The following is a 72,089-nucleotide window of genomic DNA, read 5'->3' as shown; positions in this document are numbered from 1 at the left end:
CTTTGTTCTCCAGGTGGGCTCCTGATTACCGACACTTGAATTGCCTTATTCTCCAGGTGGGCTCCTGATTACCAACACTTGAATTGCTTTGTTCTCCAGGTGGGCTCCTGATTATCGACATTTGATTTACTTTGTTCTCCAGGTGGGCTCCTGATTACCGACGCTTGATTTGCTTTGTTCTCTAGGTGGGCTCCTAATTACCGACACTTAAATTGTTTCCCTTCCTTAAAACTGGTGTTGTTCTCCCTTGCTCTCCAGGTGGGCGCCTGATTGCCGAAACTTCAACTGTATTTTTTAGGTGGGCGCCTGATTACCAAAACCGTAGTTGTATTCAGTTGCTCTCCAGGTAGGCGTCTGATTGCTATAACTTCAATTGTATTCCCTTACTCTCCAGGTGGGCGTCTGATTACTGAAACTTGAACTGTATTCCCTTGCTCTCTAGGTGGGCACCTGATTGCCAAAACTTGAACTGTATTCCCTTGCTCTCCAGGTGGGCGCCTGATTGCCAAAACTTGAACTGTATTCCCTTGCTCTCCAGGTGGACGCCTGATTGCCAAAACTTCAACTGTATTCCCTTGCTCTCCAGGTGGGTGCCTGATTGTCGAAACTTTAATTGTATTCCCTTGCTTTCCAGGTAGGACCCTGATTACCAAAACCTTAGCTGTATTCTGTTGCTCTCCAGGCGGGCACCTAATTGCCAAAACTTCAACTGTATTCCCTTACTCTCCAGGTGGGCGCCTGATTGCCGAAACTTGAACTGTATTCCCTTACTCTCCAGGTGGGTGCCTGATTTCCAAAACTTGAACTGTATTCCCTTGCTCTCCAAGTGAGCGCCTGATTACCAAAACTTGAACAGTATTGCCTTACTCTCTAGCTGGGTGCTTGATTATCGAAACTTGAACTGTATTCCCTTGCTCTCCAAGTGGGCGCCTGATTGCCAAAACTTGAACTGCTCATCTAAAACTGCTGTCTTTGAACCTGATTACAACAAAACAAACAAAACAAAAGAAATTCTCTTGCCCCAGTTTGGTGCTGGGCGCATTTATGAGTGTTAATTGAATCATGTCACCAAATATCTCTATGAATTTGAAAGCGAAATCCCATTATACAGGAGGGTCCTAAAAATTCCTAGTTAAATGACAGCTTTACATCTAAATTATATCTTCTAAAGGTATGACTCCCACTAAACCTTGTTATCTAACAGGGTCTCCCACTACATCCCATTATCCAGGAGGGTCCTGAAAATCAAAAATCAAGTCTTATCTTAAGAGTGACAACTTTTACGGCTGAATTATACTACCCTACAGTAGAGCTTACTCTAAATCTGGTTATCTAATGAAAATCTTAAAGTTGAGTCCCATTATTCAGGAGGGTCTTGAAAGCTCTTAATTGAATCCTATCTCAAGTATGAAAACTTTGAAGCCAATTTATATTCCTTTGGGGTACATTTATGCTAGATTTTGCTACTCATGATTGCTTTGAATTTTATACTAGGTCCCATTTTCCAGGAGGGTCCTGAGAATTTATGATCAAACCTGTCTAGTGCTTGTTTTCCCTTACGGAGGGTTTTTCCGAAACAAACGAAATTTCCTGCCCCTGTTTCAATCAAAGAAAAATCTTGTCAGTTTAAAATGTGGTGGTTAGTTTGTGGCATTCTTGTTGAAGGTGACCTCTTCCCTGTCGTGCTTTGTTTTGACTGGCTTCCCCGGACTGGCCAAAAACCGTTTGACTTTCTGACTAACTTTCACCCACATGACCTTGGATAACTCGAGTGTTCTATACCCAACTGTTGTGTTATATCTCTGACCCATCTATCTGCACCTCTGCATCTCCCACGAAATTACTAAACCATTTCACCGATGGAACTTTTGTTGACTCTTTATATCCCATTTCACATCATACTATCTCTAACAATGCTTTGGTCGTGTTGTGCTTTTGTGCAATTTTGAAAGTTGGTAGAGATCTTTGAAATCCTTTCTTATTCACTTAAACAGGACTGATATTGGAAACATCTTAGAGAAATAAACCCAAAAGAAATGAAATGCAATGACTTTGAGAGTTAGGGATAAGAAAAATTCAATACTGGAAGACTGTCTGAAAGGGGAAAAGAAAAGAGTCTTATCTGAGTGGAGCAGCCGACACCAATGATCATTACATGCATTTCGGATTAATTGGCCCAGTCTATCCAACCAATCAACTTTTAGTTGTCGTACTTTACGCCCCAAGATCTTCAAAACCCAATTTCTTCACCAAAACCTTGTCCTTGTTCGGCTTGCGATGCCCCGAAGGATTTTCACCAATAAACCTCTCTCATTTGTTCATCTCTCAACTCACTTTCGCCTTAAGGTGCCCGTGAAGGTTTTCACCAATAAGACTTTCTCATTTTGATTTCTCTCAGCTTTCGTCGCCTTATGGTGCCCGCGAGGGTTTTCACCAATAAGACTCTCTCATTTTCATTTTCTTTGTTTGGACCGGAGTGTTGTCCCTGATATGAATCGCCTCCACTTGCTCGACTTGGCATCTCTCGAAGACTGATCGGAAGGTCTTTCTTTGGACTGTAATGTGGGTTTGGATGGGGTTAGAAAGAAAGGGTATCAAAAGGCTCAAAACAATTCAAATGGGTTCAAGATTACAACTTTCGGAATCAGATTTCTTACAACAGTCACAACTTTCTGCCCCAGTTTCTTTGCTTGGGGACTTTTGAATTGTTTTTGATGGGACCGAACCATGAGGCTGCCTACGTATCCTTAAAAGAAATCAGGTCGAACGTAGTTCATGACATAGAAATGGCTTTGTTGTTGTGATTTTCTCTTTTCTCTTTTTTTCTTTCTCTTTTTTTTTCTTTCTTCCTTTTTCTCTTTTTGTTGTTTTATTGTTCTCTCTTTTCTTTTCTTTACTACTTTTTTTTCCTTCTCTTTTCTTTTCTCTTCTCTTTTTTCCTTTATTTATCTTTTGCGACTGTGTTTCTGAACTTTGCTACTGATTCCAAAAGAGGGGTATGAAAGGAAATAAATAAGGCTCAAAAGGGGTAACAAAGGATAACGTGTTTAGATAGCAGAACAAAATGTCTTCGTCATTCCAATTTTCAGAACATGCCAAGTGCAAACAAATACAATTTAAACCAGAGAAATCATATATAATATCTTTTGACTGCATCAGAATTGATAGCCATGTCTACACATTTGCCTTCTATATCTGTTAAATATAAAGCACCATTGGACAACACTCTCGTTACGGTGAATGGCCCCTGCCAATTTGGGGCGAACTTGCCTTTTGCTTCAGCTTGATGTGGAAGGATACGTTTCAATACTTGTTAACCCACTTCAAACTTCCATGGACGCACCTTCTTCTTATATGTTCTTTCCATTCTCTATTGATACAACTGGCCATCACACACTGTTGCCAATCCTTTCTCATCGATCAAACTCAATTGCTCTAGGCGGGTTTTGACCCACTCATTGTAAGCACGTGATTTTTGCCCTATATGAGAATTACTCCCAAAAATTCAAAATAAAACAATTTTCCTTTTGTGTGCAATTTTGAGGATTTTGTGGCATTTTTTGATAATTATTTGTATTTGTCCATGCATGCTTATTTGTTAAATTAATAAAAAATACAAAAATATGTCGCATTTGCATTTAGAATTTAATTCTACAATTAGGAGCAATTAAGTTTGTTTTTACAAGAACAAAAAATCATAAAAATAATGTACGTTGCATTTTTAGCATTTAATGTCCAAATTGTGTGATTTTATCGTAATTGCTATTTAATTGTGTGTTAATTGTTATTGAGAATTAATTTGCACTTTTATAAATTAATCAAGTTCTGTAGGATAATTTAGGATTTTTAGAATTTAGTTTTAGTTTAAGAAAAAGTAAAAGAAGAAAAAAAAGAAGCATGGAAAATAAGAAGAAAATCGGATTGGGCCACCTTTTAATTTAAATCAACCAGGCCCAAACCAAATAAACTCTTACCAGGTCGACTCGACCCAGTCCGCCCCATAACCCAAACAAATCCCAACCCCCCTTCTTCCATTTTTCATTTTTTATTTTTTGGAAAACCTAAACCTAAAAAACCTAGACTACCCGCCCCCCATCTCTTCTTCTCCTTCTCAAAACCACCCCCTACTCCTACTCCCTCCTCCGCTCACCACTTCCAAAACCACCATCGTCTTCTTCCTCGTTCCAGCAACGAACCAACTCCATCGTCCCCAGCCCCGTCGTCGTCGTCACGTCCAAACCACCAGTGCTGCTGCCCTCCCCCGTCCGCCATTAACGAGCAGCAGTGCTGCTGCGTTGCTGCTCCTTTTTCTTCGTCCCAAACTCAACCACGGCGACCACCCTCCAAACGACCCTTCCAGCATCACCCAACCAGCAGCCTCGTCGTTGTCGTCACGTCCAAACCACCATTGCTGCTGCCCTCCCCCGTCCGCCATTAACGAGCAGCAGTGTTGCTGCGTTGCTGCTCCTTCTTCTTCGTCCCCAGCTCAACCATGAACGACCACACATAGTTGTTGCTGCTTCCATGACCACACGCACACACACGGAGGAAAAGCAAAGCAGTCCGGTTAAAGTCCGGCGAAGTTCTGTCAAGGTTTCGTTTGGTTTTTGTTTGAGTCCGTTGTTGTTCGTCGTTCGGTGAGGTCCAATTTGAGTTCGTCAAGGTTAAAAGAGAAGGTGGGTTTTCATTGAAGTCGAGATCTATTAGGTCGTTGGCAGTCTTGGTTCGAGTTTTCCGTTTCCGTTTGAGTTCGTCGTTGGTCATTTCTAGTTAGTTAGTTTAAGTTTCATTTCTGTCTGTATTTTGTTTAATATTCTCGGATCTGAAATCAGTATATGTTTGATTCTTTTCTTGTTTGTTGTTTATCATTTTTGATTATTTCTTCAGTTTGTGTTTATGTTCTTGTTTAGTTTAATATAGAAATTGTTGGTTGTAATGTTGTTAGATTTAATTTGAAGTCCAATTGATTATTGAGTTTAGAGATTTGAATCTACTTGTTTGTTATGTTCAATTTGTTACTGTTATTGAATTTGAAAGTATGTTTGTTGTTAAAAATATTGTTCAGTCAAAAATATTGAGTTTCTAGCCTAAGTTTGTTCATGAAATTTGATTAGGAATTGGTTATAGTTGCTGTATTTTGGTTAGAATTGATTAGATGAATTGGTTATAGCCGATGGGGTTAGAATGGTAAATTGTAGTATTTCCAGGGGTAAAATGGTAATTTCAGTAATTTCAGAGGGCTATTTTTGGAATTAAAAATCTGAACAATTATTTATTTTGAGTGTTCTGTCCACTAAGCTAATAATATTAAAATAATGTATTAAAATAATATAGTGGGGGACAAGACATGTGGTAGTGGGGAATGATGCATTTGTTTAATCAATAATTGGGAACAAGACATAGTAGGACTGCGGCGCTCAAGAAAAATTGATTAAATAAAATAATAATTGCATTTTTTTATGTAGTAGTGGGTTTGGTAAGAGAAAGTGGATTGTTTTATTATTTGTTTAATTGATTAAGGGGTCTGTTATGAGGCATAAATATAACAGACTTGGATATAATTAAGGAGGGGAATTTGATCATCATAAATTCAGAGCTTAAGTTGAAAAGAAAACTGATTTGTCAGAACTTAAAAAATTCAGTCTTTGAGAATTAAAAACTGAAAGAAAAGCCTTTCTTTACTACTGAAAATCAGAATATTGTTACTGCTTCTGTGGTTTGCATTAGGTACTACTGATTTTCAGATTGGTCTTCTTGGGTTTTCTTTTGGTTCTGGAGTGCTGCTTCATTGAATTCTTGGGTTTCATCTTGGGTTTCTGGTATTGTTTGTTGTTGGGTTATTCTTGAATCTGTTACTGGTTGTGGAATCATCTCTGTTGGTTTTAAGATCTGTCCTTGGGTGTTCAATTTGCTACTGCTGTTGCTGTTGTTATATGCTACTGCATTTCTGCTGATCTTCCTCTTCTTTTACTTCCAATATCAGGTACGCAACTGACACGCTGGTTACTGTAAGCTGAAACATGAAGCAAGAATATGAAATTAAGAGTTGAAGTTCTGAATTTATCTTAGTTATATTCTGAATTTTAGTTGTGTATATACATTATTTAGTTTCCTCTAATCAGAATCATGTAGTTGTTTAATATATAATGGAATATCTGGCAGTAGCTTAATGGACGAACTGTCTATGTATTGCTAAAAAACAAATGGTGTAGTAACTCTGTTCAGATAGTTCGTTATTGTTTGATGATTATCATATCTCAAAAATCATGTTAGCTGATTTAGACTATTCTTAAACATTCAACAGTTAGCTCATTAAACGAATAGACTGCTTCGGAACTTGTAGGAATATTGTTTAGCTAGATACTATTGGTTAATTTCAGCATGTAAATGGTTTAGGATTAAAATTAGATTGCCAAGTTTTTTTTTAATTTGACAAACTGTGAGCATGCCTAGTATAATGTAACTAGGTAGTAACATGTGAATGAGATGGCCCAGGTCCAGTTTTGTGCCATACACGTTGGGCCTGGGTCCACGTTGGCCAACAGGCTGTCCATATTGTGCTTACATTCTGTTTTAACAAATTGCGTTCGGAACCCGACTATAACAACTCGTAAGCATGTAAATAAATTAGGACCTTTTCTCTTTCATTTTTAGAGACAAATTTAATAGAAAAAATATAGGCACTTTAGGATTATCCTTTTAAAATAAATGAGATGAGCCTCACCCAATAAAACGCACAAGTTGCGGGGCCTTCAATAAATGGTTAATAATTGTATAGACTTCGGGATCGGTCGTTTAGCAAATTTCACGGCCTTACCCAAAATAATGATACGCTAGTCGCTTTAGGCGCGCCTTTAACAATTTATTTTCTTAAACTCGGGTGCACATTTATGTGACCCAAATCCAAATCTCAACAGAGTAGAAATATGTCGATAACCACGTGTACATTGATGTGACGTGGTTCGAGATATATTTTCACGATGTTTCAATTCTCTGTTAAAATAATAATAATGATAAAAGCGGTTAAAAGTTAAAATTCGCACATATGTTCAACATGTATTATATCAGATAATCAAACCGAATATGACAGTTGAGCGACCGTGCTAGAACCACGGAACTCGGGAATGCCTAAAACCTTCTCCCGGGTTAACAGAATTCCTTATCCGGATTTCTGGCGCGCAGATTGTTAAATAGAGTCAATATTTTCCTCGATTTGGGATTCAACCGGTGACTTGGGACACCATAAATCTCCCAAGTGGCGACTCTGAAATAAATAAATAAATCCCGTTTCGATTGTCCTTTAATTGGAAAAAACTCCCTTCCGCGCCCTTTTGAGGCGGCGCGGGCGAAAAAGGAGGTGTGATAGCTCTGGCGACTCTGCTGGGGATCGAACCCAGAATCTCTGGTTCAGGGTTCAAAAATTCGAGCTTAGAATAATTGTTATTATTTGGCTTCATTTATTATCTGATTTTATTATATGTTTTAGCCTAAATGTGCAAAATGTTACTCTTACCGCTTTGATATTATCTGAACTGTATATATAAACTGCTACGAAATCCCTCTTTTCTCTCTCTTGAGGAGTGCACGCTGGCCGTGACTTCTTTCTGTTAGTGTCCTATTCCAAAATAGAACGAGGATTCGGAGGGGTTGCAAAATCGGATGATCTTTTGGTTACCGGTACGCAGTTCCCATCCTCGGCTCGAGTTGTCCGCTCGGGTAAGTCAGGTCTAGAACAAACACCCACGATAAACCTAGTATAACAAAACCTCATGCCTGATCCCTAGTAGGAATGTTTATTTGCATCATTTTTGCATTTGACTTAGGGGACTCAACACAGGGGTTGGATTCGTCTAGGACAAGCAACCTGAAATGAAAAAAGATCATCATGCTGCATCCTGTTTGTTTTGCATATTTATTTGCTTCAGATTTGCATGTTGGCCGGCTTCTGAAATCGGGGATTTTTGAAAAAATTGTGAAAAAGAAAAAAAAATAGCAGTGTAGGGAGATAACTACTTATTTTTAGAAAAGTAAAACCAATGTCCAAGTAGTGTCAAAACCCTGCCGAAATTTTGAAATTGAAAACAATTTGTCTTTTTAGTTTGATTTATTTGAAAAACAAAAGAAAGGAGTCGTGTTTACAAGTTTAGTTTATGTTGGGTGAACTACGCCGGTTTGATTCTCACAAGATGTGAGATACGTAGGCAGCCCTCATCGGGTCCAACCTCCCCTTTTGCAAAAATAGCCAAAATAATGTCAAAATTTTTTGTCATAGAGTTGGGTGATGCTGTTTTTGTCAGAAATAGCCGTATGTTCCCAAAAAGGACGCCGGAAGGCTGACTTTGCATAAACGGCCACCTTTGGTCATGTTTTTAGGATTTTGGTCGGTTAGCTAAAGCAGCCTTAAAATGTTCGTCCCCGAGGTGCTGAAAGGCCGCGTTGGCAAAACCCGGTCTTTTATTTTAATTTGAAAAATAATAAGAAAAAGAGTCAGTGGTCAAGAATACCGTTTAGATTTTTGGTCAAAATAAGCCGATCCAGCTTCGGCGGTGTCTTAAACCGTTCTTGCCGAGATAGCCTAAGAGTATCTTTCAATTGTCAAAAGGCTATTTTCGTAAAAAAACGGACAAGTTTGTGAAGTGTCATAAAATAATCTTCCCGGCCTCAAAATTCATGTGAAATTGGGAAGGGGCCACGTTTGCAGAAATAGCCGTTTGGTCAAAATCGGCGTATAGGGGAAGGAATCTGTCCTTTTATTTTTCTTGAGTTTGTATTTCTTTTGATTTGAGTATGTGGGCCTTTGACTTTTGAGTCTGTTGTTCGTCTTTAAATGATTCCAAAAATGTTTTATTACCTTTTATGGCAGAACTACACCCGGTCTGATTCATGCGGGGACATGATACGTAGGCAATCCACATAAGATTCGACCATCACTAAAAGAAAAAAGGGCATTGTGAATAAAAGAAAGGGAAAAAGGACATAAAAGGAAAGAGTAAGCCGGGATGATGCATGCAATCGAAGCAAAAACATGTTAGAATGGTTAAACTGCCTAGGAACATTGCATTCCCCAATGTGAAATTGCAATATGTGTTAAACTCTAATGCTAACAAGTTTTGTTGTTTATATCAAAAAGAGAGATTTCAAAACAGTTAGCTCGTTAGAACGTTCTGGCAGATTACCATTACCACACAAGATCAAAAGGGCCCATTCCGGAAAGTATGTCTGGTTCGAAGTGTTGAGGAGGAAAAGACGGGGATGCAAATGATGAAGGAGGAAGTAGACAGGTTGAGACAAGAGATAGCTGGGATGCACCTAGCCTGGGCTAAGGGACAAACACCACCAATACTTCCCCCTACTCCTACCCTTTCACCAGCTCGGACTCCGGAACACCCTTCCACTGGTCCATCAACGAGCTTCCCCACTGCCCAATACTATCAAGGGGAAACTTCCTATAATCCCCAAGCTTCACCACCCAAACAAAACCCTCCTCCACCAGCTATTCCTGTTTTCGTGGCACCTCCACCCGCCACATTGCAAAAATCATCCGATGGACCAGTGTTTCAGGTTCACGACAACCAATACTATCCTCCTGAACTCACCTTCAAAACACCTGATCCATACACTTATACCCCTCACCTTCAGCTCCCTATAGAAACTGAGAGGCCAGCTAAGAATTCGGAGCAAGACGAAGTGCTTCGTAAAGTGAAAATCCTGGAGCAATCCTTCAAGAATATGCATGGATTGGGCAGCCAAGTCAGTGTGTCCTATAAAGATCTGTGTCCCTTCCCCGATGTTCAATTGCCAGCAGGTTTTAAGATGCCAAAGTTTGATCTATATGAGGGACACGGTGATCCCATGGCACATCTACGAGGTTTCTGTAGTAAGATGAGAGGGGCAGGTGGAAAGGATGAGCTGCTGATAGCCTATTTCGGTCAAAGTTTAAGCGGGTCTGCATTAGAATGGTACACGAGCCAGGATCCTAGCAGGTGGTATACCTGGGACGATCTAGCACAAGCGTTTGTAGGTCATTTCCAGTATAACCTTGAGATCGTCCCCGACCGTCTCACACTATTAAAACTTGAGAACAAGCATGGAGAGAGCTTCAGGGAATTCGGATTCTGTTGGAGAGAACAAGCAGCAAGAGTTGATTCGCCAATGAGGGAAGGTGAAATGGTGGACTACTTCTTACAAACTTTGGAGCCAACTTACTTTGGTCACCTGGTGACATCAGTTGGTAAATCTTTCAATGAAGTAGTAAAAATGGGCGGCATGGTTGAAGAGGGACTCAGGTCCAACAAGATAATGAGTTATTCGGCAATCAAGGCCACAACTCAGGCTATCCAAAGCGGCACGGGAGGTACGCTCGGGAAAAAGAAGAGAGAGGAGGTCGCAACAGCCGAAACAGGTACTTGGTCCAAATCCAGAGGTACTTCCTCTCACTACCAGCCTAGACCCCATCACTCAAATTACCCACACATGTCATATGGCCTTCCACAACCCTACTACCCACCATTAGAGCCACTCTTTTCCGCCCATCATGCCCAAACCTGTCCCCGAGCTCCACATAATCCACTTCAGTATTATCCTCCGAACAATGTCCAGTCATATATCCAACCATCAGGTCACTTCCTATGGCGAGCGCCAGCACCATATAATGCATTCTTGCCTTCACAACATTTTTGAGCACCCAACGACCCTAGAAAATAGGGGCATGGAGGGGGAAAAAGGCAAAGAAATAGTTTCACGCCAATTGGGGAGTCCTACACAAGCTTATTTGAAAAGTTAAAGCATTCTGGCCTGATTGAGCCACTCCTCGGCTATGCTCCAGACCCATATGCAAAAGGCTTTGATCCTACTGTATGATGCATATACCACTCTAATGTCCAAGTTCATAGCATTGAAGATTGTCGTTCTTTGAAAAGGTAAATAGAAAGAATGATTCAAGAAGGGGTAATTGTGATCAATGACAGTGACAAGGAGCATGCGAATCCTCTTGGGAATTTTCGAACTGAAGTTAATGATATTGAAGTTGTTAATGGTTTTGGCAATGTTGATGGGGAACCCAGTGGTTGAGATGTCGAGCTTGGCAATTGGAAAGACGCTCCTTTCTTGGTTGGTCAGGGAGGAGTTTTGGTGGTTCATTTTGTTATTATTTCTGTTGTCCGGGTTATTTGCAGGGTTGTAATCCAGATATTGTCTTATGTCAAACCCTTTTTTCCTTCCATTTTGTCATAGTGGTTTGTTTAGTGTTGTCTAGGATTTGTTTTGGGGTTTGTTCCAAGGTCGTACCCCAGTTGTTTTGCTTGTTTCGTTATACGAACCGTTTCACCACTTGTATAATGGAAATTCCGGTCTTATGTTACTTTCAGTCATCTTCTTTGTTTAATTCTTTTATCCTTTTAATCCTTGTTCAAACGCCAATCCTAGTGACATGACATGCATGCAAAGTTTGGGCCTAATCTTAAGAGTTCATTATAAAGCCATTGGGGGATGATCGGAACACTTAAGGGAAATAGGAACAACTTGAGATTCTTTGAAGCCCGAGCCACGTGAAACTGGGGCAAGCAAAACATAAAGAAAACCATAAAAGCAAGTGAGAGTATTGCTCAACGGTGTTTTAAAAAAATGACAAATGAAAAGGCAAATGTATGGATATGGTTATCAAGTCCGGCACAATCAAAAGATGTGGCGAATATTTAATGGTGTTGTTTGTGCTTGGCATGTTTTAAAGATTGGAATGACGAAGGCATTTTATTCTGCTATCTAAACACTTTATCCTTCGTTAACCCTTTTTTGAGCCTTATTGGTTTTCTTTCGTACCCCTCGTTCGGAATCAGTAGCAAAGACTAGAAAACACAAGCATGGAAGATAAAGAAAAAGAAAAAAAAAAGAGAAAAGAAAATAACAGAAACAACAAACGACAAAAGAGAAAAGGAGAAAAGGAGAAATGAGAAAGAGAAAGAAAAGAAAAGAAAATAATAGGTAAATGAAAAAATAAAGAGAGGAATGGGGAACTACGTTTGACCTGATTCCTCAAAGAGGATACGTAGGCGCTTCACGGATCGGTCATAGTGTGCATAGTCTAACATAGTGTAACAAAAGATCAAAAATCCCCATGCAGAAACTGGGGCAGAAGTTGTGTTTGAGGTAAAGAAATCCGGTTCCGAAGGTTGTAAATTTTGAACCCAAATTGATTCGTTTTGAGCCGCTAGTACCCTTTCTTTCTAGCCCTAACCAAAACCCCACGTTACGGTCCAAAGAAAGACCTTTTGACCAGTCTTTGAAAGATGCCAAGTCATGCAAATGGAAGTCGAGAATAACACTATGATCCCCGATAGAAAAGTAATAAAATGGGAGAGTCTTATCGGTGAAAACCTTCACGGGCACCTTGAGGCGGCTATAAGTTGAGAGAAAAACCAAAATGAGAGAGGCTTGATAGTGAAAACCCTTCGGGAACTACAAAACGAATAAAGATTGAGAGTCATACAGGAAAGCACCAGACGAAGATTGTGAAAGGCGATTAACAACGAAGGATAGGTCACATATGCATGTCATGGCTAATGGAGTTGGCATCCACATCTGATAGGTTTTACTTTGTAGTTTTTCTCGTTAGGAGTCATCTTTTCCTTTGTCTTTTACTCTGTTCCGTTTACCTTTGTCATTTCTTCTTCTTGAGTCTCTTTGGTCAGAACAAGTGAGAAATGATTTCAAAATTTGCCATCAGTTTTCCAATTATGCAAGACGAGATCTGACTAAGGGGTATAAGTCAGGAAAGAACAAGCGCAATGAGCTGGTAATAGTCAACGTGCTTTGAGGTTTGCGCAAAATACCCAAGATTGGTCCATATCAATTCAGGGACAGTGCAACAAAAAGAGGGCTAAGGGGTTTGAGCCGAGGGTATATTCGATGATGAGATTGACAAAAGGATAGACCAGCGTCAAGAAGGATATCCCCATCAGAAATTGAGGGTTATAAGGCCAAGGCCAGCGAAAAATCAAGAAAGAACAACGCGGAAAGCGGTGGACAGAATTTGGAAATTAATAGGAGACTCAATGGTTGGGAAATGCCAGTTCACGGACAGTACCACAAAAGAAGATATTGGGGTCCGTACCGAGAAAAGGTATTTCAGTAACTCACAGGATGAAGGGAGTGGTTAATCAATGAACATGCAAGATCTTCAAGTGAAATCGACTGTCATGAAAATACGTGAGATCAGATAAGGAGACTGGGAAAATGGTTAAGAAGTTTGTGAATAAGGAATCGTCAAGAAGGTCGGAAGGTAGCCCAGTTCAAGATGGTCAGACAACGCATAGATTGAAAATGGTTGATGGCATCCCCAGCAGGAGTATCACAACCAACCACCACGTTTTAAACTGACCGAATTTTCTTTGTTTGAAACAGGGATGGAAGCTATGTTCATATCAAAGCTTGGAAGGTTGAAATTTTCAGGTGTAATGGCCCAATTCGACTTACGCAAAGGCTACTGAGAAGATCATACATCAGCACCAGGAAAAGCATTTCCTAGTCTGGGTTTTCAAGTTATATTTTGTTGTAGGAGATGCACTTCCTAAATTGAGATTTTACCCTTAGGAGACGCACTTCCTAGTTTGGATCATATGAGTTTTAGTCACTAAAATTCTCACTTCTAGGAGACGCACTTCCTAGTTTCGGTCATTTAAATTCATTTCTAGGAGACGCACTTCCTAGTCTGGTTCATCTAAGTGCATTCGTAGGAGACGCGCTTCCTAGTTCGAATCATTGAAGTTTCACCCCTAGGAGACGCACTTCCTAGTCTGGGTCTTTCGGGTTATATTTTGCTTTAGGAGATGCACTTCCTAAATTGAGATTTTACAACTAGGAGACGCACTTCCTCCTAAGTTTATTCTACCCATAGGAGACGCACTTCCCCCTAAGTTTATTTTACCCATAGGAGACGCACTTCCCCTAAGTTTATTTTATCCATAGCAGACGCACTTCCCCCTAAGTTTATTTTATCCATAGGAGACGCACTTCCCCCTAAGTTTATTTTTACCCATAGGAGACGCACTTCCCCTTAAGTTTATTCTACCTATAGGAGACGCACTTCCCCCTAAGTTTATTTTACCCATAGGAGACGCACTTCCCCCTAAGTTTATTTTATCCATAGGAGACGCACTTCCCCCTAAGTTTATTTTACCCATAGGAGACGCACTTCCCCCTAAGTTTATTTTTACCCATAGGAGACGCACTTCCCCTTAAGTTTATTCTACCTATAGGAGACGCACTTCCCCCTAAGTTTATTTTACCCATAGGAGACGCACTTCCCCCTAAGTTTATTTTATCCATAGGAGACGCACTTCCCCCTAAGTTTATTTTTACCCATAGGAGACGCACTTTCCCCTAAGTTTATTCTACCCATAGGAGACGCACTTCCCCCTAAGTTTATTCTACCCATAGGAGACGCACTTCCCCCTAAGTTTATTCTACCCATAGGAGATGCACTTCCCCCTAAGTTTATTCTACCCATAGGAGACGCACTTCCCCCTAAGTTTATTCTACCCATAGGAGACGCACTTCCCTCTAAGTTTATTTTACCCATAGGAGACGCACTTCCCCCTAAGTTTATTTTTATCCATAGGAGACGCACTTCCCCCTAAGTTTATTCTACCCATAGGAGACGCACTTCCCCCCAAGTTTATTCTACCCATAGGAGACGCATTTATTTTTACCCATAGGAGGCGCACTTCCCCCTAAGTTTATTCTATCCATAGGAGGTGCACTTCCCCCTAAGTTTATTCTACCCATAGGAGACGCACTTCCCCCTAAGTTTATTTTACCCATAGGAGATGCACTTCCCCCTTAAGTTTATTTTCACCATAGGAGACGCACTTTCTAAATCAATAGCTCAGTCATAGGAGATGCACTTCCAGGTTGAGTTTGAAGTTTGATATTTTGCAAAAGGTTGTTGTTAAGGTCAGGAGCCCCCCCTGAAGAACAGAATGACAATTTATTTTCAAAGTTGTTGTTGAAATCTCGCCCGCCTGAAGAAAGGAATGGAGATTTATTTTTGAAGTTGTTGTGGAGGTTGAGAGCCCGCCCATATAACAGAGGAATACATTTCAGTCTTTACATTTTAAGTTGAAGAAGTCAGGAGCCCGCCTGTAGAACGGAGGTTGTTATATTTTTAAGTTGAAGAAGTCAGGAGCCCGCCTGTAGAACGGAGGTTGTTAAATTTTAAGTTGAAGTCAGGAGCCCGCCTGTAGAACGGAGGTTGTTTATTTTAAGTTGGAGAAGTCAGGAGCCCGCCTGTAGAACGGAGGTTGTGTCATCTTTCAAACATCAAGATTGGAGTCAGGAGCCCACCTGCAGAACAGATGAATATGTTTCAAGATCAAACAGAAGTCAGTAATGAGGAGGGTTACAACAAAAATCCCCAGCATAACAAGCTTTAATGTAGGAAGCAGTGTCCCCAGCAAGCAGAGCGGAATAATAAAACTTGTGTTCAGAAAGGCAAAAGGCCAGTATCATCCACAGCAGTTTTCGAAAGAAAAGCACCAGAGGGAACACAAGCCGACCAGAAAGCAAGGCAACTAGAGCAAGTGGAAGATAGATAAGATTTTGTAATTCCTAGTTTAGTCTAACTTCTTGTTTTCTTTTGGCACAGTGTAATAAGGAGATCGATAAGCAGTAGCAACAGCATGCAGCAGCAGTAACAGCAAAATTGTAGTTCCATGGTAGTCCCAGCTACCAAAACTTCCCGAATTACATTAACCTGATTCCCTTCTAGCCAGGGATATGTAGGAAACCTTTGAAGCAAAGGTTCGGTTAAATCTTTTTCAAAAAAAAATCGCTCACTTTATCTTTGCACGAAAACTCTTCGTGTCTTCAGACAAAGAGGGGCAGCTGTAAGCACGTGATTTTTGCCCTATATGAGAATTACTCCCAAAAATTCAAAATAAAACAATTTTCCTTTTGTGTGCAATTTTGAGCATTTTGTGGCATTTTTTGATAATTACTTGTATTTGTCCATGCATGCTTATTTGTTAAATTAATAAAAAATACAAAAATATATCGCATTTGCATTTAAAATTTAATTCTACAATTAGGAGCAATTAAGTTTGTTTTTACAAGAATAAAAAATCATAAAAATAATGTACGTTGCATTTTTAGCATTTAATGTCCAAATTGTGTGATTTTATCGTAATTGCTATTTAATTGTGTGTTAATTGTTATTGAGAATTAATTTGCACTTTTATAAATTAATCAAGTTCTGTAGGATAATTTAGGATTTTTAGAATTTAGTTTTAGTTTAAGAAAAAATAAAAGAAGAAAAAAAGAAGCATGGGAAATAAGAAGAAAATCGGATTGGGCCACCTTTTAATTTAAATCAACCAGGCCCAAACCAAATAAACTCCTACCGGGTCGACCCGACCCAGTTCGCCCCATAACCCAAACAAATCCCAACCCCCCTTCTTCCATTTTTCATTTTTCATTTTTTGGAAAACTAAACCAAAAAAACCTAAACTACCCCCCTCCTCTCTCTTCTTCTACTTCTCAAAACCACCCCCTACTCCTACTCCCTCCTCCGCTCACCACTTCCAAAACCACCATCGTCTTCTTCCTCGTTCCAGCAACGAAACAACTCCATCGTCCCCAGCTCCGTCGTCGTCGTCACGTCCAAACCACCAGTGCTGCTGCCCTCCCCCGTCCGCCATTAACGAGCAGCAGTGCTGCTGTGTTGCTGCTCCTTCTTCTTTGTCCCAAGCTCAACCACGGTGACCACCCTCCAAACGACCCTTCTAGCATCGCCCAACCAGCAGCCCCGTCGTCGTCGTCACATCCAAACCACCATTGCTGTTGCCCTCCCCCGTCCGCAATTAACGAGCAGCAGTGTTGCTTTGTTGCTGCTCCTTCTTCTTCGTCCCCAGCTCAACCATGAACGACCACACATAGTTGCTGCTGCTTCCATGACCACACGCACACATACGGAGGAAAAGCGAAGTAGTCCGGTTAAAGTCCGGCGAAGTTCTATCAAGGTTTCGTTTGGTTTTTGTTTGAGTCCGTTGTTGTTCGTCTATCGGTGAGGTCCAGTTTGAGTTCGTCAAGGTTAAAGAGAAGGTGGGTTTTCATTTAAGTCGAGATCCGTTAGGTCGTTGGCAGTCTTGGTTCGAGTTTTCCATTTCCGTCCGAGTTCGTCGTTGGTCATTTCCGGTTAGTTGGTTTAAGTTTCATTTCTGTCCGTATTTTGTTTAATATTCTCGGATCTGAAATCAGTATATGTTTGATTCTTTTCTTGTTTGTTGTTTATCATTTTTGATTATTTCTTCAGTTTGTTTTATGTTCTTGTTTAGTTTAATATAGAAATTGTTGGTTGTAATGTTGTTAGATTTAATTTGAAGTCCAATTAATTATTGAGTTTAGAGATTTGAATCTACTTGTTTGTTATGTTCAATTTGTTACTGTTATTGAATTTGAAAGTATATTTGTTGTTAAAAATATTGTTCAGTCAAAAATATTAAGTTTCTAGCCTAAGTTTGTTCATGAAATTTGATTAGGAATTGGTTATAGCTGCTGTATTTTGGTTAGAATTGATTAGGTGAATTGGTTATAGCTGATGGGGTTAGAATGGTAAATTGCAGTATTTCCAGGGGTAAAATGGTAATTTCAGTAATTTCCGAGGGCTATTTTTGGAATTAAAAATCTGAACAATTATTTATTTTGAGTGCTCTGTCCACTAAGCTAATAATATTAAAATAATATATTAAAATAATATAGTGGGGGACAAGACATGTGGTAGTGGGGAATAATGCATTTGTTTAATCAATAATTGGGAACAAGACATAGTAGGACTGCGGCGCTCAAGAAAAATTGATTAAATAAAATAATAATTGCATTTTTTTATGTAGTAGTGGGTTTGGTAAGAGAAAGTGGATTGTTTTATTATTTGTTTAATTGATTAAGGGGTCTGTTATGAGGCATAAATATAACAGACTTGGATATAATTAAGGAGGGGAATTTGATCATCATAAATTCAGAGCTTAAGTTGAAAAGAAAACTGATTTGTCAGAACTTAAAAAATTCAGTCTTTGAGAATTAAAAACTGAAAGAAAAGCCTTTCTTTACTACTGAAAATCAGAATATTGTTACTGCTTCTGTGGTTTGCATTAGGTACTACTGATTTTCAGATTGGTCTTCTTGGGTTTTCTTTTGGTTCTGGAGTGCTGCTTCATTGAATTCTTGGGTTTCATCTTGGGTTTCTGGTATTGTTTGTTGTTGGGTTATTCTTGAATCTGTTACTGGTTGTGGAATCATCTCTGTTGGTTTTAAGATCTGTCCTTGGGTGTTCAATTTGCTACTGCTGTTGCTGTTGTTATATGCTACTGCATTTCTGCTGATCTTCCTCTTCTTTTACTTCCAATATCAGGTACGCAACTGACACGCTGGTTACTGTAAGCTGAAACATGAAGCAAGAATATGAAATTAAGAGTTGAAGTTCTGAATTTATCTTAGTTATATTCTGAATTTTAGTTGTGTATATACATTATTTAGTTTCCTCTAATCAGAATCATGTAGTTGTTTAATATATAATGGAATATCTGGCAGTAGCTTAATGGACGAACTGTCTATGTATTGCTAAAAAAATAAATGGTGTAGTAACTCTGTTCAGATAGTTCGTTATTGTTTGATGATTATCATATCTCAAAAAGCATGTTAGCTGATTTAGACTATTCTTAAACATTCTACAGTTAGCTCATTAAACGAATAGACCGCTTCGGAACTTATAGGAATATTGTTTAGCTAGATACTATTGGTTAATTTCAGCATGTAAATGGTTTAGGATTAAAATTAGATTGCCAAGTTTTTTTTAATTTGACAAACTGTGAGCATGCCTAGTATAATGTAACTAGGTAGTAACATGTGAATGAGATAGCCCAGGTCCAGTTTTGTGCCATACATGTTGGGCCTGGGTCCACGTTGGCCAATGGGTTGTCCATATTGTGCTTACATTCTGATTTAACAAATTGCGTTCGGAACCCGACTATAACAACTCGTAAGCATGTAAATAAATTAGGACCTTTTCTCTTTCATTTTTTAGAGACAAATTTAATAGAAAAAATGTAGGCACTTTAGGATTATCCTTTTAAAATAAATGAGATGAGCCTCACCCAATAAAATGCACAAGTTGCGGGGCCCTCAATAAATGGTTAATAATTGTACAGACTTCGGGATCGGTCGTTTAGCAAATTTCACGGCCTTACCCAAAATAATGATACGCTAGTCGCTTTAGGCGCGCCTTTAACAATTTATTTTCTTAAACTCGGATGCACATTTATGTGACCCAAATCCAAATCTCAACAGAGTCGAAATATGTCGATAACCACGGGTACATTGATGTGACGTGGTTCGAGATATATTTTTACGATATTGCAATTATCTGTTAAAATAATAATAATGATAAAAGCGGTTAAAAGTTAAAATTCGCACATATGTTCAACATGTATTATATCAGATAATCAAGCCGAATATGACAGTTGAGCGACCGTGCTAGAACCACGGAACTCGGGAATGCCTAACACCTTCTCCTGGGTTAACAGAATTCCTTATCCGGATTTCTGGCGCGCAGATTGTTAAACAGAGTCAATGTTTTCCTCGATTCGGGATTCAACCGGTGACTTGGGACACCATAAATCTCCCAAGTGGCGACTCTAAAATAAATAAATAAATCTCGTTTTGATTGTCCTTTAATTGGAAAAAACTCCTTTCCGCGCCCTTTTGAGGCAGCGTGGGCAAAAAAGGAGGTGTGACACTCATCATCATAAATTTCGGCTTTAGCGACAATCCGAAGGGATGTGATTTCAATTTCTGCAGGTATCACTGCTTCAGTGCCACATACCAACAAATAAGGAGTTGCCCTACTAAAGTGTGAACAGTAGTGTGATAACCCAGTAATGCAAAGGGCAACTTTTCATGCCACTGCTTGGAACCCTCCACCATTTTCCGAAGTATCTTCTTTATGTTCTTGTTGGCTGCCTCGACTGCTCCATTCGCCTTGGGGCAGTATGGGGTGGAATTGCGATGCGTAATCTTAAACTGCTGACATACCTCTTTCATCAGATGACTATTGAGATTAGCACCATTATCTGTAATGATCACCTTTGGGATCACGAACTGATAGATGATATTTGAGTGCACAAAATCGACCACCGCTTTCTTGGTCACAGACTTGAAAGTCTTAGCTTCAACCTACTTGGTGAAATAATCAATGGCTACTAGAATGAACCTGTGCCCATTGGATGTTGCTGGCTCAATCGGTCCAATGACATCCATGCCCCAAGCAACAAAAGACCATGGTGCAGACATTGTGTGTAATTCAGATGGCGGAGAATTAATCAAATCTCCGTGTACTTGGCATTGATGACATTTGCACACAAAACTGATACAATCTCGCTCCATGGTGAGCCAATAATAACCTGCTCGGAGAATCTTCTTTGCCAGAATGTACCCACTCATATGCGGTCCACAGACTCCATAATGTACTTCGGTCATGATAGTTATGGCCTGTCTAGTGTCTATGCATCTTAACAATCCAAAATTTGGAGTTCTTTTGTACAAAACTCCTCCACAGACTCCATAATGTACTTCGGTCATGATAGTTATAACCGCTTTTGTTTAATTATTTTTAGGAAAGATTCAACGTCATCTAAAACATGTCTTGAACCACGTCACACAAATGCACCTGTAGTCCATGACACATTTTATCTAACGTTGTTGAGATTTGAATTTAGGTCACATAAATGCGCACTCGAGTTTAGGAAGGTAATTTATAAAATAGCGCGCCTAAAGCAACTACGCATCTTCAAGTTTGCAAGGGCCATGAAAATTCAACTAAATGGCACGCCTCGATTTCTAAGGATTAGAAGTTAATTAAGCGAGCGACATGCATTTTAAGATTTTTTTTAGCACGACATGCCTTAATTCCAATTTCTAAATGAAATTTGAAACCAAGCTTAGTTGATTTGTAGTAATAGGGAACGGGGCCAATCATTAGAACGAATCTGAGCCAGCAACGGCCATCAATGAAAAAGCACTTGTTCGAAGTAAACAAACACGCATGTAGCAAAGCCTACCACTTTCCTATTTCCAAATGTTTTCAAGGCTCTGGGCACAAATTGAGCCCAAATTTAACAAAGGGATGGACACTCGCACGTATTGACCAGAGGTCGAATCTCTGAGGAGCCAAACCGCCCTAAGCTCCAGAAACATTGGGTTTTAAATAAAGCTCCATAGGATCCAAACTTAAAAATTACATGGCATTCATTATTATAATCAAGGACAATATGAACTAATTGAAATACAAAATGCATGAAAATTCAGAACACCTTATGTTCGAACACTTAAAAACTCTTGAAGGGAACTTTTGAAACCTATTGACTAAGCACAATACCTGACAATTATCATGTGAACCAATAAGCTTTAGAGGTCTATAAGATTAAATCACATGCCTAAGAAAGATCATTTTTTCTGAATTCAAGACAAAGCAGCATTATTTGGCCTTGTGTCCTATTCAAATTCCTATACTAAATTATGAACAAACATGCTGGGACTTAAACAAGACCTTTCAACATACTATCAAACGACTAATGCAAGATCAAGCCTAATCACATAGCATTCAAATACTAGCAAACCCTGCAAACCAACCTAAATGTTACTGGTATTACAAACAAAAGCACTTCTTTCACTTATAGCTATTTTCAAACAAAACTGATACTAAACAAAAGAATCGAATAGCTTAAAATCTTCGATTTCATGCTATGACATCCTACTCATGCTCATTATACTAATCAAAACATTTCTAATGCTGAACATTACAGGCATACATGAGATTGAAAGAAAAAGGAACACGATCCAATACAAATAACATCAGTTCTCAATCATATTTCAGATCCAAACTTCATACTACACTTAAGTGATGTTCATGGTGCTGAAAATACTTGGAAATTAAAAGGAAAAAGAAATGCAGAATCAGTAGACAGCAACAGCAGAATAAACCCAGCAACAGCAATAAAACAGTACCCACAGATCCAAACCAGCTTGAACCAACTTTTAAAAATCCCAAAACTCAAACCATCTTCAAATCAAGTGCATGAATTTATAATTTTCAAGAGTATAGCTAGTGGGGAGATCAGAAAACCCAACAAACAAACCAAATTTGTGCAGTTTCCAGTCAAGAAATGTAAGAAATCCAGTATTATCTTTCAGAGCCAGCCGTTTCAAATTTTCAGAGGTATTTTTTTAGCTAAGAAATGTAACAAATCCAGTATTATCTTTATAGGCAAGGTATTAGGACAGCCTAAAGGGATTCAGGTTTGCATTTAAAACCTTTTGCAATTTTCGTTTTAGCTTAGATACCCTTAGTTCAGAAATCAAGCTTTCAAATTAACCCCAATACCAGCTTCCTAGAAGCTTCCCTAGTCTGTTACTAAGATTCCCTTACCCAATCTCCCTAAATTACCCCTTTAAACAACTATTATTTACCCTCTGAAACCACAGATATAGGTCAAAGTTGACCCAAGGTTAAATTAACCCAAGACCCAGCCCGAACCATGAGCCTGTACTAACAGCCCAAATTGACTTTTCAAATTCTGAACTTAATAGGAATCTTTCAAACAGACCAACCCTTGAATTTCAGCAGAAAAAGATTTCACTTAGAGAAGCTCGGAAACAGTTATTTAGTAACTAAATCGACTAATTAATCAGATTATACCAGGATATTGATACGCTAACCTATTTTATTGAACTTAAAAATAAACTTAAACTAAAGAGGAGTAAGACTCAGAACCATAACCTTAAACATTAAAAAAACAAGAAGAGAAGAAACAAAAGGAGGCAGGTTCAAGAATGAAATAGACGACAGAGACGAACGAGCAAGAACAAAGAAAATACCTCGATAGCCATACAGACAAGGCTTGATAAACCTCAGGCGACTCCGATCTGACTCGAAACCAGTATTAACTGTATGTTCTCTTTGAGAACAAACGAGCAATACTCATTTCAAGCCCAATCGTTCATAAGAACTTGAGGACTTCAGAGATTTTCTTCTCCTTCGATTTTAGATTTAAAACAGGTCTGATTTGGCGAGGATTTGGAAAACATGGTGGTGGATTGGGGCTGAGGGAAGGGTGATGGTTGCATGGCTGGATTTTGGTGGTATACGAGCTCCGCCACCGGCCGGAAATGGCGAAGCAATGGAGGGCGGCGCTAGGTTTGCTGAGGAGGGTGAGAGACAGAAGGGAGTTTGAACTGGGCTGTCTCTAAGAATGCTTGGACAGCCTTAAATGAAAATGGAGAAGTGCTCTGGTCGTTGGATGAAACGAGATGAACGACCAAGATTTGTTGAAGCTTATTGAACTCAAAACGACGTAGTTCCACTCCTGTACTACGTCGTTTCCATGGTCTTGGGGAATGAAAGATTTGGGCCGGATATGGGCATGGTTTGGACGGGTTTTAATGGGATTGTATGGGCTATGACAATGATTTTGGCCCAATTTTCACAAGACAAGTCAATTTTCCAACTCCTTCTTCTATTCTTAATTCCTTTCTTCTCCTTTTTTTTCATGAATTCTTTTCTTTTCAAAGTAAAAATCTAAATTAATTCCTAAACCAAATTATCCTACCAAATTATATGAATTACTCAAAATAATACTTACCACAACTAATTAATTACCAAATTAAAAACCCGCAAAATTCGAAATTAAATGCAACATGTGTTATTTTTTGTGATTTTTCTATTTTTTGGAACATGACTAAGTTACTAATAAATTTAAAATTTTAAAATTAAATCCTAAATGAAAATGCAATGTATTTCTGTATTTTCATGAATTAAATAAAATAAACGTGCACAGCCAAATGCAAGCAATTAACAACAAATGCTACAAAAATTCACGAATTTGCAAACAATGGGAAAACATTTATTTTCTTGAATCTATAGGAGTAATTCATATAGGAAAAAAATAATGTTCTCATAGTATCTTCTATCTCTTTCATGACCTCCCTTCCATGTAGGTGTACTTCACGTCCATAACTTGAAGTTCTATTATAATACTTGTACCTCTAGTGCATACACAATCCGGTGTGAGCTTCGTACCGACTTCTTATGAGGCTAGTACTTTTCTAACCGGAATTATCGTAGGGTTGTTATAGAATATGGCTACTATACTATCTCTCGTATTCATCTACTATTTAAGAGTGATCCTGAGGTCTATAATTCTCTTGGTCCACTCATGTTTTACTTAGTCGATATAACTCTTTAGTTTCCTCTTCCTTCTGATCCGCATTTATGTAGGCTTAAGCTATTTTCTGATCTGCATCTCATGGTGTTAGTTATTACTTTATCCCTTCAAGGACGCTATGGAATATCCATGATTCAATCTTCTAACAATTCGATCCTTTTTTGTGACCTGGTCTCAATTCTTTCTTTTAACTTATACCTGAATCTTCTACGACTGTATGATTATCAACATATATGCTGCACGGATAATACTCAGAACTCTTAAGTGCGTTTATATCATAACCAACTCCAGATCATTGATCGGATAATTTCTTTTGTTCCATCTTAGCTTTCTTTCAACATATGCTATTACTTTTCCTGGTCTTTCTACCCCCTTGTTATGTCCATACTTAGCTTATGTTAGTGCCCATACATGCTAGAGTTTTCGTGCAACTCATTATGATTTCGAATATTACTTTTAATTTCACTTCCTGTTCATTATCCACGATAGGTGCCACTTTCCTTTAGAGTGCTTACAACGTTGTTGTGAGACTGTTGTTACACGACCATTTCCTCTTTAGGTCGTTGTGCATTTCCTCAGCTAGTCTTTCATTGTAGTACTTAGGGAGAACCCCTGACTCTTGTAAAGCTGTGAGCTTATTACGGACCTTTTGATGTCCTTCCTTGCCTATAATCATCCGTAGTTGCTTACCTCCATGCCCTTGTGCTTGTAGGGTTTCTTCAACTGATATTTTGATTGCCTTCCCAGTGGCACTTTCTTTTATCCCCGTAACACTCGTATGGTATCTTTAACTACCTCAATTCCTATTCGAATAGATCTCAAGTATCATAATAACATTACTGCGAGGCTGAATTCTCCATGTTGGAGTTTACTACATGCATCTTGCATGATCTGCTGATTTGTCCATAACTTCTTGTCTAGTCATGACTAGGCTCTTCATGAATCAACTACTAATTACTCGTCGGCCCATTCTCATGTCCATATCTGCTTAATCTTCCTTGGGGTATTTCCCTGTCTTAACTTACCTCACGTGTTGGCTCCTTATCTATCAATAACATCCTGGGAATAAACCTTGACTTCCTTTCCTTGACGTCCTGCTTGCATACTGTTCTGGAATCATAACATATCTGTAGGGTTTGAATAAGTGCAATCTCATCCCCTTCTAATTTTTATCGCATTCTTCCTTTACCATTCCATAATTACTAGAACTACTTAATTCTGACTTAATACCACACACTCCATATTCCCCCCTTTTGGGGAGTACTCAGATTTAGTACTACGATAATTTACGTATAAATGTTTTACCTCTTCATATTTGGCGTCTTTTTACATCATCGATAACCCTTACTCGCCTTGTGGTAATCCTTCTGTACCAAGGATAACAAAATTCCTTACTCGCGAGGGTGACACTTAATGTAACTAGTACATACAGTCCCTTAAGCTTAACTTTGCCTACATTACTTGCTTTAGGGAAGTGTGTTCCTGAATGATCATTCTCTGAATTTCTCTTGAATCTTCTTCTGTTGTCCATTCTACTATAGCCATAACGAAATCTGAGATTTTCATGATGCCAACTATTATTAAATCACTCAGCCCCTAATTCATGTTTAGTTTATCTTGTTCATCAATCCATACTGGTTCCTATTACTCTGGGGTCTAACTTTTCCTTTTGGTAATTGCATCAGAGTCGAGAACTAAGGATATGATTTTATGGCCTATATTCTTTTGTTGTCTCAAGGCCTGTCACCTCTCGTTTGTTTCTTCACTTGACTATAGATTCAATAATACTGTCATCCTTTGATCTACCGTTTGTCATTCATGTATCACATCTTACTCATAATGCTTCATTAACTTTCTTCTTGTTTCCTGCTAACATTTATATACATTACTTTATTTCAAAAAATTGAACAAGACATTTTTTGTGGCTTTTAGCTCCCCTTGCTCCACCTACTGGCTCTTTGGGTTGCCTAACATTCTTTCTTTACTAGGGACAGGAGCCATACCAAGTTCGAGGCTTCCAGTGCCTATCTTTGCAGTACTCGTATCTAGCTGTATTATTTTAGAAATCACCATCTATTAGCACGTTTGCAATTTCCTTCAAAAATGACAACTAACGCAAATAATCCATTCACTATTTTGGGTCACTCTGACCCCAGTCGAATTCTGATATTTTTACTTCTCTTATACTTTTTTTGTTGGCTTTCATAGGGCATAACTGAGATGGGTGTGGTCAATTATACATAGCTCTGTTACTACTGAGAGTAACTCATAATGCTTATATTTTTCTGCTGGAATTGTAATACTGATAATCTTCATTAACTGGGTGTCTCGTACCCTTCTTTACCTTGCTTCATTTACTTGCTGAACTTGTATCTACCTTCCGATTCTCTTATTCCTATTTACCGTAAGAGTGGATAGATATTCTTGACTTAGGGATCCTTATCAAGAAACTTATGCATCTTAGTATACACTTGATTTGCTGAATACCTCATATTCATCCATTATAAGCATGATGCAAAAATTGAGTTCCTCTGACTCAACTCTTTCACAATTACATCTATTACCAATCGTCTTTCTAGATGTAGTCATCATCGTATTATGAATAAGATAGAGTTAGGAAATTGAGTTCTTTCAATTGAGCTCTATGACACGATCTAGAGTAAGAAGAAAGATTGACAATCCTAAATGTCCTGTAGCCTCCTGCTTATAAGTGTGGTGCATGACACATCCAGAAACAAGACTCTACTAGACACGGCTTGTAGACTCCCTAGGATAGAACTGCTCTGATACCACTTTTGTCACGACCCAAACCAATGGACAGCGACGGGCACCCGGTACCTTACTCAACCGAGTACCAACGTAACGTATCTTTCTTATTACATTACCATATACACGTGACATACGAGCCTAATAGGCCAACATATTCATTTATAAACTCAAAACATAGGCCAACAAGACCGTACAATCTTTCACATACACGACATATGTATACAAGCCTCTAAGAGTACATGAATATTATAAAGGTCGAGACAGAGTCCCGTCATACCAAACAATACTCGTCTAAATCATACAAGCAAAACAAGCAACTCCGAAGAAAATAGAGCGCACCAACATCTTTCACTGAGCTGATAGCCTAATTGGAGGGCTCTCGACCTGTCTATCAGGACCTGTGGGCATGAAACACAGCGTCCCCAGGAAAAGGGACGTCAGTACAAAAAATGTACCGAGTATGTAAGGCACATAAATAAGTACATAACAGATTTGGAAGAAATATAGAGTACTTGACTCAACCTGTAAGTCTGAATAACTATGTAAATCATAAAATACTTTTAGCGTCATGCATATGCGTATGAATGTCATGTCGTGCATAGGTACATGTCTCATAACATCATCAGCCTCCGAGGGCATCCCATCATATCATATCGGCCACTATCGGAAATATTATCATCGTATACCAGCTGATCAGGTGGTGGTACGTATATAATGCCGTAACCTTTTTTTCATAACCCATATAAATATAATATACATATATACGCGTATATAATGCCGTCTGAGTCATATTTAAGCCACTATGGGCAACATCATCATCATATACCGGCTGATCAGGTGGTGGTGCATATATAACGATGTAACCTTTCCCATATCCCATATATATATATATATATATATATATATATATATATATATATATATATATACACATATGCGTATATAACGCCATCTGGTCATGGGTCAATGTACATGAATCTTTCGGAATGTCATAAGACCGTTTTGCCGTTGAATAATATCATAAAGTAAACTTTTTTCAACTCTTGTATTTTTTTTTAGACCCATGAGCAGATGATCAAATATTATGACACATGAAAATTCAAGAATATAGATATCTCTAATACTTCTATGAATAGAGTCATTTATGGAATTTGTGCATTTGCACGTTTCGTTTGTGTCATATAGATCATGCCAAAAGAAAGAAGTGATAGCCTTAACATATCTGGACATCCCATGTACCTTATATGTATATACACCCGTAACCTTTAGTATTACCAAAGGCTAAAAGCAGAAAAAAAAGAGCCACTGTTATTTGTTGCCTTGTTGGAGCCCAAACAGTGCTCAATTTTCAAGGCTTAAAGGCGCCTCTGCTGAGCTATGATAACATCCGCGGTTGATATTGAGTCTGAAGTGTTTTAACATTTTGGCTTTAGGTATTTGTATGCATAAGTATGTAGATGCAAATTGACGGATCCTTTAGCAATTGGCTAGGCGTTCTTACATGGTCGAGTAAAGAATCTGTTGGACATAGCCATATGCTTAGGCATTGACTTGTTGAATTTGCGAATTATCATTTCAGAAAAGAGTACTGTTCCATCTTAAATGTGGAGCTAAAGTTTTCTTGGTCTCTTTAGACTTGGAAACAAACCCTACTTAAAGAATAAGTTTTGCCACCCAAAATCCTTATGTGACACATGTAAAGAATGACTAATGAGTCATTATCCAAGAAATGGGTTTGCTGCCACGTGGGAGTGGGGTGGGTAATTTTTAATCCTTATTCACTTATTAGGTAATTAGGTAGTGTCCCGTTACCCGGTAATTAACCAATTACCCGCATAATTAGGAATTATCTCCAACTACTTAAAATACTACGCACTTTTAACACACCTTATACACCTTACTATCATGGTCATGTGGTACCTTGTATGACACTAGTCCATAAATATCGGATATTATAGCTAGGACGGTATTTTATCCCAAAATGCCAAATTTCGATGAAATTCTTTTTCTTTGATTTGCTTACCCTATCACTTTTACGAATTTACTCATCATTTGTTTAAAATAGCGTAATACTTATAATCTCACAATAATATCATTCCCGAACTTACGTCAATTAACTTACGATGAAACTTTATCGTACGAAAATGCAGGACGTAACATCTCATTTCTGAGCTTCCATTAATTTATTTATAGTATACTTTCATGTAGGAAAACATGGGGTGTAACATATTGCACCAAGTCTGTGCCAATAGTCTAGCCTCACCCGACTTGAAGCAACCAACTAGAGATCTACACCGTCTCCCATACAAAGCCTTATATGGAGCCATCTGAATACTTGATTGGTAGCTATTATTATAATCAAATTTTGCAAGTAATAGAAACTGATCCCATGACCCTCCGAAATTAATGACACAAGCACGCAACATGTCCTCCAATATCTGAATAGTGCGCTTGGACTGCCCGTCCGTATGAGGGTGAAAAGTTGTGCTCAACTCAACCTGAGTACCCAACTCTCGCTGCACAGACCTCCAAAACTGCGAAGTAAACTGAGTGCCCCTATCCGAAATGATGGAAATTGGGACACCATGCAAACGAATAATCTCCCGGATATAGATCTCTGCCAACCACTCTAAAGAATAGGTAGTACACACAGGAATGAAGTGCGCGGACTTAGTCAGCCGATTCACAATCACCAAAATAGCATCGAACTTCCTCAAAGCCCGTGGAAGTCCAACTACAAAGTCCATAGTGATCCTCTCCCATTTCCACTCTGGAATATCCATATGCTGAAGCAAACCACCCGGTTTCTGATGTTCATACTTCACCTGCTGACAATTGAGACACCGAGCTACAAATCCACAATGTCTTTCTTCATTAATGCTTCCTTAAATCCTAATACATATTTGTGGCACCCGGATGAATGGAATACCGCGAGCTATGTGCCTCCTCCAGAATCAACTCCCAAAGCCCATCTACATTGGGCACACAAATCTGGATCTGCATCCTCAACACCCCATCATCACCAATAGTCACATCTCTGGCATCATCATACTGAACTCTGTCCCTAGGGACAAGTAAATGCGGATCATCATATTGGCGCTCTCTGATGCGATCATATAAGGAAGACCGAGAAACCACACAAGCCAATACCCATCTGGGCTCCGAAACATTTAACCTCACGAACCGATTGGCCAAGTCCTGAACATGAACTGCAAGAGGTCTCTCCCCAACTGGAATATATGCCAAACTCCCCATACTCACCGCCTTTTGGCTCAAAGCGTCGGCCACCACATTGGCCTTCCCCGGATGGTACAATATAGTGATATCATAATCCTTAAGCAACTCCAACCACCTTCGCTGCCTCAAATTGAGATCCTTCTATTTGAACAAGTGTTGGATGCTACGATGATCAGTAAATACCTCATAAGACACACCATACAAGTAATGCCTCCAAATCTTCAACGCGTGAACTATGGCAGCCAACTCCAAATCATGAATGGGGTAGTTCTTCTCATGGGGCTTCAACTGACGAGAAGTATAAGCAATAACTCTACCCTCCTGCATCAATAGACACCCAATATCAACTCTCAAAGCATCACAATACACGGTATATAAACCTGAAGCTAATGGCAAAACTAACACTGGAGTCGTGGTCAAGGCTGTCTTAAGCTTCTGAAAGCTCTCCTCACACTCATCCGGCCATACAAATGAAACACCCTTCTGAGTCAACTTGGTCAAGGGTGATGTGATAGATGAGAATCCCTGAACAAACCGGTGATAATAGCCTGCCAAACCAAGAAAGCTGCGAATCTCTGTGGCTGAGGACGGTCTGGGCCAACTCTGAATTGCCTCTATCTTCTTCGGATCAACTTGAATACCCTCACTGGACACCACGTGCCCCAAGAAAGCCACTGAACTAAGCAAAAACTCACACTTGGAGAATTTTGCATACAGCTTCTTCTCTCTCAATCTCTATAACACAACTCTCAAATGCTCTGTGTGCTCCTCCTGACTACGTAAATACACCAGAATATCATCAATGAAGACTATGACAAATAAATTGAGATAAGGCCGGAACATGTTGTTCATCAAATGCATGAACGCTGCTGGGGCATTGGTCAGCCCAAAAGATATCACCAAAAACTCATAATGACCATATCGGGTCCTGAAAGCTGTCTTAAGAATATCCGAGTCCCTGATCTTCAACTGGTGATAACCCGAACGGAGATCAATCTTGGAGAACACTCTCGCTCCCTGAAGCTGGTCGAATAAATCATCAATGCGAGGCGAAGGATATTTGTTCTTAATTTTTACTTTGTTCAATTGCCTATAATCAATGCACATCCTCATAGTGACATCCTTCTTCTTCACAAATAGAACCTGCGCACCCCACGGTGACAAACTAGGCCGAATGAACCCCTTATCGAGGAGTTCCTGAAGCTGCTCCTTTAACTCTATCAACTCTGTTGGTGCCATATGACACGGCGGAATAGAAATGGGCTGAGTGCCCGGCACCAGGTCAATACCAAAATCAATATCCCTATCCGGTGGCATGCTCGGCAGGTCTGCAGGAAACACATCGGGAAAATCCCTCACAACTGGGACAGAATCAATGTTGGGAGTCTCTGCACTGACATCCCTCACAAAGGCTAGATACGAAAGACATCCCTTACCAACCATACACTGGGCATTCAAGAATGAGATCACTCTACTAGGAACATAATCAGTCAAACCTCGTGAGTCGATCTGTGGCACACCCAGTATAACCAATGTGACTGTCTTGACATGACAGTCCAGAATAGTACGACACGAAGATCGTCATTCCATGCCCAAAATGACATCGAAATCCACCATACACAATAATAAAAGATCCACTCGGATCTCCAAACCCCCAATATCACTACACTCGACTGGTACACATGGTCTACAATAACAGTATCGCCCACTAGAGTAGATACATGAACAGGTGAAATAAGAGACTCACGGAGTGTATCCAAATAACATGCAAAGTATGATGACATATAAGAAAAGGTGGAACTAGGATCAAATAATACAGAGGCATCTCTATGGCAGATTGAAACAATACCTAAAATCACGACATCTAAAGTAGCAGCATCTGATCTACCTGGGAGGGCATACAAACGAGCCTGACCACCACCCGATCGACCTCCCCTTCTAGGGCGACCCCTAGTTGACTGACCTCCACCCCTAGCTGGGTGGGCGGGTGGTGAAGTAACTAGAGCAAAAGTTGAGGGTTGACCCCTCTGCTGAGATGGACCATCATGAAGACGAGGACACTGCCTCCTCATATGCCCAAACTCTCCACACTCATAACAACTCCCCGGTGCTGGAGATGGGGACTGAAGGGAACGCCTGGCACTGGAATGACCAGTAGAAGGACCTGGAATGGAAGAACCCTACACTGATGGAGCACGGATAAACTCTGTGCTGGAAGGGAACTAAGTGATGAATGGCCCTGATGAGAACTGTGAGAACCATGACCCGATGATGCCCCACAATAACCTGGGCGAGCTGACCGAGCCTGCCTGAATGGACGGCCTCTGCCCTGCTAGAACTGACCCTCGAACGAGCACTACTAAAACTACCAGATCCCCGGGGCCTCTTGGCCTCTCTCTCCTCTCACTCTTAGCGGCGAACCGACTCAATCTCACGGGCAATGTCAACAACCTCCTCGAAAGTAGCACCCGTCACCCTCTCCCTAGTTATGAGAATCTGAAGCTGATATGTGAGGCCATCAACAAACTTCCTGATCCTCTCTCGATCTGTGGGAACCAACCAGACTGCATGATGAGCTAACTCAGAGAACCGCATCTCATACTGCATCATAGTCATCTCTCCCTAACGCAACTGCTCGAACTGCCTACGCAGCTCCTTTTGACGAGACTGTGACACATACTTCTCCAGAAAGAGAACAGAGAACTGCTGCCAGGTAAGGGGCGCTGCACCAACAGGCCTACGCCTCTCATACGCCTCCCACCAAGTGAAGGCAGCCTAGAAAACTGAAAGGTGGTAAAAGCCACACCACTAGTCTCTAGAATACCCGTTGTACGAAGAATCCTCCGACATTTATCCCAGAAACCATGGGCATCCTCGCCCTCTGCACCGCTAAAAGTCGGAGGCTAGAGTCTACCAAACCTCTCTAATCGACATTACTCGTCATCTGTCATAATTGGTACCACATACTCCTGAGCTGGTGCAACCGGCTGGGCTAGAGGTGCCCCCGGTGCCTGGAGTCCCTGCACAACTTGCTTAGGTATGCGAGCAACGGGAGTCTGGGTGCCTCCCCCGGCCTGAGAAATAGCTGCGGCCGTAGTAACTGAGACCGTCTGAGCCAAACTGGTACACAGTGATAAGATCTGAGCTAAAGCCTCCTGAAGGCCTAGAATCATAATAGGCACAATCGGTGCCTGAGCTGGTGCTGTTGTAGCGTCCACAACTTGGACCTGATCCTGAACTGGGGAAGCTGGTGGATCTGCAGGTGCTGCCCTAGCTGCTCTGCCCCTACCATGGCCTCGACCGCATCCTCGGCCTCTAGTGGCCCCAGTTGGTAGCATTGGCAGTCGTCCATCCTGCCCGGTAGCACGTGTCCTCACCATCTATGAGAGAATGGAATAACAGAAGTTTAGTACTCGGATCAATAGATTCGCACAACAAGAATTTCAAGAATATGAAGTTTTTCCTAAAGGTTCTGCAGCCTCTCGAGGATAAATACAGACGTCTCCGTACCAATCTGCGAGACTCTACTAAACTGGCTCATGACTCGCGAAAACTATGTAACCTAGGCTTTGATACCAACTTGTCACGACCCTTAATACCGGTCGTGATGGTGCCTATCACATTACTAGGCAAGCCAATCAAAACATTTAATCACAACCCTTTTTCTTTTAATAAGCCATTTTCTAACACGGATTTAAATACCAAATTTTTTATAATAAGCGTTTAAAACAACTAAATGTGTGAAAAACAATAAAATCATAAGACAACACAGCCCCAAATATCTGGTGACACGAGTCTAGAGCCTCTAATACATAGCTGACTGTCTAATACATCATAAGTCAAGCAAATGCGGAAAAGAACAAGATAGGAGGGAGAAAACAGGGCTGCGGACGCCATGCAGCTACCTTGCAATCTCCGGCAACCTCTGAAAATGCTAAGGGCTCTCACTCCGCCACTCAGGCACCTGGATCTGCACACAAGGTGCAGGGAGTAACGTGAGTACGCCAACTCAGTAAGTAACTAAAGTAAATAATGTCTGAAAGCAATGACGAACAGTTAAAAATCATATAAGTGAATACACAACAGGATAACAAATCAAATTCCACCGTTTAAAACGAGTTCTATCATAAAATCATCAATTTCAGTTTAAATACTTGATATATACTTAGCAATTTTTCAACAGAGGCTTATCTTAAAAGAAGAGTGAAATCAGTAAAAATGTTATAACTGGGGCCCTCGGGCAAGGTATCACTCAGAATATAGCCCCTCGGGCAGCCTCTCAGGCACTCGTGACTCAACTCTCGTCACTCAGTACTCATGCTCAGTAGTCAGGCTCATTATTATCTCATAATAATAATAATCATAGTAACTGTTGCGGCGTGCAGCCCGATCCTTAGTTTATAGTCGACTACGCTCATTGGGGGTGTACAGACTCCGGAGGGGCTCCTACAGCCCAAGCGTCATATCGCTGCGGTGCGCAACCCGATCCAATATATATATATATATATATATATATATATATATATATATATATATATATATATATATATACGCTGCAGTGTGCATCCTAATCCATATAAGTATCGTTGCGGCGTGCAACCCAATCCATAATTCATACATATATAAATATCCTCACCATTAGGTTCTCAACCTCTCTCAGTCATTGATCTCACACCCTCTCGGGCACAACAGTAGAAATTAGATAACTCAGTCCAAATAGTCCTCACATTTAAAAAGTAGAGCGATAAAACCAGTTTTAAAAATAAATAGGTAAAACATGACTGAGGATATGCTTTCAAACAAGTAGAGTGAGGAAAGAAAGTAAAAATGCTCCTAAGGGTCTCAACAGGTCGGCACAAGGCCCCAAACATGGCATACAACCCATAATATAGTATAAATGACTAAAGTACAGAATATCATAAGGTTCCAAATCAAATACGCGGCTTAATAGTCAATACGGGACGGACCAAGTCACAATCCCTACCGGTGCATGCCTACACACTCATCACCTAGCATGTGCGTCACCGCATTTATCAAAACAAGTCAAATACTGGGGTTTTGTACCCTCAGTTCCAGATTTACAATGGTTACTTACCTCAAACCGGTGAAAATACTACTCCGCGATGCCCTTGCCCTTCGAATCGGCCTCCACTCGCGTCGAATCTATCCAAATCAGAATTACGACGTCAAAATATGTTAAGGGAACGAAGCCCAAGTGAAAATAATCAATATACGACAAGAATCCCGAAATTACCAAAACCCGACCCTCGGACCCATGTCTCAGAACTCGATAAAAATTACATCAACGAAATCTTTATCCTTCTACGAGTCCATACATACCAAGAACACTGAAATCGGGGTCCAAATAACCCCTCAAATTCTCATTTTAAAGTCTTTTAATCTCAAGCCCTAATCCCCAACTTTCTTCCTTAATCTCCACTAATACCATGATTAAACCATGGAAAAATGATCATAAACCCAAATAATGAAGCTTAGGAAACTTACCCAACTGATATCCCTTGATTTCTCTTGAAATCCACTACCTTAGCTCTTTCCCGTCTTCAAAAAAGGGAGTACATAGAAAAATTTCGCGAAGAAACAATTTATACCTTCTGGCCCAGGGATTCCGCACCTGTGGCCCAGATACCGCATTTTCGGTAACTTAGCTGCTTCTGCGGCTTTCACTCAAAATCCAAAAATTGCATCTGCAACCACGTAGCCGCACCTGTGCCATCGTAGGTGCGGTTAGCCAACCGCATCTGCGGCTCCTGCACTTCTCTTCCTTGACCGCTTTTGTGGTTGTTTCCTCGCATCTGCAGCATCGCACCTGCGGTCCCCAATCCACATGTGCGGAAATACCATAACAGAAAAATCTGTAGCTTTCTCAAATTTCCCAAACTCTCCAACAGCCATCTGAAATCACCCCGAGGCCCCCGGGACCTCAACCAAAAGCACCAACATCTCCCAAAACCTTATTAAAACTTGTACCAATCTTCAAAATAGCTCAAATAACATCGAATCAACCAAAACACATCGGATTCAAGCCTAAGTTCCCAAAATCTTCTAAATTATGCTTTTGATCAAAACCTCAACCAAACCACGTCCGAATGACCTGAAATCTTACACACACATCCCAAATGACACAACGGAACTACTGCAACTCTCAAAATTCCATTCCGACTCCTATATCAAAATCTCACCTATGAACCGGAAATCGCCGAAAATCCAATTTTGCCAATTCAAGCCTAAACCTACTCTAGACCTCCAAAACTCATTCTGATCATGCACCTAAGTCCCAAATCACCTCCCAAAACTATCTAAACCATCGAAACTCACATCCGATCCCTCGAACACATAAGTCAACATTCGGTTGACTTTTCCAACTTAAGCTTCCTCAAAAGAGACTAAGTGTCTTAAACCTTACCAAATCCTTTCCGAACCTGAACCAATCAACCCGATCACATATAGAACCATTAGACAAAGTAATAAGAAGCAGAAATGGAGAAAACGGAGTGGTAACTCATGAGACGATTGGCCGGGTCGTCGCATTTTACCACTTTGTTGCATTCCTCGCCTCTCCCCCCAAACTTATGCTTTTGCCTTGTGCTAAGGAAAGATTGGGTGCCAAGAGAGGGTATTTTTAGAACAGTTAAAGGCTTGTATCGTGGTTTTTGAAAGAAAAAAGTCTATGGCTCAAAAGGGGTGACTAGGGATATTATCATTGGTAGGCTATGGAAGTGTTCAAGATATCATTCGGATCAGGGAGAGCCTATAATCACATCTCAAGTCAAATTACACTTAGGATTTCTCCTAGACAAACAATTAGGGCAAGTTCTAGACTAATGGCTCGGGACTTGGATTTGCAATTCAATTTCTAACCACACAAGCTATGGGATTGCTAAAGATACAAGTCGGGGGCCCACAACAACCTTAGCTAAGATTTGAGCAACACAATGGTCCTGAAAAACCACTTGATGATTATCGGCCAACACAAGAGTCTCAAGGTCACCACTTTCACCATCCTATACACAATAATTTATTTTTGACCATAGGATCAAAGGCAAATGTGTTAGGCCCAAGTGAAGCTTTGCTTGAGGCATCCTTACCAACTAGCTACTATTTACACTAAAAGCAAAAAGAAATAGACTCAAACACTTAAGAAGGTTGTCATGCCATCGATCATCGGGAAGAGCCACCCGATTCACACAAATTCCACCTTTGGAAAGAATCGTGACATTACGAAAACTAAAGGCTTATTGCAAAAACTGAAAACAAGAAGCTACGAACATAAAATAAGAAGCTATGAAAGGAAAAATGCGGAAAGTAAAATGAATATATACAAGAGGGGATTTAGTCGAATATACATAAGGGAGAATGAATATATACATTAGAACGTAACTTTATATACCGACCAAAAGTAAAAACTACGAAAATTGCAATAAATGATAAAATTATGTACAAACCAAAGGTAAAAAGAAAGCATAAAGAAAAAAATAATGTCATATATACAGTCATCCAAATAGGGATACCCCCTCAAATGAAAGCTAGCATTGTCCTCAATTCTAACTAACCAAAATAAGCACAAGAAAAGAAAGAGAGGAAAAAGAAACTCCCTATTGGCCCTCTGTCTGCATAGGATCCTGAGTCTGGGTCCCTAGGTTCTCGGTCTGCTCGGGAACCTGTGACTGGCTCCCTGTAATCTGTGTCTCCACTAGGACCTGGGCCTGGACTGAGTCCTGGGCCTGTACTAAAATCTGGGACTGGCTAGAGGAACCTCCCTGCGGGTCCTCCAACTCTATAATAGCATCGTTAGTACGGGGAATCACCCTCTTCCTCTTGGGTGGCCTCTCTGTCTCCTACTCTAGCTGGGGCTGGGGTTGGGCTGCTGAAGTCGGGTCATATAATAACAGATCTAGAGGCAAGTGATTAGCCTTCAACCTCTCTACCTCCACCCTTAACTCCTTCACCGACTCCTTTGAAGCACGAGTCTTTCTCATTTTCTTTGCCTCCTTAGCAAGCTCCTTCAATGCTTTTCCATGAGAATCAACAGCATCCATGATCAATTTCTAGTTCTCTAGGAGCTTTTTCTGGTTGTCCAAAAGCTCCTTGAGAGTGTTCTCCACTGACTGTGGGACCTGTGGTGGAGGAGGTGCAGAATAGGCTGCCACCGAAGTAGAAAGTACAGACAGCTTGGAAGTGGTTGTCTGCATCCAGTTGTTGATACTAGCAAGGGTCTGGCTCAGGCGGTGGGCAGTCAAAGGATATGCTGCAGATGATGGGATATCTGGAGCTGTAGAAGTGGAGGGTCCTAGGGCCATGTCTGGTGTGGCTGAAGGAGGCTGAGTAGGAGCTACTACTACTGGCTCTTTAGACTAGCCAGTTGAAGTAGTGGCTTTGCCCTTAGGGTCCTTGGGGTTGTCGGGACCCTTGGTGTTGTACCAGGAGAACGGTGCATTTGCTTTCACTTTCACATCAAACCTCCTCTTCTCCACATCTAGGTCCTCAAAGTACATGGTCAGGAAATTGTGGAAGGGGTAGATCTATTGCCTTCGTTCACCACCCGTGTAATCACCCTCGACATCACATTCCCGACGTTGATCGGGTACCTGCCATGATCGATGCCACCAATATAGCCCGGGAGATATAAAGGGAGTTGTCGTGAGTGGTAGGGTCTAGCCGGCTACAAACAAATGTTTCCCACCTTTTTGTGTCAAAGTTCAATGTTCTCCTCAGAATTTTTACCCTCGCTATCAGCCATGCTAGGGTGGTACCTGGGATTGCCAAGTACTCAGCTAGCCACGGACGGGCATCCTCCCCCAAAGCTACCTTGTCTAAGTATCTCATCCTCCTCCGGGAAGCCCAGGTAACCATTTATCGTCTTTCCATCAAACTTTACCTTCAGATTTCGCACCTTAGTCACTGTGGTACCCTTTTTGACGTGGGCAATATTGGTGTAGAATTCCTTGACTAAGTGCTCATTGGAATCCTCCATGTGGCCTATGAAGTAGTCCCAGCCTGCTCTCTCTCTCTGAACTGCCTCAACACATTGGGGTTGTGAGGCAAAAGGTCCCGTGTGATAAATTTCCATTCAGGTATTAACTTTCTCTCAGGCCACCATTCTCTGAATTTGTAGTAGGCCACCTCACTCACGAACCTGTCTTGCCATGCCTCCGAGTTCCTGGTTCTCTCCACCCCTCCTACTTGGGGCTCATCCCCTCCTACTTCTTCTCCTTCTTCTTCTACGGGACCCTCCCCGAATAGTGAAGTTGTAGGTGAGGTATAATATTCATTGTTACTGCCTGCAGCTAAGCCCTCAGACTCAGAATATATGTGCACTGATGTTTGGGCAGTAGGACAGCCTAGAGGTGTATCCCTCAATTTGTTCCTCTCCAGCCAGTCAGGAACATATTCTGGCACGGAGTCTGAGTCAGATGCCTCCCGAAAGGGCTCATACTTACTTCCCGATTGGTCAATAGCTCTATCAACAGCCTTTATTATTCTTCTGGTGTTTTTGATGTTTTACCGGGCTTGCGGGGTCAATCTAATCATGTCTTGTCCCCTACCCTAGGAGGACTCTCCTTTCCCTTTCTGTTTATTGCCTCTGCCTCGTGATTTCACCATTATCTGCAAGGAACATTCAGTTGAGCTTTATTAGTATCAGCAGAATCTGTGAAGCATTGCAGAATAATATGGCAGACATTCAGAATTACAGACCGTGAACCGCATAAAATGAAGCGCGGCCGCAAAGAAGCTACCGCGGACCGCACAAAATGCACTGCGGTCCTTATGGGGATCAGACTACCCACTCTCTGATTCTAGGCACCGCAGACCGCACAAAATATATTGCGGTCCGCATTAAGGCACCGTGGTCCACACAAAACAGCATTGCGGACCTCACAGAAGCACCGCGGACCGCACAAAATCCACCGTGGTCTGCGGTGAGCATTCAATAGCAATACCAACCTAGGGTTCAAATTTTTCTCAATTTAAGTCCAATTTTTCACCTATTATTGATCCCCTAGGTGTTGAATCGGTGTTTTTAACAAACTAGTCCTAATTTAAACATGATTAAACAAACCTACTATACAGAATTGAAAGAAATAGGAAGAAAAAGAAGAAAAACTTAGAAAAATAAAAATTACAAGAAAATAACAAAGTTAAACAACCAAGAAAGAATTAAAATTACTAGAAGTGAGATGCAATGTTGATTAACGAGACTTAGCAGTTGAATTTGTGCAATTAGATGAGATGAACACTCATTTTTTAGCTTTTGAGTACAAAGGGTCGAAAAGTTTAAAATGAGAGCCTCAGGTCCTATTTATAGAAAAAGGAACTGGGGCCCATCTCACCTACCCACCGCGGATTGCACAAAATGGCACTACGGTCTGCGGTACTCAGAAACAAGTGGCACTGGGGAGATGACCACTGCGGACTGCAAGAAATGCAATGTGGCCGTAGTGGTCCACCGCGGACCGCAGAAAATGCATTGCAGCCGCGGTGGAAAACTTCAGAGACTCCTTATTTTTTATCAATCGACTCTGCGGTCCACATTGAATTTTTGCCCCCGCACTAAGGCCACTACGGTCCGCACAAAATACAATGCGGCCGTAGTGCAAACTTCAGAGAGTGTGCATTTTTTCAACATAGTCCTGCACTGCATCAAAACAATCCTACAGCAACTCATAACCAGTTAGTCCAAAAGCAAATCCTATACTACAAAGAAAATCAAAGAAAAACAAAAATAAAGACACATGGGTTGCCTCCCAAGAAGCTCCTGATTTAACGTCGCGGCATGACACAGGTTACCATCAAATCACTTTAGATGGAGCAGTGCCATCACGTGGTTGTCATCAATCTTGTCCAGGTAGTGCTTGAACCTATGCCCATTAACTCTGAAAACCTCCCCATTTTTGTTCTTCAAGTCAAGTGCACCAAACGGACTCACAAACACCACTTAAAAAGGTTCACACTATTTTGACTTAAGCTTTCCCGGAAACAGACGTAACCGAGAGTTGAACAAGAGAACCAAATCACCCACATTGAACTCTTTGCCATGAGCATATTTATCATGGAGGTATTTCATCTTGTCCTTGTACAAGGATGAACTGGAGTAGGCATGGAATCAGAATTTATCAAGTTCATTAAGATGCTCACACGAAGATTTGCTGCCACATCCCATTCAAGATTCAGCTTCCTCAAAGCCCACATGGCCTTATGCTCTAACTCAACCGGTAGATGGCAAGCTTTCCTAAACACTAACCGATATGGAGACATACCGATCGGAGTCTTGTAAGCAATCCTATAAGCCCATAGAGCAACATCCAACTTCTTTGACCAATCGGTCCTATTTGCATTGACCGTCTGTGACAATATACTCTTGATTTCCCTGTTTGAGACTTCAACTTGGCCACTCTCCTGAGGATGATAAGGAGTAGAAACTTTGTGATTGATACCATACTTTGCAAGCAAAGTGTCAAAAGCTCTATTACAAAAATGAGACCCCCCATCACTTATGATTGCACGAGAAGTGCCAAACCTTGTAAATATGCTCTTCTTGAGAAATGCAACAACACTCCGGGCCTCATTGTTGGGTAGAGCCACGGCTTTAACCCACTTTGAAACATAGCCAACCGCCATAAGAATGTATGTGTTCCCACACGAGCTAACAAAAGGGCCCATAAAATCAATGCCCCATACATAAAAAATATCAACTTCAAGGATAGTATTGAGAGGCATCTCATCTTTCTTCGAAATTCCACCCACTCTTTGACATTCGTCACATCTCTTCAGAAGTTCACTTGTATCTTTGTACAAAGCTAGCCAATAAAACCTGTAACTAAGAACTTTTGTAGCCGTCCTCGCCCCGCCATGATGGCCACCATAGAGAGAGGAATGACAAGCCTCTAAGATACTCAATTGCTCCTCCTCCGGGACACACCTTTGGATCACGCCATACGTGCAAATCTTGAACAAGTACGGCTCATCCCAATAGAAATCCAAAGTATCCCGTTTGAGCTCCTTCCTTTGGTTAGAAGAGAGCTCACACGGGATTATACCAGTCACAAGGAAATTAGCAACGTCCGCAAATCATGTCATACCATTCACCGACACAGAAAGGAGTTGTTCGTTGGGAAATGAATCATTAATCTCTAGGCCATCACGAGGCCTCCCATCCTCCTCTAAGTGGGACAAGTGGTCTGCCACTTGGTTTTCACTACCCTTCCAGTACACAATCTCCAAATCAAACTCTTGAAGTAATAAGCCCCATCGCATCAGTCTAGCTTTGGAATCCTTCTTCGTCATCAAGTACCAGAGTGCGGCATGATAGGTATGCACTATGACCTTGGCACCCATAAGATACGACCGAAATTTATCCATTGCGAACACAATAGCCAAAAGCTCTTTCTCAGTCACCATGTAGTTCACTTGAGCATCATTCATTGTCTTGCTCGCATAGTACACCAGATGAAACATTTTATTCACTCTTTGACCCAAAACCGCCCCAACCGCAACATCGCTCACATCACATATGAGCTCAAAAGGCAAGCTCCAATTGGGTGTGGTAATAATAAGGGTGGTGGTCAACTTGTGCTTGAGAAGTTCAAAGGCCTGCATACATCTCTCATCGAACACGAACTTGACATCTTTTTCCAATAACTTGCATAAAGGATTCACTACCTTGGAAAAGTTTTTGATAAATCTCCGATAGAACCCCGCATACCCAAGAAAACTTCTAACTCCCTTGACAGAGGTAGGGGAGGGAGCCTTGAAATCACATCAATTTTTGTTTTGTCCACCTCTGTACCATGCTTTGAAATTTTATGCCCAAGAAATATGCCCTCCTCAACCATGAAGTGTCATTTCTCCCAATTAAGAACAAGATTGGTTTCTTCACAACGGGCCAACACTCTATCAAGATTTTTCAAACATTCATCAAATGAATCACCCACAACACTAAAATCGTCCATGAACACCTCCAAAATATCTTCCACAATATCGGTGAAAATGGCCATCATACACCGCTGGAATGTAGCCAGTGCATTACACAACCCGAAAGGCATCCTAGAAAATGCAAAGGTGCCATATGGACAAGTGAACGTGGTCTTCTCCTAATCTTCCGGAGCAATCAAGATTTGGTTGTATCCAGAATATCCATCCAATAAATAGTAGAAGGTACACCCAGCAAGTCCATTTAACATCTGATCAAGAAAAGGCAATGGAAAGTGATCCTTGCGGGGCGCTTTATTCAACTTGCGGTAGTCCATGCATACCCTCCACTCGGTGACGGTCCTGATAGGAATCAACTCATTTTGCAAATTTGCAATCATGGTCATGCCACCCTTCTTCGACATATATTGCACCGGCGAAGTCCAAGAGCTATCAGAGATGGGGTACACAACCCCGGCAACCAACCACTTGTTAACCTCCTTTTTCACAACTACTTGCATTGCCTTATTCAACCTCCTTTGATGTTCCAAGGAGGGCTTTGAATCATCTTCCAGAATAATCTTGTGCATACAGAATGCGGGTCTTATCCCCCGAATATCAGCTAAAGTCCATAAAATTGCCTTTTTCCGCTTTTGATGCACGCCCAATATGGCATCAACCTGCATGTTAGTAAGACAAGAAGAAAGAATAACTGGCAAAGTTGAACTAGGGCCTAAGAACTCATACCTGAGGTGTGGAGGCAAGGACTTCAACTCCAACACCGGATGTTCCTCGATTGAAGGTTTTATTGATGGAGTCTTCCTATTTTCAAGATCCAAAGAGCGTTTCCTAGGTTCATAAGAGTAAGATCCCATTCCATGTAAAGTATTTACACACTCCACTCGGCCTTCATCCTCATTTACATCAAGATTCAACAATACTGCCTCTAGAGGGTCCTCTACATTGATAATTGCACTGGTATCATCAACTATTACTGCCGTGACAAGGTCCACAAAAGAGCACACCTCGGAACTATTGGGCTGCTTCATTGACTTGCACACATGAAAGACCACTTTCTCATCACCAACCCGAAAGGTGAGTTCCACTACTTTCACATCAACTAAGGCCTTCTTAGTAGCAAGGAAAGGTCTTCCCAATATGATTGGAACTTCATAATCTACCTCACAATCCAAGATCACAAAATCAACTAGCAAGATAAATTTGTCCACCCGGACAAGAACATCATCAATAATACCAAATGGTCTCTTCATAGTTCTATCTGCCATTTACAATCTCATGGAAGTCGGCCTCGGTTGCGCAATACCCAAAGTCTTGAAAACTGAGTAGCGCATCAAGTTGATACTTGCCCCCAAATCACATAGAGCTTTTACAAAGTCCGCACTCCCAATGGTGCAAGGAATGGTGAAAGCACCGAGATCTTCTAGCTTCGGGGCCATCAAGTGTACTATTGCACTAACTTGGTGGGTCATCTTGATAGTTTCTCAATCTATAGATCTTTTCTTTGTCACCAAGTCCTTCATGAATTTAGCATAGCTCGGCATTTGCTCTAGAGCCTCCACCAAAGGCACATTAATGGATAAACTCTTCATCAAGTCAATAAACTTTTTGAACTAATTCTCATTTTTTTGCTTCGCGAGCCTTTGAGGATAAGGTGGAGGCAGCCTTGGCAAAGGATCCTTGGCTTTAGGCACAACCGTTTTTGGCATGTCTATTACGTATTCCCTAGACGGGTTCACGTCATTCTGAGTCTCCACCTCGGCATCTTGAATATCAATCCCACTTCCTCATTCACGTTCTCATAAATCACATTTTCAACCACCAAAGGAATCTCATCTTCTTGCAACTCAACTTCATCACTCAAAATTTGTTTTTGTTTGGAGGCATTCACATCACCGCCTTGTCCACTCCTTGTAGTTACCGCCATAACATGATTGTTCCCACCCTTCGGGTTAACTACCGTATCACTTGGTAGAGCCCCCTTAGGGTGAGTATTCAAGGATTGTGATTGAATCTCCAAGTTCTTGATTGAAGTATTGTGGGAAGCCAACTGAGCATCAGAGTCCGCATTCTTTTTCATCATCTGTTCAAACATCATTTCAATTCTCCCCATTTCATTGTTGGAAGAACTAGGACATTGGGATGGAAATGGGGGTGGATTGTTCGGTTGTTGATACATTGGGGGCTTTTGAAAGCCTTGCCCCGGATTTTCCTAATTGTCATTGTTCCAACCTCCCTGATTGTTGTTACCACCCCAATTGTTATTGTTGTCATTCCAATTACCCTGAATGTTCTGATTGTCCCAATTGGAATTTTGGTTGTTATTCCCCCAATTATTATTCCCTTGTTGTTGTTGATTGCCCCAATTGCCCTGGGGTCTCCATTGTTGTTGGTTGGAAGAATTGTCCCTTTAGCCCTGATAATTGTTCACATATTGCACTTCTTTATTCTGCCCATCATAACCATCATCTTGGAATCCACCACAATCATTGTCAAATTGATCTGAACTCCCTTGGTTTTGTTGACCTCTTTGTCTTCTTTTTTTTGGTAATTAAGGAACTTTATTACCAAGTAAATATTTATACATATACCGAGAGAATAAACAACGCTGCACTCTTTTTTGTTGGACATGAAGCCCCAACATAAGATTTCTTCACTACTCCTAATCAACTACATCCCTTCCTAGATTATACTGGATACCAGTTCATAGTACTTAGATATACATCCAGGTTTTTGCAAGTTTGAGCATATATATGAATCTCATGTACTATCATTTTCACTATACTTACTACATTGATCTTTTTCTTTTGAAATATACTATTATTCCTAGCCTGCTAGACGCAGTAAACAACTGCAGCCAAAGTCATTCTGTATAGTTCTGATCCAGCACTCTTTCCTGTTGCTTTCTCCATTGTCATTGCACTTCTTCATGCCATTGTTTCTTTCTTCTCATGATCCCTTGCCAGTATAACAATTTCTGCCATATTTCCCATGATACTTCACACTCAAAGAATAGATGTTGCACTGTTTCATTGCTCTTTTGACATATTGAGCATAATGTTTCGTCAACTAAACCCACCTTACCAGTCTGTCCTTGGCAGCTAGTCTGTCTAGAATTTCCAGCCTTAGGATGAAAATCCATTTAGGCATCCCCTTATTGTTGCATACTAGACCTCTCTATGTCACCTTTTGGAAATCCCCTTGCAGTTTTTTGTACAGCTCTTTGGTAGAAATATTGTCTATCTATTTCACTTCCTCTTCTCAATAACCTGCCTCTTGAAATTATGTCTTTGCTTTGAATATCTTCTGAATTACCTAGGAGGCATTCTTTGGCTCTGTGTCCCATATACAATTCTCTTTTATATAGTACGTATGAACCCACTGCACCCACATTTTCTCCTTCTTTTTACATATGTTCCATAGCAACTTACATATAGCTGCTTTGTTCTATAGCTCTATGTTTGTGAAGTTTAGTCCCCCTGCTGATTTAGGTACACATAACTTGTCCCAAGGTATCAATGCCTTTTTTGTTGGCTCAGCATTCCCTGACCATAAAAACCTTCTGCATATTGTCTCAATGAACTATATAATTTTCTTTGGTAAGATGAAAACTTGTGCCCAAAAAGTTTGGATTGTACCCAATACACTTTTGATCAATGTTGCTCTCCTTACATAGGATAGAAATTTGGATGTCCAACTTTGCACTCTACTCAACATTTTATCAATCAATGGCTCACATTGGATTGTTAATAGTCTTTTTGTACTCAAGGAAACACCAAGATATCTAAAGGGTAGATCACCTTTAGTATATCCTAGTATTTATAGGATCCTTTGTTGTACCTTGCTGTCTATACCACCAAAATAAACACTGCTCTTGCTTGTATTTGCCACTAGTCCAAAAGTTTTAGAAAATCTTTGAAACTGATTTGTATTTCCACCACAGATTTTTCCTCACCCTTACAGAATAACAGTAGATTATTTGCAAATTCCAGTTGTATGAGATTCATTTTAGCACACCTTGGATGGAACCTGAAGTTTTTGTTGCTTCCTAGTTGCTTTAGCAATCTACATAAGTACTCAATCGCAATGACAAACAGCAATGGTGAGAGTGGATCTCCCTGCCTTAGTCCTCTTTTTGCTTCAAATGGCTTGATTGGCTTTCCATTGACAATGATTGAGTATGATACAGTGCTAATGCAGGCCATCACCCATTTTACATACTTCTCTGTCAATCCCAACAGCCTCATTACTTGTTCCACATACACCCATTCTACTGAGTCATAAGCCTTCTATATGTCAATCTTTAGCATACATCTGGGTCATGTATTCTTCCTCCCATAACCTTTGATCAATTTGTGGCTCATTATAATATTATCAGTGATCACTCTACCTGGTACAAAGGCTGTTTGGCAATTACCTGTCAACTCTGGCAAGACTTCCTGCAATCTGGATGTTAAAATTTTGGATATGATCTTATATAGAACAGTGCAACATGATATAGGTTGAAACTCTTTAATATTGCTGGGATTTTTTACTTTTGGAATTAGTGTTATAGTTGTGCAGTTGACTTGCTTACACATCTCTGGGTTCTCAAAGAATTCCAATATAGCTTGAGTCACCTCCTTCCCTATAATATGCCATGCTTTATTGTAGAAAAAAACATTGTATCCATCACAGCCTGGGGCTTTGTTATCATCAATATCCACAAGTGCTTGCTCGACTTCTTCTTTAGTTACTGCTCTTATGAGATTTAATTGTTGCTGCCTGTTCAGGTTGTTCCCCTGCTTCATCACTTCTGAACTTACTGCTGGCAATTGCACTGCTGCTGTTCCAAGTAGTTGCTTATATAATTTTAGAATCTCAGCTTCCACATCCTTAGTTGTATTTAGTAATTGACCTGCATTAATAAACAAACTACCAATATGGTTAATGACTTGCCTACTCTTAGCACAAGCATGGAAATATACTGTATTTGCATCTCCCAGTTTAAGCCATTTGATCCTTGATTTTTGCTTCATTATGCTTTCCTCAATTCCAATCCATTTAGCTAGCTCCTTCTTTACCTCTTTTTCTTGTGTTATACTTTCATTACTGATGCCAGGTCCATCCATTTGCTCCTGAATCCCCTCCAACTTTATTCTTGCTTCTTGAATTCTTTGACCAGTGTTGCTAAATTCTTGCCTATTCATCTGCTTCATCTTGTGCTTTAGTATCTTGAGTTTCATCCATACTTTGTTAATTGTTATTCCTCCACCTTTTTTCCTCCAGCATTCATAAACAGCTTCCTCAAATTCTTTATGTTGTGCCATGAAATTAAATAACTTAAAAGGTCTCCCTCCATTCTGTTGCTCATAGTCCATTGTTATACTTAATGGGCAGTGGTCAGAAAAACCAGATTGCAATACCTTCCCTTCCATTACAGGCCATTTTTGGATCCATGCAGCATTAACAAGTATTCTATCAATTTTACTGTGGACATGATTATTAGTCCACGTATACTTCCTTCCAACTGTTTTTAGTTCAGTTAATCCATTTCTCCAGATGAATTCTTTAAAGTCTTTCACTTCATATTCCTGTACTAGTGTCCCTTTTACCCTGTCTTCATTGGTCAAGATGGTATTGTAGTCCCTCATTAACATATAAGGGTCAGTAATACCAGCTATAGTTCTTCCCATATCTTCCCATAATATTTTCCTATCATGTATACTATGCATACCATAGATAGCACCAAATCTGAATTTATTACCACTTTGCACCTCTGTAACCCCCCCCCCCATATTATGTATTGCTGGTGCACTTCATAGCACTCAAAATCTACCCTTGTATGATCTCAAGCAATCCATATTCTACCACCTTGAGCATTTGTATAGTTTGCTATCCATCTCCAACTATTGAACACCTTCTTTATGACACCTCCAGCCTTGGCTTCTTTAACTCTATTCTCTAAGACAACCATTAGTACCACCTTATTCTTCCCAATAAATATTTTTAGTTCTTTTTGTTTATACACCTTATTCAGTCCTCTAACATTCCAAGCTATGATGTTCATCATTATATATTTCTTTGATTCATGTTACCACCTCTGTCTCTATCTCTAGGCAGTTCCCTCTCTTTTTCCTGCTCTCCTATCATTAGCACTAATCTTTGTGCAGTGTCTACCAAGGCTTTGAAAGCATTGCCAGTATTGGATTCCTTCTCACCTCTCCCATCTTCATTCTTCTTTGATGCGGACTTGCCTTTTGCTAGTTGCCATTGTTCTTCATTTGAGTTGTTGCTCTGAATCCCTTCACTATTCTCTTCCAATTGCTCCAGGAATCTGCCTCTTATATCAATTTTATCAGTCTTTGGATCTAGCTTCCTCACAACTTTCCATATCTTTTCCTGATTCTGCATACCATATATTTGTTGTCCCACCTCTTGATTCTGCATTTTCTTGTTATGGCATGAGTGCCCACTTTGACAGCAAGTTTGATAGTATTGGAGTTTCCAGTCATATTGTACCATTTGCTCAATCACTTTACCATTAGGATCAATCAGTTTAATTGTCCTTGGTAGAGTCCTTGGTAGAGTCCTTGTTATATCCATTTCTATAAGGATCCGAGCATAAGAAATCCTATCAGCCACAGTTATGCAAGCATCAGCATACAAAGGCTTCCCTAGCCCACTTCTAATTTTGCTAAGAGCCTTGTTACTCCAGTAGTTCAATGGGAGTTTTGGAAATTTTACCCATAGCGGAATAGTTTTCAAAACCTCTTCATTGAAGTCAAATCTCTCAGCCCATGCTTTTAGTATTACAGGTCTATTGTTCATAATATAAGGCACATTCATCAATACCTCATCTCCTTCTTCAACAATATGCATCAGAATTGTAAAATATCCATCACTATGGTATAATACCTTAGGCTTTCTGACTTTTCCCCATTGAGCAGCAACAAATCGTTCAATAGATCCTATAGTCGGAGTATTTCCAACTACGTACATTAGTATTGCTCGATTTCATTTCTGCTTTTTCTCAGCTATATCTTCCTCTAAAATTTGTACTACTACCTCCCCCTCTTGTATCACTGGTGGTACATATGTTAGATCCATTCCTTTTGCAGCTAATTTGTTCTCATGCAATAGTCCAGCCCATGACCTTCCCAAATTTGTTGGTCTCATCAGATTCTGCTTTTCTTCCTCAGCTCGATCACTGTTCTATTGCTCTGCTCCTTTAAGACACTGTTTGTTACTGTTTCATTGGCATTTTCTTTACTTGTGCTTGCTCCTCCAATGGCGGCCGGCGATATGTTCATCTTGAGTACCCCTTGATTAGTAGGACTCACTGGGATAGCTGATTTAACACGATTGCAGCTCAGATCTGCCCAATTTAGTTCACTATCGCTATCGAGATCCAGTTCCTCTTCCTGAATTTTCCCTTTCGCATGTTGTTTTCCTTGGTCCTTTGAGATATTTTCCTTGATTCCACGATTGATTACTAGCGTTTTGTTTTTATTTTCCCTTGGCCTCCCTCTTCCTTCCATTTCTGACGGTGGCGCAGGTTATCTCATCTAACGTGTGCCGAGAGAAAAGAGAAGCTATTTTAAGAATATAAATTTTACTAACTCTTTGTCTTCTTTTGTTCACTAGCATGTTGACACCCCCCATAGCATTTACTTGGAGCGGATTTTGAACCAGTTGTAACTGTGCCTTTGCTAGCTGGTTCCTTGTTGTTGTCAGCTCTGCTATAGCCTGCCCATGGTCATGTAGCTCTTTGTGCAAGTGAGTGACCGTGGGGTCACCCTGGGTCACATTGGCTCTACTTTGCCAAGCGGAGGGCATGTCAGCCATCTCGTCAAGAATGTCACAAGCCTCATCATAAGACAGCTTCATGAAATTACCCCAGCAAGTTGGTTTACTATACACTGATTTGTTGTGTTAATGCCCCGGTAGGGAGTCTGTTGGATTATTGCCTCAGTCATATCATTGTTGGGACATTCCTTTACCATGGTTCTATATCGCTCCCAAATCTTATGTAAAGGTTCGGTGGGCTCCTACTTGAAAGCTAAGATCTCATCTCTCAATGCTGCCATATGCCCCGATGAGATAAACTTTGCAATGAACTTATCCGCCAACTCATCCTAAGTAGTGATGGAATGGTTGGGAAGTCGCTCAAGCCAATCCAATGCCTTCCTTCGAAGTGAGAAAAGGAATAGTCTCAACCGTAGTGTATTCTCCAACACATTAGTTTGATTGCTCCCCCAGTAGGTATACACGAATCCCTAGAGATGTTTGTAAGCATTCTGATTGGCAGCGCCTGTGAAATACCCAAGCTGCTCCAGCAATGTCAGCATCACATTTGTAATTTGAAAATTGCCCGCCCGGATCCGGGGTGGGACAATTGCACTAGCATATCCTTGGTTGGGAAGTACTCGAGGAGCCACTCTTGGAGGTGGCGGGGGAGGATCTGGAATATTATCATTAGCCTGGGCCTCTCCTTTGGCCTTGAGGTACAATAGGAACCTCATTATCAACATTGTCATCTACCTCCTCCCCCAGCGGAAGATCTCCAAGAGGTGCGTTGTTTACTGCCATTTTGTACCTGAAGTTGTGACACACACAAATTAGTAACACAGAAAGAAAGAAGAACAATACACCAAACTATTTAGATAGATAGCCAAAACTGTTAGCTCCCTGGCAATGGCGCCAAAAAGTGATCGGAGCCAACCCTACACCACTACAATATAGCGAGAGTGGTCGAAACAGCTTTTACCCGAGAAGGTCGGGATCGAATTCTACAGGGAGCTAAAAATGGGAATTGGGTTCCTATCTAAATTAGAGATGTGTAATTGCTCTTAATTGCACTTCTAATCATAGTTGGTCTTTTGATTACTTCTAATTTTATGCTAATAAGATGCTAGATTAAGCTAAGAGTAATATACTTGAAAGGTTGTCTAAATGGTTAGGGAGGCACTAGGGAAGTGACTTTCTCCTAGGTGGATACTTGACGGGTTCTCGAGTCTAAGGCAAGGTTGTCATGTCGGGGATTATGAAATATCCAATGCACTAAACTTCTCACTTTATACCTCTCGGTAGTTTGAGTGATTTTGCTCTAATTGACTTTCTCAAGACAAATTGGGTATGATAATTTGTGCAAGCAATTTAGGTTCAAGTCGGGTATTACTATCTCTAGGTTTAACCCTTTTATTGGGGGTATCAATCTATTGAATATGCCCCAATTCCTTGTTGGACTAATTTTCCTAGATTAAAGTCCTCTTTCTCAAGAAGAACCCAAGTCAAATAGGTACAAATTAGTGTTTGCAACCACTAGTTCAACATGGAAAACACAAATTAGTCCAAATATCAAACACCCATAGACATTCAAGCCTTAAAACTCAAGATCCATCAAATACCTACACTAGGGTTGAGCCACAACCCTAGATAATGGGTCTAGCTACTCATGATAATAGAAAAAAACAAAGAAATAGATAAAGAAAAATCCATAAAATTTAATTACAAGCTAATACTTGAAGATCCAATGATAAAACTACTCTAAAATTGCTCAAAATGGTTAAGAACTACTGTTCACGAGCTCAGCTCAATGTTAGATTACAACTCATGACCTAAAAATGGGAAAAGAAACTATTGTACTAGGACAAATTTTCTAGACAAAATTACCCCTTCAGGGGTAGTGCGGTCCGCACAAAATCGAGTACAGCCACAGTGAGGCTTCTTGGCTTTAAACTCTTTTCTCTGAACTTGTCCACCGCGGGCCACACAAAATGCACCATGGCCGCGGTGGCTTCTTCTATGGTCCGCACAAAAAGGACCGTGGACCGCATTGACAATGAATCTCCAAACTCCAACTCTCTGGACTCAATCATTGCGGACCGCACAAAGTCGAGTGCGGACGCGGTGAGTCCATTTTGGTTCGCACAAATTGCTTTGCGGCCGCATTGCTTGAGTATCTGAAATAAGCACCTCTCTGAATCTCTTCACTGCGGACCGCACTAAATGGAGTGCGGCCGCAGTGGACCTGTTGCACTGTGCTCGGACTTATTTTTGGTACTTGTGCATGTTTCACTCCTTTTTGAGTTGGTTTTGACTAACTGTCACCTTTTTGAACAAACTCTGCAAATAAGTACAACATGTAAGCCTTTAGGACTATTTTGTATACATTTTTAATCAAACTCAAGTAAGAAGGAGTGTAAAATGAACCATAATCCCTAGTTATCACTGAGCACGCAGACTAGGGTATCAGTTAGCCATGCTTCGAGGGGATTTTTCATAGCGTGTGGCATCCCCTCTCCCCCGGACGTGGAGGGTCTTTTCCTGTTTGGTTTTGTTGTGTTGCAGAAAGTTGGAGGTGACCTTTATCTTCTGGGAGAGGCCATGGGCGTTATTCCCTCATCATGGGTGTCATAGCCATCGTTGATAACATTCATGAGGTTGAAGAGAACGTTATCTATTGCCCTCATTCTGTTTTCTTGGTTACCTGCCATGGAAATTTTGTTCGCACAGAAAGGAGAGATAAACTTTGTGGTTTGTTAGATTAACAAGTCACATGAGTTGTAGATCTAATGAAACTAAAAGATTGGCTGAGAAAATCCCCACAGACGGTGCCAAAGTGTTTGACCCAAAATTTAGATCTAGGTTTAAACAATTAGATTTTCTAATATAATAGAGTTAATCTTAGCCAATATTTATATCCAGAAAAATGTTTAACTGATTTCGTAGCAAAATGTCACGAGTTCCGTTCATAACAATGAATGTGCAACAGTAAAAAATATTCAATGGCCCAAGAACAAAGAAAATAGCATTGAATAATAATAAATGATATATAATAACATTTATGTAAATAAATGCAAGCGAGTTTACCGAAAAGGGGTGAGATTTTTTGATATTCCTGTTGACAATGATAAATGATTGGTGAACCTTTGAATATTCGGATTCTCCTTAGATCGTGGGAGAAAAGTTAGACAGCAATATGAAGAAAAGGTATATTTTGTATGTATGTAATAAAGCAAGGATCTTCAGAGAATGTCAATGTGTTGTTCTTTACAATAAATGTCCAATCCCCCTTATAGCTACATATAGATCTTTCTATTTATAAAGGCACATGGGCCACAAAAACCCTAATAGTAAATATGGGAGGAATATCCCCTAGAATATTCATCTCTGAAACTCGCCGTTAGTGCCTTTTTAAAGGAAGTGCTCGTCCTCGTCTCTCTACTGAGTCACCTCGACCTCGTTTTCGTCCTTTATTGAAAACACACCGATGATGCGTGGCAGGTTTAGTTAGCATGCTAAATTATCATTTTCCAAGTGGTTGGAAGCAGTTAGGAGTAAGAATTAATTGGAAGATTGTGATCATGATGATGTAATTTTTTTTAAGCTAAAGATAAGTATCAATGCCTAGCAGGCTAATCAAACGACACTACTATGGAAATCTTATGATTGCAATTATTCTGTAAAACACCAAAAGATTTGCAGAAAGATATCTTTTGTTTAACAAAAAGGGTGTTTTTATTCATAATATTCCAACAATGATACAAATACAGTCCTTTACTCGAGAAAAAGTTGTGCTTTTAAGCTTTGACAAGGTAACATACATTGAACCTGCATATTAAGAAAGAAACTTAAAAGGAAAGTAAAACATTGTAAAAAATAAAGAAGTCTCAAAGTTTGCAGTTCACACACACACACAAAATGCCCGGTACACTAAGCTCCGTTATACGCGAGGTCCGAGGAAGGGTCGGACCACAAGAGTCAATTGTACGCAGATTTACCCAGCCCACACAGGAGAGTTCACACACACAAAAAAAAAATGCTAATCAACGTTAATTGAGCCTACGGCAATTCTTCCTAATCTCTCCATTAGAACCAGTAAGTGGACGAATATCACCCATCTTAATCATAGCAGTGACAAAATCAGAGCTAAAACTGCTAGGATTGTTACTGTAAGATGTCACAATCGAATCGGCAGATCCACCATTAAAGAGTTGTTGATCAGAGTGAAGAAGACCCTTTTTGTCAACAAGATTCTTGAAATAATTGTTGTCAAATTTGTTAGGAGTTTGGAGATCAAGTGGTGCCAAATTGTTGTCCCCTGAGCCTGAACTTCTTGGGCAGTTGCTTTGTCTAGTTCGTGCAAATGATGCATCTAAGTTATTGGTCTCGTTGTATATACGTGCCCTAAAAGATGTACATCTTGCTTGTCCAATTGTGTGAGCCCCTGTCCAATACAAACATAACCATAGTTTGTTTTAGGAAATTGATTACAGCCGCTCATAAAATAATAGCTGGAAAAGAAATTGTGTATACATACATTTTTATATGTTATAGACAAAAAATATGCAAATTTTTATACACTTTTACGGATACCAAATTTAAATAGTTTCGGCCGCAGACTAAAAATGATCTTTGCCCTTTAATTTTCAGAGATTTCCTCTGTTATTGGTGTTAAGGCCTAAGCCGGGGACGTTTATAATGTGCAAAATTTTTTGTTATAATGTGAGTTTAATTTGTAATTACCTGTTTTAATATAAATACAGCTAGATTTAGTGAGTTGAGATGAACATACTTTAATAGAACTTGTATGTTCTAGAATCTAGCTTATCTACAATAAAAATTCTGTTTAAATTTAGGCACTCTATATGTAATTCCATCAGCTTTTTCTGGATTGTTGAGTATATTTTCCTCTCAATTTGGGGGGTGGGGGTTTTGGGGGGCAGGGGGAGTTGGGGGGGGGGCAAGGGGGAGATTATGGCAAGCTAGAATAAATGCGGGTGGAAATCCGCGGTATAATTGTTGGAAGGAGATAGCAGGTATCCGATCAAATAGTCAACATTTAAGCAACTTGACGAACACTAGTGTTTATAAAGAGTTTAAGATTTATGAACTGACAGTATAAGAAAATACAAAGTACGTTATTTAAAAGGTAATCACAAGTAACTCTATTTAGTAAGTATTGACCGATAATCCAGAATAATGGTACGTACATGCTATAACATGTTAAATTATAGCGATAGGGTTAAAAAGATTTATATTATCCGTTTAAATGACTTAAATTCTATAACAAAGGAGAAGAATTATGGGGGGGAGGGGGGGAGAACAAACCAGATAAGGCAACCATATCTTTGGTAGAAAGGCCAACAGCACTGAAACTTGAGATGAGTCTATTAAGGTTAGAAGTAGCAGGAGGAATGCCACTATTGGCAGCACTTTGACTTGCAGTTCTAGAATCTCTTCTTCCCAATTTTACATTCCAATTGGGACCTCCAAGCTGCATATATACATATAATAAGATCACCAAAATTACTCTATATAAACTTAAAATGCAGATGTTTTTACTTGAAAAAGTCTTGATAATATAATTAAAACTTACAATGACAACAGAGTCCCGAGCAGTAACGGCCAAAATATCAGCACAAGAAACAACACCAGGGCACACTTTCTCCACAGCAGATTTGATATTGTCAATAACTTCAAATCCTCTAGCAGAATTAACATTTGGTGCAGCCCTTTTCTCTCCTGTGAAGCTTGATGTATCATCGAGGAGTAGCGATCCATCGCATCCCTGAAAGAAAATAATTAAAAAAGAATTAATTTAAATAGTCGTTCACTCAACTGTTTAAACTAAAAATAGCCGTGTAATATATGTATAATTTATATATAATACAGTCAAACCTCGATATAACAGCATCGATATATAACAGTCATTTACTATAAAAGCCAAGTTTTGTATGAAACCAATTTTTCACGCTATGTTATCAGAGGCGGACCCATGTGTATGGGTGAGGGGTCACCGGACCCCGTAAACTTCGACCGAAATCCTGTATATATATACGTATATATATATATATATATATATATATATATATATATATATATATATATATATATATATATATATATATATATATATATCTTAAAAATGGTTAATTTAAAGCAGTTGGCACCCTGAACACTAAAAGCCTTTAGGGGACATTGGTTGAGCAGAATAATGTACCCCCGTCGTGTAAAAATTCTGGGTCCGCCTCTGTAAGTTATAATGTATGTTCTTCCTTAATAGCACTTCGCTATAATAGCCAAAAAAATCTGGAATGAATAAGGCCGTTATAGAGAGATTTAACTGTATGTGTATAACCATATATAATCAGTTGATAATCTATGTATACAACTATAGGAAAAATAAACAGTGAATTCAGCCAGCTATTTCTGTAAAAATCCCTTAACAATTAAACTCCTGGTGTACTAAAGCTCTTACTATACTCGAGGTCCAGGAAAGGGCTGGACCATAAGGGTCTATGGTATATGTAGTCTTAGACTTCATTTCTGCAATAATCTATTTTCACGGCTTGAACTCTTGACCTCCTGGTCACATGGCAACAACTTTACTAGTTACGTCAAGGTTGCCCTTCAGTTAAAATACCTAACAATTTAAAATATTTGAGAAGTATTTACATAAAACGTGGTCAAAAGGCACCTTCTTTGACTCCTTAAATAGTAATTGTGTCATATAAAATGAAACCGAGGGAGTAATAATTATAAAAAAGGAAAAAAGGAAAAATAAAAGAGGAAATGAAGATGGTAAATTACATTGACGAAGCAATCATGGAAGAATAGACGAAGAAGAGAAGCACCCATTCTTGTTTCCTTGTTAATAGCAGATTGCACTGCTGATTTCACAGTTTGATAAAGTTTAGGACAAGATTTTGAGTAAAAACCAGTTGATAGTTGAGCTGATGAGCTTCCAATTAGTAAACTCACTAAAATAAACAAAACTATAGCATTAATCTTTAAAGAAGCCATTAGAGAATGCTGACTTTAATTAAAGGGATAATTAAAGTCCTTAATTAGATCTAAGGAAAGAAGTGTGTTGTGCACAGGGCATGTTGAGAAGTGTCAAGTATTTATAGGGAATTTTTGTAGACTAGAGAAAGCATTCTCAAGGTAATTAATTGCTTTCGGCAGTTTACCTAACACAAAGACTAAATTTTGCATGGCTTCCTACGTTTGAAAAAGTAATTAAAGCATGCATACCGATACCAATAGGTTACTCCGTCTGTTTTATTTTATGTGTCTTAGTTTGACTGGATTTACAAAGTTTAAGAATGTAACAAAAATATTTGGAAGTTGTGGTATTAAATTAAAGATTTATATATCACACAAGAAATACATGACCTGCAATCTTGTGGTTTTAAATATATTGTGTCATTGTTGTAGGGGCGTGCGTACACATGAATTTTTATAAGTGGTGCCGAAATATATAGAAGGACGGGAATAATAACTTTAATTATCATACTTCCTTTACAAGAAATAATCTTAGTCTATTGGTTTTGTTGAGTCTTAAGTTAGAAAAAGGGTTTGGGTTCAATTTTACTTTATCACAATTTACATAACTAACATGCCAAGAGACAATTTATATCAAGTTGTGTCATCTTTTCCTACTTATCTATTTTCTCACAGTATTACTACATATATTTAATTAAAAAATTCGACGAAGCGGCGCCGCATGACATCTCTTCGTTAAATGTGCAACTGTCCCTAATTGTTGACATTAAGGATACAGAATAAAAAGGAAACTAAGATATATAATTGATACAAAGGGAGTATATATGTTGACAGTGTAAATTTCTTTTATATCATTAATGAAATTTAACTGTTATAGCAAGGTGTATTTTATTACACAAGTAATAATATTAAGCTTGATATGACGAGTTACCACTTTTTTGTAAGTCAACTTAATCCGTCTTTATACTATAGTACATAGAACTACATGTTAGGTGAATTACAGATTGATTGATTTCTTAATAATAAAGTCGAATAACACGAGATCCAGGTTTAACTTATAACTGTGTGACAAGTACAAGGAATTAAGAAAGTTTGAACTTTTGGTAGTTAAATATGTAATTTGTCAAATGAAGGGACCCAAAGTCCAAACAAACACAATTATATCATATGATTTGGTAAAGACTAATTAAAGACACGGGAGAATAAAGGTACATAGTAGACTTTTGTGACATCGGTTATCACTTAAAGTAGATTCATTGACTTGTGTTTTGCATGGTTTAATTAAAGAAACCACTTTTAGTTAATTAGAATTATCCAAGAATCCTTGATTTGGAAAATGGGGAAGCTAAAACAATAAAAGATTGAAGATATTTTCAAAGAATTTAAGTTATATATACAGAATGTACTGATTTTTTATTTTTTACACGATCAATGCAATTTAATTTATAAATGATAACCGACTAGTTAATTATTACTTTTATCAAGTTATTTATGCACAATTTTACTTGAAATTTTCCGTATAAATGAATTGATCGTGATGCATAAGTTCAAGTTCTTTATATTTGTTGGACTTTTATTATTTTATGTGTGGCTCAATCTATGGAAAAGCATATAATCAATATCTAGTGAAGAATGAATCTAGTATGTTACCTCATTAAGCCATAAACTCTGTAAACTGGTCCTATCCCTGCACCTATTAGGTTAGCCTATTTTCTTTTCGGTCTCTTTTGCATCACTAAAATGGTGGTAACGAATTGGTAAGGGGCGAGAAACTAATTTAAGACTTTTATTTTCTATAATACCGTCTTATGGACCAAGTATGTTTTCCTATAACGTTATCTATGTGAGATTATAAAGTTCAAGATCCTGAATATATGTTTGATTCATGCACTAAAGACTTAAGTTTACAGTTTTTGCCTAATGATACAAGTGCATTTTTCCAAGATAAAGAGCAATTACTTTTGACTAATTAAGAGCACAACACAACTATGTCTAAGTTCTAGGCTCTGACTAATCTATAGTTTTTTAAAGTCGATCGAAATTACCATGAAATTCATCATATTACAAAGCTTTTTATTTCTTCCATAAGGATTAGTTTCTTGTGCTATAAGCCTATAAGGAAGATACATAAGCTGCAAGAATCTTTTGCTTTTGAGATATAGAATATGGCATATACTCGTGCATTCACATTACAATGTTGTGATTATGGCCTTCCTGAGCCGAAAGTATATTTGAAACGGTCTTTATTGCATACACGCTCCGAAAGTATATTTGAAACAGTCTTTACTGCATACACGCTACTCTCCCTCGATCATTACATTGGATTTGTTGTTGTTGTACTCGTACATTCACACTGGAAACCTCCAATTCTAAGAGACTGCATACTAAATCTGACTTGTTCCGATCGACTAATTTTAACGAATTGATGTTACTTTTTACCAAATAAAAAATTCAGATAAGCTTATGGATTCTTATTTCCTACAACAGTTTCATGTTAAAATACATAATAACTGAGTTCTAATATAAATACAGGGCCATATTACTGAATTTATGTGAAGTCATAAATCATAAGCTAGGTTCGCCCTTGATTGGTAATCCAGATAACAACAAATGCCAAGCTGCATGCATTACTTTAAGTCTTAAACATTAAAATAATTATTTTAGGGAAGGTCAGCATTTACGGCAGCGATTTTCTTCGACAACCAAAGAGCTGAAAAAGTGAAAGATTGATTAGTCCATTAGAAAAATCAGTTTACTTTACCAACTTATTGTTATAGGAATATTTACTTTTCTACGAGGATGCCTAAGAGGAACTTTAAATTGACTCGCTATTAAAAAAATTAGTTAACTGAACCAATTTATTATATATTTACTTTCCTCTGGAGCTAAGAAGAAGATTGAATTGACTTAGCCCTCCTCTCTTTTTTATTTTATTTATTTATTGAAAATTCAATCTAGTAATGTAACGACCCGACTTGTCGTTTTAAGAATTAACGCCTCATTCAGCGACTTAAGATCTCGAGCAGCTTTGTAATATGTATTATGACCTGCACGTGAGGTCGAGTGTGGTTTTCGGAAGATTCTGAGTTAAATTTAAAGAATAGTTCTCATTTTGAAACTTAAATGGAAAGAGTTGACCGGCGAGTTGACTTTTGAGCAAACGACCCCAGAATGGAATTTTGATGATTTCAATAGTTTTGTATGGTAATTTCGGACTTGGACGTATGGTCGGATTTGGATTTGGAAGTCCGTGAGACAATTCAACGCATTTTGGCGAAAATTGGAAAATATAAGATTTTTGGAAAGTTTAACCGGGGAATTGACTTTTTGATATCGGGATCGAAATCCGATTCTGAAAATTGAAACATCTTCGTTAGATCATTTATGACTTGTGTGCAGAATTTGAGGTCATTCTGGATTGATTTGATATGTTTTGACGCAGATTATAAAATTTGAAAAATTCATAAACTCATAATTCGATTCGAGGTGCAATTCGTAGTTTGGATGTTGTTTGATGTGATTTGAGAATACAAGAAGGCCCGTGTTATGTTACAGGACTTATTGGTATATATGGACAAGGTCCCGAGTGGCTCGGATGAGTTTCTGATCGTTTGGCGCCTTGTTGAAGATGCTGGAATTCACTGGGCAGAAGCAGTTTTTGGACAGCATTGAGCTGACTTTGAGAGTTAATATCTCGCAATCTATAAAGAATTTGGAGATGATCCAAAAACAAAAGTTGTAGCCCTTTGTGTCTAGTTTTCAGAAAAGCCAAACTGTTTGTCATTTGGAGTTGTGTACAAAAAGTTATGATTAATAAACTACAGGCTGTCTGGAAAGAGTTTTGAAATCGCCAGAAATTTCTATTTCACGGGGCTGACTTTGAAAGCTTATATCTCGAAATCTGTAAGGAATCTGAAAATTATCAAAACATGAAAGTTGTAGTCCTTTGATTCTAGTTTTCTGAAAGTTAACTCATTCATCATTTGGACATTTGTACAAAAAGTTATGATCAATTTACAGGTAATACTTTTTTTCTGGGACAGAGGCTAAATCGCATGTATCAAATGCTCAAATGACCAATGCAACTTGCCTGGACAGATTCTTAAGAACGGGAGTTAGCCATTTTTACTCATTTTTGAGTTTTAAGTCTCGGATTTGGGCGATTCCAAAGGAATTTTTCACGACTTTGAATTGGGTAAGTGTTCTATATTCGAAAGTGATTATATTTCATAAATCCATGTCCATATTCATCAATTATTTTGGATTTAGATGTAAGAAAATGAGATTTTTGTAAAATCTTCAAAAATACGGAAATTTAAGAGTTGAAAGCCAATCCGATGTCGGAATTTGATAAAATTAGTATGGTTGAACTCGTATCGGAATGGGTGTTCGGATTTCGTGAAAATTATGTCGGGCTCTGAGAGACGGGTCCTGCGTTGACTTTTGGTTGACTTTTTGAATGTGAAATTTTAAGTCGACGTTATATTATCCGGAATTATTTTCGATGGATTTTAATGAAGTTATACACTTAATTTGGATAGATTCAAGCCGTCCGGAGGTCAATTCAAGCAAGAAGGCTATTTTGGAATATCGGCCTAACTTCAAAAAGATAAGTATCTTGTCTAATCTTGTGTGGGGGAATTTTCCCTTAGGCATTGAGTCTTATGTGGAAATTGTGTGATTGAAAATCATGTACGTGAGGTGAAGAGTACGTACTTGGTTTATATGTGCAAATTATATCAGTTAAAGTTCGTAGACATCCGCATGTATTTAATTGAAAATGGTTGACACTTAGTAAATCCTTAATTGTCATGCCTCATTCTTTGTTTGTCGAGTTTGTATTTATATGATAATTTGGTGCGATTGCTACTTGGATTTTTAGGTGAATTCCATGTGTTTGGTGATTTGATATTTCTTAGAAATGATTTTATTATGGATTTTGCATCTGCAAATAATTAATTAAATAAGGTAAGAATAGGCATTAATATAATTATCGAAAATTTGGATTAAAGAAGGTGTTGTCCTATGATGAATTATTTTTCCATCCTTGTTGTTGTTTTGAGGTTTTATATACCTTGTGTGGAGCCTTGAGCATTTTGTTGTGAAATTAATTGATTTTGTTGTATCTTTGGAATTGATTGTGGCCTATGTACAATTTATGATATGAATTGTGGTATGGTGTTGTTGTGATAATATTCTGCGTAAATCATTGTGTAATTTGAGTAATTATGAGGACATAAGGGTGGCATTCCATTGTTGATATTACGTGGGTATAAGGGTGGCATTTCAATGTGGTTATTTATGTTGGGATATTGTTTGGGCGGAGTGATAAGGGTGGCTATTGTACGGAGCGATAAGGGAGGCTATTATTGTGAGCACGTGATTTTTGTCTTACGCGACAGTCGCTCCAAAAAAGAAATGAAAAATAATAACAAATGGTCATGCTGTACAATTTTCGGATTTTACGTGGCATTTTGTTAATTATTTATGATTTTTGCCCATTTTATTAAAATAAAATACAAAATGTACGTGTCATGCGTAATTTGAACCGCAATCCGGTTGTTAAATAGAAAATCATAAATATGCGTCTTCGTCCGTGATTTTTGTTTTGTTTGATTTTACCTGTTTTAAATATTTTAATATGTGTGTGCAAATAATTGTATTAAGTGTTTATTTAATTTTAATTTGATTTACTTAGGTTTTGTTTTAAAATAAAAAATAAAATAAAATAATAATAAAAGAGAGTGCAAAATTGGGTTGAAAATCAGTTGGGCTTATTTTTCATTTTTAATTCGAGGCCCAAAACTCAAACCCAAAACCCCTGTGTAACCCGGTCCAGACCAGCTGATACCCAGAGCGTCCAAACGACGCCGTTTTAATCCAGTCTGATCTGGGCCGTTGATCTCAGATTGATCAACGGCCAAGATCACTTCCCCATAACCCACTGATGAACCCGACCCATTCCACCCGGACCGACCCAACCCCTCTAGTTTTGAAACGACACCGTTTCCTATTAGTTGAAGGATCCTGGCCCTTCATCGTGTCTCATCCGACGGCCAGGATCCGTTCATCCACTCCATATATAAGCTCCCACTCGTACCCTGCCCCCTATCCAATACCCTAGCTTTCATCATCTTCACAAGAACCCCAAACCCTAGAGCCGCCCCCATCTCCCTTTCACCAGAAACCCGGCGGCATGAACGTCGGTGACCTCCGCCTGAACACCATAGAACCCCCTCACAACCCTGAACATGGATCTGTTAACCACTTAGCTCGAATCCCTTCCCACCTTCTCGAATCTTCATTTGAAGATTCGAGTCGGAACCTGACTTACACCGTTTGACCCCAGTTTCACACCAGACACTCCCCAGACCCCCTCGTGACCAAACCATGCTTGGTTTGGTCCGAATCTGACCAGGGAAGCATGAATCCCAGATCTGATTTTTGGAACCTTAGGGTTCCTCGTCACTGGTCCGTATCCGTTTAAGCCAAAGAGATTAAGGTCTAATGGACCTTAATCGAAGTGTTTCTCATCTGAGAAACACTTCGATTAAAGTCCGGTCAGCCTTAAGAAAGGCCTGTTCGAATCCAACCTGAGGCTCTTTGATTTTTTCGGGATTTAAGGTGAGTTTTGTTTTGTTTTCTTTTCTTTATTCCATGTGCTGATTAAAGGTCTGTTCATGTTTTGTTTTAATTTGTGTCTTTGAATTTTTATCAACTGTTGTTTGTCCACCTTACCTGAACCTCTATGTTTGATTGAATCCCTCTTCTATTTTTACTGATAATGTGTATATGTGTGTGCTGTGCAATTAATCGAACCTCAAATTTGACTGATCAACTGATTCCCCAGTACAATTCTGCTTGGTCAGTATGATTCGAGTCATGTGTTCGATACTGTTAAATGCCTGATTTTTTACTACGATTGTACATGTTATGATTAGCATAGTCGAGTCGACATATGTCGTCAATTAGTTTCGATTGTCCAAATAATAACAAATTGACCTGCTGTTGTCAAGCATTGCCTGAATCTAATTAGGAATTGAGTCTAGTTACTTATAGTTATTAATTGGATTTCAGAAATCTAAGGTGTGGTCTGTAATTGCAAATTGAATTGATAGCACGTGCATTTGTGCACAACATGTGCATAAAGGCCCCCTTTCTAAATTAAAACAGTTTGACAGCATATGCTGTCAGACTACATTCTTCTGCCCATACTCTACTTTAGTTTCAGAAATAATAAACATTACTCAAAAGTAAGACTGCCAGGGAATATGATGGGGGAGGTTTATACTTAATTAGCTAAGTGAAAACTGAAAAGGGGCAGCACATGGGAAGGTGTTCTGATGATCTAAACAGGCTGTTAAAGGGATGGTTTGAGGCTTATAAAAGGAGGACTTCCATCAGTTTAAAAGGAGAAAAAAAGAGGAGAAGGAGATCCGGGAAGAGAGAGCAAAAAATACATACACATACACACATAGACACACACACAGATAGACATTGATAATAAAGAAAGGGGAATACACTGATATAAGGGGGATTGATAAGAAAACAGGGAAAGAGAGTTGTTAGAAAACACACACACGGACAGAAATAGATAGAGAGAGGCATAACACAGAAAAGAGGAACTGCATTTTTCATCTTTGTCTTGATTCTCACTAGTCTGGATTTGCCTGTTCCATATTGATTTCTTCTGAGTCCTGTTTGAGATTACTAGTTGTGTGTAGCATCAGTTCAGTTCTGGATCCATTCTGGTTAAATTCTGATCCCATATTGCTGGAATTTGCTACATTCTGCCATCTTTCATTGGCTCTAAACTGCATCTTGCACTGGGAATTTGTCCTGCTGTTGTTCATCTGTTACTGCTGTTTCGCTTGCACTGTTGCTCAATTGACTCTTTTGCTTTCTCCATTGTAAGCATCTCCTCAGGTACACACTTAGAATCTGTCTGATGTAACTGATGTCGCAATGAAAATTGAATCGAAAGATCTGAAGAATTTTAATCATTTGTGGCTTTACTTACAGCTTTTTGTGAATATTGTTAAAGTTGTATAAGTCTTTTAATTTGTAGCCTAATAGAGAATACATTAGTAAGTTTGTACTTAATTAATGTTCACGTTGATTTGAAACTGTGGTATTCGATTCGTTTAGTAGCATACAAGATGTAAATATAATTCATGGAATGTGAACTATTTAGTACAATTGTTAAAATTAAACTCACTCTTTCAGCATGCTTTGAATAAGTAAGGGCGAACGGCTTTTAAATTTGACCAAATATGATATAGTTTTGAATCACCCAGTTAGATTTCCTTTAGGCAGTGTATGGGATTAGTTTAGAACATCATCAGTAACATCCTTTAATAAGGAATTCTATTAATCCTGTTTAAGCAAGCTAATTTGAATCCACTGTTAGGATGTTGTTCGGATTAGGTTTGGTATTTCGTCGATCTCGCATGTGACTTCTTTGTCCAATTAAAAGCATGTTGCACAAGGTATGACGTCTCTCCATGTTAATAAATAATTAATCAGAAATTGATAAGGATCCAGGTTAGGCCAAAGCATATACTTGAGTTAACGTGTGTCTTTCTTCTTCTATTTTTAGACAAACGCATTTAGAAATGTAGCTGCTTTAGGATATCCTCTCTAAAATAGAGACGAGTCTCGCCAAATAAAAATACAAAATTGCGGGGCCCTCAATAACTAACCATAATAAATATTTAGAATTCAGGACATGCCGTTTAGTGAATTTCATGGCTTTTTCCCGAAAATAATAACACGGTTAGACTCTTTAGGCGCGGCTTAATTAAATTACATTCTTAAACTCGGGTGCACATTGATGTGACCCGAATTCAAATCTCAACGGAGTCGAAAATGTGTTAACAACTACGGGTGCATTGATTGTGACGTGGTCCGAGATGCGTTTTTTTACGATGTTGCAATTCTATAAAAATAAATGATAATAATAAAAGCGGTTTAAACTTAATAAAAGTACATAAGTCAAAACATGTATTTAAATCAGATATTTAGCCATTATAACAATTTAAGCGACCGTGCTAGAACCACGGGATTCGAGGGTGCCTAACACCTTCCCTCGGGTCAACAGAATTCCTTACTTAGAATTTCTGGTTCGCAGACTTCATTTGAAAAAGTCGAAAATTTCCTCGATTCGGGATTCAAGATAAACCGGTGACTTGGGACACCAAAAACCAAACCTTTCCCAAGTGGCGACTCTGAATTAAATAAATAATCCCATTTCAAATATTGTCACTTAAATTGGAAAAACTCCCTCGCGCATCTTACCCTTCGGGGCGGGGCGCGCAAAAAGGAGGTGTGACAGCTCTGGCGACTCTGCTGGGGATTCTTAACCCAGAACCACTGGTTCAGGGTTCAAGAATTCGAGCTTAGAATAATTGTTATATTTGGCTTTATTATCTGATCTTTATTACATGTTTTTGCATAACGTGCTAAATGTTGTCTTTTACCGCTTTGATATTATCTGAACTGTATATAAACTGTGCCGAAACCCTTCTCTTCTTACCTCCGGGGAGAAGCTCGCTGGTCGAGACTCCCTATTCTGTTAGTGTCAATACCTGAAATAAGAAAGAGGTCGGACAAGTTACAAAGCCGGACGATCTCGCGGGTCCCCGGTACGTAGCCCCCTCCTCGACTCGAGTTGTCCGCTCGGGTACACAGTCTAGAACAAATACCCAGGTTGTGAACCTAGTATAACGAAACTTCATGCCGGATCCCTAGTAGGAACGCTTATTTGCATCATGTTGCATTTGACTTAGGGGACTCAACACAGGGGTTGGGTCCGTCTAGGACTAGCAACCTGAAATGAAAAGACCATCCTGCTGCATCCTATTTGTTTTGCGCATTTATTTGCTTCAGTTCCGCATGCCGACCGGTTTCTAAAAATAAAAGGAAAAAATAGCAGCGTAGGGAGATATTTACTTCTTTTGGAAAAACCAATGTCCGAGTAATGTCGAAACCTCGGCTGAATTTCTTCTAAAAAATATAAAAAAAAAATTGTCTTCTAGTTTGATTTTTAAAAAAAAAATAATATAAAAATTTTCTGTTTATTCACTTTCAAAATCAAAAAAAAAAAGTATTTATTTAAAAGTAAAAAAAACGGAAAATTCATAATTCAAAAAAAAATGTTGTTTCTTTCGTAGTACCCCTTTATAAATTCAGACTAATAGTCCAAATATTTCCTAAAAAAATATATATTTTCTTTAGTCTTTATCTCTTTTCAAAAGAAAAAAAATATAATAAAAATATATATTCTTGTTTTCTAGGTTGATTTGATTTTCTCTATTCACGATATCCCGAACTACGCCGGTTTGATTCTCACCGGATGTGAGATACGTAGGCAACCCTCATCGGGTTCAACCCCATTTTATCTAAAATAGCCGAAATCAATAAAAAAAAGAGAAAAAGGGAAAAAGATGTGTCAAATTTTAAAAGAGTCATAAATAAGTCAGGTGATGCTGTTTTGTCATAAATAGCCGAATGTTCCCGAAAAGGGACGCCGGAAGGCTGACTTTGCATAAACAGCCACCTTTGGGTCTTGTTTAGCATTTTTGTCCAGTTGACCCACACAGCCTTAAAATCTTCGTCCCCGAAGTGTTTAAAGGCCGTGTTCAAAACTTGATCCCCTTTGTAAAATATTTTTGAGTCAAGTCATTTTTGTTAAAATCACCTTAATAAATGTGCAGGATGAGCACGATGCAAAATGAACATTTTTCAATAATGACCAAAATCTCTGTCAAGTTACGGCTATGGTGGAATGATCTAGGTGTTGAAGGACAAAATGAGGTCAAGAAATATCTGAAAGGTCTCGTGGGTTTGTTGGAAATCCAGCCTCGGGGAGATATCATAAGAGCTTTGGTTACCTACTGGGACCCGGCGCACAATGTTTTCCATTTCTCTGATTTTGAACTCACCCCGACTTTGGAAGAAATGGCCGGGTACATCGGGAATGCTGAACTTCCGTTGAGGCAAAAATACTTGGTCGCCCCAAGAGTTGTCACGGTACATCGGTTCCTAGATTCATTGAAGATACCCAGAACGGTCCACAACCCGGATCTGGCAGCCGGATTTTGTACTCCATGCTTCATATATGATAGGTACGGTCATGAGGGGGGATTCAATAATCCAATCAACAAACTGTGCAGCAAAGGTGTTCGTCAGAAGTGGGACAAACACAGACGGGTAGCTTTCATGATGATGTTCCTGGGCCTTCTGGTATTTCCAAGGAAAGACGGAAACATTGATTTGAAGATATCTGGGGTCGTCAGCACTTTACTCACACAAAATGACAGTACTCTCGCACCTATGGTGGTATCTGACATCTTTCGAGCTCTTACAGCTTGTAAAGCTGGGGGAAATTTCTTCGAAGGTTGTAACTTGCTCCTACAAATATGGATGACCGAGCACCTCTGCCATCATTCCGAGATTTTGAGCCATGGTTCCCCGGAAAAGACTTGCATAGAAGAATTTTACACGAGAACCAAAGAGATCAGTTTGCCCAAAGGAGTCCTGGCATGGACCTCGTTCTTTCAAGCTCTTACTGCCAGCCAAATACAATGGACGCTAGGATGGTTGCCTGTTGATGAGATCCTATATATGTCGGCAGCTAAAACTCATTTCTTACTGATGGGGCTTAAGAGCATTCAACCTTACGCACCCTGCCGAGTTTTGAGACAGTTCGGAAGATGCCAGACAGTACCTCATGAGGAAGATCTTAGCACTCAAGCAGTTGAGATAAGTCCTAACGGACAATTCCCAGAAGCGAAGATTCGCCAAATCTGGAGTGAGTGTCAATATTTGAAATCAGATACTTGCGTGCGGGATCGAGCCAAAGGAGAGACGACGCCAGGTTACCTCGCATGGTATAGAAGGGAACTTGAGCACGAAAGGCCGGCTAAGAGACCCCACATCCGGAATTTCACCGAATCATCGCAAAAGCAGTGGGATTGGTTAGCGAAGGAAAGAGGCTATTGCGCCGAAATCAGCAGGTTGAAGCAAAAAGTGGAAAGCTTGAAATATGAGCACAACGTGCAAGTCGCTGCCAATCTGGGAGAGAGGAACAGGTTAATTCAGGAAAACGAAATGCTCAGAGCCTAGATCAAACAGATAAGGGTGGAGGCGGATAAACATCTAAGGCGTCGATCAGACGAGCAGCTGATAAAAAGGCTAAAAAGTGAAATCAGGGAATGGCAAGATGGTTTGGAGAAATCTGAAAATGTCATGGCAGAGCTCAGGGCACAGTGGGATACAAGAGCAGATAAGCATCGCCGATACCTGAATCAATTGGAAGGCGACCACGAGAAAACTGTTGCTAAAATGAAGAGAGAGATGGCTACACTTGAGATCAAAGCAGCTAATCAGGCCAAGGATCTCCAAATTGAGAGCAGATACTGGTACGACTTGTTGGCCCGAATGAAGTTAGAAGTACGGCAACTGAAGAATCAGCATATTCAGGATGCTCAAGTTTTCAAGATATGTAGCAATCAGATAAAACGCCTACTCATAGAGAAGAAGCAAACCAGAGATAGGATCAAGGCCATTGCCCACGCCATCACCAGACGATGTCTACAATGTGAGAACATGACCAGCGTTACCGTCCTCTCGGCAGTGATGAGTTATGTCAAGCAGACCATGCATGAGCTGGAACAACTCGAGAGGGATCTCACACCTAGGACCGCGGCGAGGTCGAACGATGCCCCGCGGACACCAATTCTCAAAACCATAATGTACTCATAAGCCAAGTCTATGTCTTAGCATCTTCTACCTGTTTTTCCGTAAGAGTGATTTTAGTCTGTTTTGAGTCTAGGTTTATTTTCAAAGTTTGTTTTTCCTTTTGCAAAATATAGCTTGTAATAGACCATTTTAACAATAAAAGGTGTGCTGCTTTCTACGCTCATTTGTGTATCTCGAACTACGTAATGATCTGATTCACGTAGGCATCGTGATACGTAGGCAATCCTCATCGGATCCGGTCGCATTTCTTTTACTGCAAAATAAAAAAAACATAAAAAAAAAAGAAAAAAAAAGGAAAATAATAATAAGAGGAAAAATGCCGGAACGACGCATGCTCTCGTAGCAAACATGTAGTAATCCACTTAACTGTATAGGTGCATCATGCCTAACGTGAGATTGCCTAACTGTTATTTGCTACAAATTAACCGTGCGTTTGTCGTTGAGTACCTCAGGGTTTTTGAAAAGACGGTTGGTTTGGTGAAAGTCTGGCCTCGCACTCATACTTCACGAGGTCAAAGAGAAGTGTTCAACTACCTTTTGTTAGGACCAGAAGCAGTACTCACACTTACTTCACCAGGTCAAAGGGAAGTGTGGAAATGTCTTCAGAAATTCCGTTGCAAACAATCCCTGTTTCCGAGGAGAGCTCGATCTCAGCCGTCCTCACACCTGAATCCGCAACTGCGGAGGAAAATAGAATCCTACGGCTCCGCATGTTGGAAATGCTGGACGACTGGAATAATGGGAAAGAGCCGCCAAGTGTCGTCCCCGGATTCCCTGAATTATTCTCCAGGTCAAGTGGGACTTCTAATGTCCCCATAAATTATCCTGCTACCCCATTCGGGTACCCAGCCACCTCAGCCTTCTCTGCTGGATCGCCTTCTGAGCCTCATCCCCGAATGTCATCCACTGATGCAAGCATGAACATCTTTACTGCATCGCCTTGCCCGATTACGGCACAGCCTACCACGTACAAGCCAAGCTTTGACTCATCCTCTTTTACATTCCAAGCACCATCGTTCTCAATGGAACCAACTAGGTTCGCTACCAGCACTAATCCTCTACCGCCTCAGTGCGAGCTTGCACCCGGGCAAGATCAGAACCCCAGAGTTGCAGAACAAAATGAGATGGCCAAGAGAATGAGAAGCCTTGAACAAAGTCTGAAGAATATGCAAGGATTGAGCAGGCAGAAGAGCGTCTCTTACGCCGACCTATGCATGTTCCCTCACGTACACCTGCCAGTAGGTTTCAAGACCCCAAAGTTTGAGAAGTACGATGGGCACGGTGACCCCATTGCATATCTTAAGAAATACTGCAACCAATTGCGGGGAGCCGGCGGAA

At 39.6% G+C, this 72,089-nt stretch overlaps 2 protein-coding genes across 2 annotated transcripts; both read right to left on the bottom strand.

The window, feature by feature from the left end:
- Positions 1 to 49,268: 49,268 nt before the first annotated feature.
- On the bottom strand, positions 49,269 to 50,198 carry LOC138868268 (uncharacterized). Its single transcript, XM_070145809.1, has one exon. It carries the CDS (start codon positions 50,196 to 50,198, stop codon positions 49,269 to 49,271), a length of 930 nt encoding a protein of 309 aa, XP_070001910.1.
- Positions 50,199 to 54,869: 4,671 nt separating this feature from the next.
- LOC104241545 (peroxidase P7-like) lies at positions 54,870 to 58,082 on the bottom strand. Its single transcript, XM_070147435.1, has 4 exons — positions 57,795 to 58,082; positions 56,581 to 56,772; positions 56,313 to 56,478; positions 54,870 to 55,428 (listed from the first exon to the last, which is right to left on the bottom strand). The coding sequence occupies exons 1-4, from the start codon at positions 58,005 to 58,007 to the stop codon at positions 55,034 to 55,036; spliced, it is 966 nt and encodes a 321-aa protein (XP_070003536.1). The 5' UTR covers positions 58,008 to 58,082; the 3' UTR covers positions 54,870 to 55,033.
- Positions 58,083 to 72,089: the final 14,007 nt, after the last annotated feature.

This window comes from Nicotiana sylvestris, chromosome 5, assembly GCF_000393655.2.
Source record: "Nicotiana sylvestris chromosome 5, ASM39365v2, whole genome shotgun sequence".
Taxonomy (NCBI): domain Eukaryota; kingdom Viridiplantae; phylum Streptophyta; class Magnoliopsida; order Solanales; family Solanaceae; genus Nicotiana; species Nicotiana sylvestris.
This window is presented reverse-complemented; position numbering and strand designations above follow the sequence as displayed.

What these genes read in the sequence shown, in the direction of transcription:
- LOC104241545 (XM_070147435.1), bottom strand. Translation starts at nt 58,007, where the DNA reads ATGGCTTCTTTAAAGATTAATGCTATAGTTTTGTTTATTTTAGTGAGT. An exon ending in TCCATGATTGCTTCGTCAAT is followed by an intron (nt 56,773 to 57,794) that starts GTAATTTACCAT and finishes ATTTTCTTTCAG; the next exon opens with GGATGCGATGGATCGCTACT. An exon ending in CTCGGGACTCTGTTGTCATT is followed by an intron (nt 56,479 to 56,580) that starts GTAAGTTTTAAT and finishes GTATATATGCAG; the next exon opens with CTTGGAGGTCCCAATTGGAA.
- LOC138868268 (XM_070145809.1), bottom strand. Translation starts at nt 50,198, where the DNA reads ATGTACGTAGTTGGAAATACTCCGACTATAGGATCTATTGAACGATTT.